This window comes from Lathyrus oleraceus, chromosome 6, assembly GCF_024323335.1.
Source record: "Lathyrus oleraceus cultivar Zhongwan6 chromosome 6, CAAS_Psat_ZW6_1.0, whole genome shotgun sequence".
In the NCBI taxonomy this organism is placed as follows: domain Eukaryota; kingdom Viridiplantae; phylum Streptophyta; class Magnoliopsida; order Fabales; family Fabaceae; genus Lathyrus; species Lathyrus oleraceus.
The window spans coordinates 235309550-235381638 of NC_066584.1; the positions used below are offsets into that span (position 1 = coordinate 235309550).

General features: G+C 36.8%; 2 protein-coding genes and 1 non-coding gene across 8 annotated transcripts; all 3 read left to right on the forward strand.

The window, feature by feature from the left end:
• The first annotated feature begins 10906 nt into the window (after positions 1-10906).
• On the forward strand, positions 10907-11013 carry LOC127098792 (small nucleolar RNA R71). The gene has a single exon (XR_007793487.1). It is a non-coding gene; the product is annotated as a small nucleolar RNA R71 (small nucleolar RNA).
• Positions 11014-20582: 9569 nt separating this feature from the next.
• On the forward strand, positions 20583-28443 carry LOC127092015 (serine carboxypeptidase-like). The gene is made up of 9 exons (NM_001426956.1): positions 20583-20993; positions 22107-22275; positions 24602-24721; positions 25458-25601; positions 25703-25856; positions 26329-26417; positions 26995-27253; positions 27367-27500; positions 27978-28443. Exons 1-9 carry the CDS (start codon positions 20686-20688, stop codon positions 28104-28106), a joined length of 1506 nt encoding a protein of 501 aa, NP_001413885.1. The 5' UTR covers positions 20583-20685; the 3' UTR covers positions 28107-28443.
• An 11494-nt stretch (positions 28444-39937) lies between these two features.
• Positions 39938-43206, forward strand: LOC127092016 (uncharacterized). 6 transcript variants are annotated; one of them, XM_051030788.1, is made up of 4 exons: positions 39938-40071; positions 40224-40290; positions 41037-41115; positions 42196-43206. In XM_051030788.1, exon 4 carries the CDS (start codon positions 42229-42231, stop codon positions 42976-42978), a length of 750 nt encoding a protein of 249 aa, XP_050886745.1. In that variant the 5' UTR covers positions 39938-40071; positions 40224-40290; positions 41037-41115; positions 42196-42228; the 3' UTR covers positions 42979-43206. The 6 variants fall into 6 exon arrangements, with proteins under 6 accessions (XP_050886745.1, XP_050886744.1, XP_050886746.1 ...); XM_051030789.1 differs by having other exon boundaries at positions 40014-40138; XM_051030790.1 differs by lacking the exon at positions 41037-41115 and adding an exon at positions 41778-41955 and having other exon boundaries at positions 40014-40138.
• Positions 43207-72089: the final 28883 nt, after the last annotated feature.

Below are 72089 nucleotides of genomic sequence, written 5' to 3' on the forward strand. Positions count from 1 at the left end.
TTGTGACGAGCGTCACACTAGAAGCATCCCTGTGACGAGCGTCACACATGGTGTGACGAGCGTCACACCATTCCACTAGCTTTTTGGCGCAAGTCACGCTCTCAGAAGAATTGAAGAAGAACGTTGAGAGAGTTCGTGTCTTATGCCCACGCCGTGTATTTAGCCATGCTGAAGACTCGTGGGAAATGGAAGGCAGTTACCAAGGCTATTATAAATAGCCATCTCACAAACCTAAAAAAGTCTCAGTTTTTGCACGCTCAGTTTGCCGAAGCTCTGCCAAATTTTCTTTTCACGCCTTTGCTTATTTTTCTTCCTTTCCAGCAACTTAGCATTGTTTATTTTATTTATTTCTTTTGCAAGCTTTACATTCTTTTTCCCTTGCAAATTTACCTTTCCAGTTTTAGCTTTTAGATATTTTTCGCATAATAGTCTCTACACCGGAAACTATTGTGCAACTTTATACCGGATTTAACCTTACGTTATATTCCAGTTTTATTTCCTTGATTTAATTTACTGTCTAATTGAAGAATCCAAGAACAAATCCTACCGGCTTGTGGTGGAGTGTTCAAGACCATTGTATTACGCATTCAGGTTCTTTAATTGTTATTTAATTTTTAATGTTTTATTCTATTGTTTATTCATATTGCCTGCCTGGAATGAGTCTGTTTATGCATGATATAAATTCTTATTTATTTAGCATGTCTGGCTAATTTGCCTAGGTATCGGTATGTAAAGTAAGTAGAATAAGGGATCGAGACTGAGTCGGTCTACCTAAACTTAAAATCAAAATCAATCTTTTTACGGTCTCAACTTACAGGTTTAATAACAAGATTTTTTACAAAAGTAAAAGACATAAAGAAGTTAAAATCAATAGAGCGAGAGTTTGAGATTTTAACTGGACAGTGTAAGTTAGGCATTAATTCTAGATCAGGGCGAGAGCAAGTTTTAGAGTTAATTAAATTCTGACCTTTTCCAAAAAGTATTTTTAAAGATTGAATGTGAGGACGAGAGTTAAGCATTTGGATTTAATTATATAACCTAAGTCAACAGAGCGAGAGTTTGAGATAAGGGTGTTTAAAACGGTCAGTATTTTCTTAAAAAGAGTTTCTGCAACTTTATTGTTTTCAAAATATGGTTTTTGACTTAATTATAAGTGACAGCAACATTAATATAAAATCATGGTTTATTCAACAGAGCGAGAGTTTGAGTTAGAACCTTTAACCAATAAAGTTAACCGAAACGATTCATTTTAAAACCAAGAAACCGACAAAGACTTGATTCCCTAGTTTTGACGAACTACATACCGATATCCGTTTTATTGATATTTAATCTAGATATTAGTTTAGCTCTTAGTTTTTCCCCAAACAATCAAACATTTTCACCTTAGATTTACGTAGTAACCTTAGATAACGGTATATCGATTCATAAGTCCCTGTGGGATCGATATCTTTTAAAACTACGCGATAGAACTGTGCACTTGCAGTTTGTATCCCATTCTCGACTCACCCAGTCGAGCGATCAGCGGCCATCTGTCATGGGTAATTGTACCAGCAGAGAATGAAGCGTGCTTTTGACAGAAAGGTGCGACCTCGGGTATATCACGTTGGTGATATGGTGCTGAAAAGGATCCTTCCTCCTCAAAACGATCGTAGGGGTAAATGGACACCTAATTATGAAGGTCCATTCGTGGTCAAGAAGGTTTTCTCTGGAGGAGCCTTGTTGCTAACGACCATGGATGGCAAGGATTTTCCATCCCCTGTGAATGCGGACGCAGTTAAAAAATACTTCATATAAAGAGACCCGCTGGACGAAAAGAATAAAATAGTCCAGGCAAAAATGGGCATCCCGGCGAACCAAAAAACAGAAATAAAGGTTCGGGCAAAAATTAGGGATAAAAGGAAAATTGTACACCCGGCAAGTCGAAAACCTGGAAAGGCGACTTGGGCAAAAAAGGGTATCCCGGTGGACTGAAAACCCGAAAGGGCGGTCCAGGCAAAAGAGGGATTGAAACGAACAACTGCGTCTGGCATGATCGTTTGCGCTTTGGTTAAAGCATCATGGATAATACCTGGTAGGGATCAATCAGAATCGTCTTGTTCAGAAGGCGGAGAGCACGGAGAGTCTGAGGACATATGGGGTGTAACCGAGTTGGAACTCGATGAGATCACGGGTTTCACATTGCCATTAGGATAGATTTTTCCTTTTGTGCGCAATTACCTCTTTTCAGGAATTGCTTCCTTTGTATTGCTCATTTCAGCCACACTTTTTCAATCAATAAAATGCCTATTCAGTCAAATAATTTTTGTTTTTGTTTTTCATTACCGCTTTGATTGCAAAAACATCCAATTATTGTGATAAAGAATCTTGCATTTTAAGACATACAGGTCCCTTCCAAGGCATGCTTATAAGATTGAAGCTTGAAATCTTATTCGGAAGGTTGAGTGACCCAAGTGTTGAAATCTTGACACGCCTGGGGCATGGTTTTATCTAACGATCTCTTTTGCAGGAACTGTTAGGTATTTTCACTCACTTGCAGGTTGTGATGTGGAAGCTTTTGACGAGACGATCCCCATGGAGTCCAGTCAGGGACGGATGGATTGAGGAATGGTGAAAAGACGGCGAGACGTACGACGATCCTTGGAATTAATCAAGAAGACTCTTCAAAGTCGGAAGATAGGAAAGTCTGTATAAATCCTAGGAGTTCGCTTTCCGTCGAGTACGGAGCGGTTTGGAATACAAGATGATGGAGCAGAAAAGGTCCAGATGAGTCTGGGAGTTCTCAAAATTGGAAAGCTGACAAGGGAGTTGGATATGAACACCATGGTTCGACGAGTCGACGGGTGTTCAGTACCGGATTGCCTTTCTCCCCAAGCAGAGTCGGAATGACTAAATCCCCAACAGATTCAAGATCTGTGGCTTCCCTAGCAGGGTCAAGATGGTTATCCCCAGCAGGTTTCAGATTGATGCTTCCCCAGTCGCCAGGTCTGGAGGTTGCAGTTTTCTCAGCGGAAGTATCTGTGTGTGGTGGTGTCTCAAGCAGAGTCGGGATTGATATCCCCAGCAAGTCAAATACTGTTGTTTCCCCACAGAGTGCGTTGGTGGTTCTTATCCCCAGCAATTCCCCAAGCGGATCGAGTGCGAAGGAGGTTTTTCCAGCAAGGGTTGCTTTTTCCCAACAGCAGTGCTATTCCCCGGCATGGTGGGAATTGGAGCGATGGCGAGTTCCTCAGCAGAGTGTCTCGAGCTCCTCAGAAGAGTCCCTTGAGGGGGATGCTTTTTATGCATTCATCATGAAAAAGTAGCATAGCATATTGCATAATAAATCGCGTAGCATTTCCGTAATTATGGAGCATTACGCAGAAAAATCAATCATGCATCATATTGCAAGCATGAGCTAGTCTCAGACTGTGGTCATCGTTTGAGAAGTGGTTGCCTGAGGGTGAAGGTGTTGCTCCGAGGAGTTTGGCACCGTTTTTTATCAACAGTACTTCCCCAATAGTGCGATACTGGAGGAAACTTTTCCGTCGGTCAGAGATGGGAATGTTATGCGATCAGCGCGACTCAAGCCGTGGTTACCGCTTGAGAATTGGTTTTGCCAGAAGTTGGAAGGTGTTACTCTGAGGAGTTTAGCATCATGATGTCAGATCAGCAATGTTCTCCAGTAGTGCGATACTGGAGGAAATTTTTCCGTCGGGCGGAGATGGAAATGAAATCAAAGGACGTTACGCGCTCAGCGCGACAATCGGGGTTCAAATGGAGAAAAGGAAGTGTTGAGGCATTTTCTGGAGATCGGGGTCCAAATGGAGATTGGAGTTGAAGATTAAATCCGGGATGAGGTCCTCAGGATTATCTTCTGTTCATGTGTCACCTTAGACTTTGGCTGAGGCCAATAGAGGTCGTTATGGGTGTCTTCTGAGGAAGAGATGCACATGTTACCTTCCTTTTGTGAAGGTGTACCCTCTGATATGTCGCCCTCAGAGTGGTGTTTGGTGTTATTTCCGACGTTGCCAGCGGAATTATCACAAGAAAGCGGAGAACGGGGTTCAATTGGAGAAAAGGAAATGTTGAGACATTTTCTGGAGATCGGGGTTCAAATGGAGAAAGGGAAATGTTGAGGCATTTTTTGGAGAATGGGGTTCACAATGGCGATCGCAGGTTATCGTCAGGCGACTGGGGTTCAAATGGAGAATGGGGTTCATTATGTTGGCAAACAAGATGTCGGGGTTCAAATGCAATGATCCGGGATCATTTGCGCGAAAGAAAAATTTTGGGGTTCAAGAAAATGAAAAAGAGAAAATTTCGGGGTTCAAGAAAATGAAAAAGAAATTTTCGGGGTTCAAGAAAAGCATAAAAAAGAAGAGAATAATCCCCAGCGGATGTGTGGTGTTCAGGCCATGGTTATCCCTGCGTTACCATTTATTTTGGTATCCAGGTCGACATTTCTGTTTCGGTGATCAGGCCGACTTTTTCCGTACCAGACGGATTTTTCTTTGAAGATTGTGTTCTTTGCCGATTCTGACAGGCATTGTTAATTATTTTCCCATCAGAGTGCAAATTGTTCGTCTGTTCTTGGTATTCAATCACTCTTCACCCTGATCATTTGAAAGCCGAGGCTGTTCATATCGACAGGTTCACAGTGGATTGAATAGGGGCAGCTGTAACACCTCAAAATTTGCCCTCCTCTCTTGGGACTAGCTTTGCATTTTTACATATCATTTGTAGGTCATTAGGCATTGCATATTTGCATAACATGTGGCTACATTGAGCAAGTCATCCTCCTAAGTCTTGGTCAGAAGATAAGAGGTTGAGATGCAAGCTGAGGGTTCATTGAACTGATCACTAGTCATCTGAGGATGTGTGATTCAAATTAGGGTTTCATGGTTTCTCAAGGAGATTGAGCTTGATCTTGGTTGAAATGATACATCATCATCATCATGGTCTTGTTATCACCAAGAGATTCAAGAGACTGATCAGACACCTTGAGATTAGGGTTTTGACCACTGGTCAACCCTAATCATCTGCATTGGGCCAATCAGGGCTTGGCAAGGAGATGGGGTCTACAATGGATATGGGGATCATCATGTGATTATATTGAGCTTATGGAAGCTAGGGTTTCATCCTTGAGCCATTTCATCAGGAGTTTGAGGCTCAACTTGATCAGTGCATAGCCAGATTCATCTATCAGTCAGAAAAGTCAATTGTGGTCAACTGTGCCTGATTTTATGGATTTGGAGGTGGGAGAGAGTTAGATACACTTCATTCATGTTGAAACAAGTTTCATTTGGCATTTCAAACATCAAGAATGAAGAAAATAAAGTCAGATGGAAACTTTCCAAAAATAGAAAGTGACTTGTAATTGAAAGTTTCCAAAAATGGAAAGTTTTTCTCCTCAAAATTACGTGTCCAAAAATGCTTCAAATGAAATTTTGTCCAACATGAAAGTAGATCTTGCTCTCACCTTTCCAAAAAGTCCAAGAACATGAATTTCTCATGTGTGGTTGGCAAGTTATGATCAAATCATTTTCCAAAAATGCCTAAATTCAAAGTGGCATAACTTTCACATGGAATGGCCAAATTGGGTGATCTTTCTTTGAGCAAACCACATTTCACATGTACTGTCATGATGCATCATCAAATTTTATCAAAAATGATCATGGCAAAAAGTCATTTTTTAAGTGGATTATTTGAAAATTGGTGGGAAAATAGGTGATTTTGTGAATTACATGGATTTTGCATACAAGGCTCATTCCAACACATCACAAATGACATTTTGGACTTGCATGAACTGATATTGCACTGTTACATTGACTGGTTTTGAAAAGGACATTTTGGCACTTTCACTTAAAATTGCATTTGTGCTAATTCTCTTCATTTTGGTTAATTGTGATTAAGAAATGGATTAGGAGATGGTATAAGACATTAATCATAACAGAATTGATAATCACATTTTCATTCTCCAAGATCTAACAAACTTTCCCTTCAATTCTCTCCAAATTCTCCAAAAATTTTCACACTTTTTTTCATCATTTCACACTGAAGTCTTCATCAATTGCACTGGTTCCTGTTGGATTCATCACATACCAAGGCTTGTGCATGACTGTTTCATAAGATCAAGGCAAAAACCTTCAAGAATCACAGTTGTCACATTCTCACACATCCATGGCAATTTCATGATTCTTGGAGTTGGAGCTGTTTTGAGCTGAGGCATTTACTCCATTCAACTTACACATCATTGGACTGCTTCTGTTTTCACATTTTGGACCTTGAGAAGCGCGATTCAACATCTGCCATCATCAAGAGGTAAAATCTCGATCTCCTTAATTTCTTAAATCACTATATGGCTTTGGTAGATCTTTCAACATAGATTATCATGCTGCTTGTGGTTTTGGATTTGGTTGAGTATCGAGAGAGAAATCGTGGATTTAAGTTTGGATGTGGAATCTATTTTCGATCGATCCGTGCTGTGTAGAAAGAGTTAGGTCAAACTAATTTCATATTCATGATGTACGTGATTTGCTGGTGATTTTGATGTATCATTTGTCAATTTTGGTTGAAATTTGTTCTTCGTGATTTTTCTGGAATTTGTTTGCTGAAGATGATGAAAAACGCGCTAGGATACGTGTTTGATCCTGATTGCCTTGCCTGCGTTTGAAAATGTTGTTTACCGTCGTTTCCTGGCCAATGAGAGCGTGCCAGCGAATTAATGAGAAACACCGCGTTTTGCTTTACTGAAGCTTAATTACGCAATTGCCATTATCCTATTTAATTTCATTTTATTTCATTCTTTTTCATTTTTTCATTTCATTTTGATCACATAACTTCAAAAATTCATAAGTGATTCATTTTTTATCCAAATTTGATGAGACTTTTTGCATATTTCTCCTTGTGATGTGTAGTTTTTTATGATGATTTTTATGATTTTTGTGCACGTGTGAAAAAATAAATTGCCTAGGGTTTGATTGAATGTGTCCAATTTGTGTATGTTTTACCATTTCATTCATGAAATCTTGATGCCTTATCCAAAATGTGTGAAATTTTGCATGCCTATTCTTGACTCTTTGATGGTGATTTTGATGTATAGTTTGCAATTTTTGAGTCCCTGGATGATGAGATATGATTTTTTGAATAGAGGTGTGACAATTTGTGTCACACCATGCTTGGTGAATTTCATAATTTTATTTGATGTTCTTAGGGACATTGGATTGGGCTAAATTTTGCATGATTGAGCATATGTATGTTGAGAATACATGTGAATTTTTCTGGATTTATTGATGGCATTTCCTATTTGATAGGAATTTTCTCCCCTGTTTGGTCATTTGTTGATTTTTTGTGACACATGTTGGCATTTGATTTGTGAAATTCTGGTTATTGATTGGATGAATGTGAAATTTGACATGTGAATTCTAGACACATTATAGGTCATTTTGGCTTTGATCCCATTCATTTATAATATGTTGTCACTGTTTTATGATTGATGGAAGTTGATGATTATTTTGATGACTTGTGTTGGCTTGCTTGAACTTGTCTGAACTTTATGAATTTAATTTCCATACTTCCTCTGGTCCAAATGGCATGAAATTTGATATGCTACTCATTGAATGTGTTCTATTTAAGCTTGAATGTTTGGGGAATTTATTGAGCTGTTTTGATATTGATTTGATTGTGATCATTCTGTTTGCTCTAATATGTTTCCAAAATGAATAGTTTGGCATGTTTTGTGTATGAAATGGATTTGGTGCATAGTTTTGGTGTGAGACCAATTGGATTCTCTTTTTGCTTGATAAATTTTGGTTTTGGTTAATTTTCACTTGTTGTTTTGGATTTTTCATCTCCTTTTGACCCTAGGCTTGTCCTAGTGGTCTTGTTTCTCACTTTTGAATTGTGTTTCAGGTTGAGATGAAAATGCTTTAAAGGAGAATAATGCAAGTTAATTGAGTTTGATTTGGTTAATTGTTGTGAACTAACTTGTGTGTTTTGTAGGATGCTTGGCTCAATTGAGTTGGTTGTGCTTTGCACATTGCATTGATTGTACATTGACTGTTGGTTATTATATTGTTGGTTTTTATTGTTTGTTTTGACTGTGTGATGGGTATACTGACTGTATTAGATTGATTTCAGGTACCATAGTCGCTTTAGTTCTTTAAGAACTTGCTGTGCTGCTGCTTGGTTGTATAAACCAATTGAGGTAGACTCTCTTGTCTCCATGTAGTCTGGAAGACCTGGCTTGTTATTTAGCCAGGCAACTGTCTGAAGTCCTCCTTAAGAGGCGATGTTTGTGATTGTTTACTTTTGTCCCCAAGCAGGAAAAGACCTTGATTAAGGCAATTGGCGGACAAAAGAGATACGCAATCTATCTCCCGCTATTCTGTTGAGTCGTCCCTCTGCTTACACCACTGTGTTGATGCATTGGGACATTAACCCAAGATCTTGTACAGTTGTACAGTTGAGTCAGAGTCTTAAGCGTAGAAGGGTTCCCACTTTCTGAACCCACGCTCCTTTGTCTGAAGCTCTCCCTGGCCAGGGATAAGAGCTGTGAAGTCTCATCTTCACTCACCTTTCATCTGCTTCACCCTGACTCTCAATGTCAGGGTTAAGAGCGAACACTACCTTGTACAGATGACTTGCCTCGGCAGTCTAACCCTTTGTGTGAGCCCACTTGACTGGATATAGTGTGTGCTAAATATGGATGTTTGCTTTGCTTTGTTTATGCTTGCATGCTTGTTTTTCCTGGTTAGGATTAGCTTGCTGTTGTGCAAGTAGTTAGAAACCATAACATAGGGCAATGATGCATGATAACATCTAGGCTCGAGTACAGCTCCCTAGTAGTGTGTCTCCCTTTGTATCTGGTTAGAATTTCTTTCCCGTTCAGGGGAACTACGTTGCCCTGATCCTCATACCAGATGAGGTACGTAGGCAGGAGACCGTGCGAGGTCTCTCCGGGCACTTTTTTTTCTTTTTTGTGTATGTTTTCTTGTTAACCCTCTTGTGTGTCAGGATATGGATGTAAGCCCAGCGATTGGCTGTCCGTATCCTGATTGTGTTTGTTTGGTTCGGAAGCCGATGTAAGTCCAGCGATTGGCGTTCGGGTTCCATGTTTGCCCGTGTTTGTGTGTGTCCTGTTTGGCGTGCGTGAGCCGAACTACGGCAGCTCTGATTCTCGTTCTAGACGAGATACGTAGGCATAGGATGCGATGTCCTAGCGAGCCCTCTACTCTTTTACCCCACCTGTTATGTCTTCGGTGTGTGTGTGTGATGTTTGTTTTAGCAACTTTTTCTTTCTTTTAGAGCGTGGATCCCGTCGAATACGACGGACGTGAGGGGTGCTAATACCTTCCCCTTGCGTAACCGACTCCCGATCCCATCTCTTTGGTCGCGAGACCATGCTTTTTCCAGGTTTACTCTGAGCGTTTCCTTTCCCTCTTTTGGGATAAATAACGCACGGTGGCGGCTCTGTGTTGTTTTTTGTTTCAGCCCGCCGGTTGTTTTTCGCGGATGCGACAAATACTTAACAGATCTATCGGCTAACTGAAGTGACATCTTAGTGGGCTGTAATTCTCCTAAGTTTAACCTCTCACAAACTGCTAAAGGCATTAGGCTCACACTAGCTCCTAAGTCTAGAAAAGCTTTTTCGATGACATGATTACCCAAAAGGCAAGGAATGGAGAAATTTCCAGGATCTTTATCTTTCTTTGCTAATTTGTCCTCGGAAATAACATTACATTCCAAAGGCTTCGGATCCTCAAGTCTACGTTTGTTGGTAAAGATGTCTTTGAGAAACTTTGCATAAGAAGGTATTTGGGTGATGGCTTATGTGAAAGGGATTTCTACATGAAGTTTTTCTATAACTTTAATAAATTTTTGATATTATTTATTGATCTGGGTTTGTTTGAGTCTTTGGGGATATGGTATAGGTGGTTTATATGGCGGGGGTGGTACATAAGTTTTATCTTTAGGTTCTTCTCCTTTTTCTCGACCTTCCTGGTTTTCAGATTCCTCTGGTTCCTTTACTTCGTCCGCGAGTTTGGTACATTCCTTAGAAGTTTCGGGTTCACTCAATCTAGGGTTTGGTGGCTCATCATAAGCGTTCCCACTTTGTAGGGTAATTGCATTGGCTTGTCCTCTCGGATTTTGTTGAGGTTGTCCAGGGAATTGTCCTCCAGGTGTAGTCTGAGGGGCTTGGTTTAAAGCTACCTGAGAGATCTGGGTTTCAAGCATCTTAGTATGAGTAACTATTTGGTCAACCTTGGTTCCTAACTGGGTAATCAATTCGTTAACATGAATGTTTTGGTTCATGAACTCCTTGTTTTGTTGGGTTTGAGCGGTGATAAAATTTTCCATAATTTTCTCAAGGCTCGGCTTTGGTGGTACAGGTTGCATAGGTTGATTTGATCTAAGGGCCTGATTACTAGGTCTCGGAGGTGCATTATTTTGGATGGGGTTATTGTTTTTATAGGAGAAGTTCGGGTGATTCCTCCATCCAGGGTTATAAGTATTCGAGTATGGGTTCCCTTGGGTGTAGTTCACTTGCTCATAGTGGGTTTCGTTTAATAGACTGCATTCTGCAGATTGGTGTCCTTTGGTTCAACATATCTCACAATCCGACGAAACTGCGGCTACAGTATTCGGGTTTATGCACATATGCTCGACCTTAAGGGCTAATGCGTCTAATTTAGCTTGCATCATGTCTATAGAGCTTAGTTCATGCACTCCTCCTTGGGCTTCCTTCTTCTCAACTGTCGCCCGTTCGACTCCCCATGATTGATGGTTTTGAGCCATATCTTCGATGAGGGCACTAGCTTCAAGATAAGGTTTGTTCATCAGAGCACCGCCTGCGGCAGCGTCGATGGTCATCTTTGTGTTGTAAGGAAGTCCATTATATAAGGTTTGAATGATTAACCAATTTTCTAAGCCATGATGTGGGCATGCTCGGAACAACTTTTTATATCTCTCCCAAGCTTCGAACAACGATTCTCCTTGGTTTTGGGTAAATCTAGTTATATGGTTTCGAAGAACAGCGGTCTTACTCGGGGGAAAGTATCTAGCAAGAAAAACTCTTCTAAGGTTATCCCAAGTCGTAATGGAATTGGGTGGAAGGGAATCTAACCATGATAGGGCTTTATCTCTGAGGGAAAAAGGAAATAATCTTAAACATATTGCCTCAGGAGAAGCTCCATTGGTTTTAAAAGTGTCTGCTAATTGAAGAAATATTTTTAAATATTGGTTTGGGTTCTCAGTAGCGAGACCTGTGAATTGTCTCTGTTGCACTAGTTGCAACAGGGATGGTTTAAGTTCAAAATTATTAGCTGGGATGGTTGGGTTTACTATACTAGAACTAGGTTCTTCATTAGATGGTTGAGCGAAATCCTTAAGAGGTCTTTGGTTTTGATCTTCGGCCATAGCTCTCTTAATTCTATGAAAGAATAAACGTGCACGAGCGTAACGTTTAGGTTCCGCCAAAGGATATACTAAGCTTAAACTTTCGGTGCTGTGAGTTCTTCGCATTGACCGGCAGGAAATAGCCTAAGTCTAAATGATACAACAACAGGGAAATGAAATTTGACGAAATTGCTCCCCGGCAACGGCGCCAAAAACTTGATGCGTGCTTTTCGCAAGTATACAAACGCATCAGAGTAATATAAAAGATTGTCGAATCCACAGAGACCAAGTGTCAATCTATCGTTATCTGTTGTTATGGTGTTTATCAAAGGCAATCAAAATAGGTGTTTTTTTTGGGTGTGCAATGAAAAGTAAAGTGTTGAATAAAGATTAATTAATAAAGACAGGGTCGAATGCAATTCACATAATCAATTGATAATCCAAGTACTTGCTAATAGAACTACTTATGGGCAATGTTTCCTACTCTGAAAAGAACCAATTTAACAGGAACTGTCGCTTTCGCGTATTCAGAACCGAGTTGTACTCCCTAATCAAACCCTCTTATTATCACTTATAAAAAGGCGCGCATTGCTTTAGAGTAGTAAACTTATTTTTAAGAAATATAGTATCTTGACTAAGTTGAAAAGTATTATAACCTGGATTTCATAACCAAAAGAGGTTCTCACGAACCAGACTCTAAACTTATAAACGCGTCCGAAAATAGTTTTAAAATCTCTTTTCTTCTTAAGTTAAAAACTCCTAATGAACTAAACAAAGCGCTTTCGCTGTTTTTGAAATAGTTAAAAACAATTAAGTTTAGATAGACGTTGGACGGCTTTCGATCTTACCCAACGGAATTGAAGTGCGGGAAAACTTAAGTTGAAAGTTAAAATAACCCTTAAGTGTTTCTACGAACAATTGTACGGATTATCGGTTCAATTACGATCCTTACATTCTAACCTTATAAATTTAGTTAGACATGGTGAAGTAAAAGTGCATTAATTTAAATAAAAGTAGTGCGAGTGCGAAAAGTAAATAAAAGTAGTGCTAGTGCGAGGAAATAAATAATTTAAAGCGAGTGCGGGAAATAAATAAAGTAAAGCGAGTGCGGGAAATAAATAATTTAAAGCGAGTGATAGGAAATAAATAATTTAAAGCGAGTGCGGGAAATAAATAAAGTAAAGCGAGTGCGGGAAATAAATAAAGTAAAGCGAGTGCGGGAAAATAAATAAAGTAAAGCGAGTGCGGGAAATAAATAAAGTAAAGCGAGTGCGGGAAAATAAACAAGATAAAGACAAGTAATAAAAACCTGCTCCAATCGGAGGGTTGAGTAAATTGCAAAGCGGAAATGAAAATGGCAGCGGGATTAACTTCCTTCCAAAGTGCTCCAAACTCAATTGCAGACTCTATCACAGACTCGATTACACAATTGTGGTAACATTCCAATGCGAAGCGGTTACCACTTTATAATACTGAATATATGCCTAAGTGAAACAAAGTTGCTCTGAGTTTGTCTCTGCTCTAAGTTTGGATGCTTGTAAAAGTGATTTCGAGTTTCTATTTATAAGCAAGTAAAAAGATGGAAATGACAAGGATGCCCTTCAACTTGAAAATGGGAGGGAAAAACTTTCCTCTTGTGGCGCCCGCCACAAGGCCATGGCGCCCGCCACAAGCACAAAATGAGGCGCCTTAGTGGAAGTAGTGGGGAACATGGAAGTTGAGGGAAGTTGAGCCTGGACACATCATGGCAGGGTCTATGGCGCCAGCCATGGGGTAGGCCACAAGTACAAAATGCTGAATTTTAGGGTTTTTGGCTCTTTTTCGCTCTTTTTCTCGATCGGGGCTCCGATTAAAGTAAAAACCTGAAAACAAAGGAAAACATAGCAATAACACAACAAAATAACAATAAAATAACTAGAATGCATGTGAAATCGGAGTCGAAAATACGGTAAATTTCAGTGTTATCAAACATCCGGAACACAAACTCGATCACGACACCTCATGATACCATTCTCATCAATCCGAAATTCACCACCTTTTCCTTGATTAATCAATGTCATAACATCGACTAATTTCAAATCTGACTTCTGACCTTCTCTAATCTCGTCAAGAATGTCACACGTAAGCTTCAACATACTAAGCTTAACACACGAAGGCGTCGCTTCACAAACCAAACTCAAATCTCTAAATTGCCCCAACAATTCAAACTCTCGAATCATCAACATAGACATGTGCAATGACTTCCTACTCAATGCATCGGCTACAACATTCGCCTTTCCCGGATGATAATTCAAACCAAAATCATAATATTTCAAGAATTCCAACCATCTTCTTTGCCTCATGTTCAATTCTTTCTGATCGAACAAGTACTTCAAACTCTTGTGATCACTAAACACATCAAATCGCGATCCAAACAAATAATGTCTCCAAAGTTTCAACACAAACACAACGGCGGCCAACTCTAAATCATGTGTCGGATAATTCCTCTCATGAACTTTAAGTTGCCTTGAAGCATAAGCTACCACTTGCCCTTTTTGCATCAAAACACCTCCCAAACCCAACAAAGAAGCATCACAATACACAACGAAAGTTTCTAACGGATCCGATAAAATCAAAATAGGAGCCATAGTCAATCTTCTCTTAAGCTCTTGAAAATTCACTTCACACTACGAAGTCCAAATGAAAGCTTGACCTTTCCTAGTCAACTGCGTCAATGGTAACGACAACTTATAAAATCCTTCAATAAACTTCCTATAATAACCAGCCAAACCAAGAAAACTTCTAATCTCAACAACAAACTTAGGAGCTTCCCATTGAGATACAACTTCAATCTTCGTAGGATCCATAGAAATACCACCACTCGAAATCACATGCCCAAGAAAACTTACTTCACTCAACCAAAACTCACATTTAGAGAATTTAGCAAACAACTTATTCTCTTTCAACACCGATAACACAACCTTCAAATGCTCAGCATGATCCTCTTCGCTCTTAGAATAAATCAATATATCATCGATGAACACAACAACAAACTTATCCATATAATCATGAAAAATTCTATTCATATACTCCATAAATACACCAAGTGCATTAGTCACACCAAAAGGCATCACGGAGTACTCGTAGTGACCGTACCTTGTCTGAAAAGCAGTCTTTTGAATATCCTCAGCCTTTACACGAATTTGATGATACCCAGACCTCAAATCAATTTTGCTAAACACACAAGCTCCAACCAGCTGATCCATCAGATCGTCAATCCTCAGAAGTGGATACTTGTTCTTAATCGTCACTTTGTTCAGTTGTCTATAATCAACACATAATATCATAGAACCTTCTTTCTTCTTGACCAACAGAACAGGTGCACCCCACAGCGACACACTAGGATGAATAAACCTCTTCTCAAGCAAGTCTTCAGGTTGACTCTTCAACTCTTTCAACTTAGAAGCAGACATTCGATAGGGAGCCATCGATACAGGACTAGTTCCATGAACTAAATCAATCGAAAACTCAACCTCACGTTCCGGCGGTAAATCACTTATATCTTCCGGAAATACCTCTGCAAACTCACAGACTATTGGCAATTCCTCAATCGTCCTTTTCTCACGAATATCCAAGGTTGCCGACAACATAAACAGCTCGACACCATCTTGCACCGATTCATCAACTTGCTTAGCAGACACAAACCAATCTTCCTTATCACCAACCTCAAGAAAAATAACCGTCTTCTCAAAACAGTTGATATACACCCGATTAAATTCTAACCAATTCATACCCAAAATCACATCAAGTTGCTCTAAAGGAAGACAAACTAAATCAATTCCAAAATCCCTACCAAAGATACTCAACGGACAATTCAGACACACATAGGAAGTAGAAACAGAACCCATAGCAGGTGTATCAATAACCATACTCCTACGCGTATCAGATAATATAAGATTCAATCTCTTAGCACAATCTAAAGAAATGAAAGAATGTGTTGCACCGGTATCAATAATAGAAGTCAAAGGTGTACCATTAATAAAGCACGTACCTTGGATTAACCTATCATCGGTAGTGGCCTCCGCACCAGACAATGCAAACACCTTTCCCTTCGCTTGCTCCTTCTTTGGCTTATCACATTTGGTACTAATGTGACCTTTCTCACCACAATTGTAACAAGTCACACTCGAACCAACTCCACACTGGTTTGCTCTGTGACCACTCTTGCCACACTTGAAACACGTCACAGAATCCTTACTACAATCAGCAACACGATGACCTTCAACGCCACATTTGAAACACTTAAGTGGAGTAGAAGATCCTCCCCCACTTGGCTTCTTGCCAAAACCAGATTGTCTCCTCTTGTCATCATACGGTTTTCCACGATCCTGGTTTTTCCCCTTCAAACTCTTGTAGAAAGAAGCACTTTCCCTACTATCCTCATCATAAATCCGACTCTTGTTAACCAACTCCGAAAAACGAGTAATCTGTTGGTAACCAATGGCCTTCTTGATATCATGTCTCAAGCCATTCACAAACTTCAAGCATTTAGGTCTCTCAGCATTAGCAGTATTATAATGAGGACAATACTTGATAAGCTCCTGAAATCTAGCAGCATACTCAGCAACAATACCATTTCCTTGCTTCAATTCAAGGAACTCCACCTCTTTCTTCCCACGACAATCTTCTGGAAAATAGTTCTCCAAGAAGACATCACGAAAAAGAGCCCAAGTAACCTCAATGTTGTCTTCTTCAAACCTCTGAAGAGTGTTATTCCACAAATCTTCAACTTCCTTCTCAAGCATATGAGTACCCAACTGCACTTTCTGAGCATCAGTACAGTTCATGACTCTGAAGATCTTCTCAATTGCCTTCAGCCAAGCTTGAGCTTTATCAGGTTCATGCTCACCCTCAAAGACAGGAGGATTGTTCCTCTAGAATCTCCCCAAAGCACGGAACTCATCATCATCTCCATTTCGGTTACCAGCATTCGCTTGAGGGATCTGACCAATGGAGTCAGCCAACATCCTCAGCGCCTCAGCAATGACATCATCATTCCTGCCTGCAACCATCGTCCTAAACAGCCCGAACAACCAGACAAACAGTATCGATCGTGTCAGATACACAAATCAAATACAACAGGATTGTAAAATATTAACGACTATTGACCAACTGGTCAACCAGGCTCTGATACCACTAATGTAACACCCCTTTTTCTACCCCAAAATACTTAACATATAATCAGAGTAAATAAGCACGCATATAAACAAAAGGGCGTCACATTGACGTTTTCAAAAACTAAAAGCTTTCAAAAACCAACAGCTTTCATCATCAATATACAATACACCTGGTCATTTAAAATAACACATTTCAATTATCATGAATATTCAAGAATATGCGTTTGCAGCGGAAAATAATGAATACTCATGCATTTCGTAAAATGATCCATGTCTCATACCATGATCATCTCTCAATAATCTCCTCAAGATAAAATAAAACCATATTCAGAATATTTGGCACTATGGCCTCTCGGACAACAATTGCAAATAAACATGTTCACAAGTAATAACATAATACATATCCAAATAAGATATGAGTTCAATACTACTAATCTACCCCGTGTTACATGACCAGAGCATTGACTCACTACCTAGTCTCTAAAGTGAAACACGGAAACTCTCCGGCTAAATCTCGAGTAAGCTACCTTCCACTTACTTCAGCAATACTACTCTTGAGTATCTGCACGATGCCCATGTAAAGGCAACATTCAAACAGAAGGGTGAGAATTCAAATCATTATGAAGAAGTATAATAAGGCACAATGATTAAATCAACAATTAACGGAATTCATCACACCTTGTATAACCATGTCAATAATATTAACCAACATTTATTTCACATGTTTCAACATCCATCAAAACTCAAGGAGTACAATATTAAAATCCAATACTATATTCCCAAAAATACACATAACTACAATTATCACATAATCACATTTTTGCCAAGTTATGTATCCAAACATCATCAAATTCAATTACCATATCTCATACGTACCTCACAATCACATCAATGCATACATTCAATTATCACATAACTCTAATGTGACTCAATGCAAGACATGTGACTCTATGCATGTGGTACCGCAATGTGAACCCAACGTTTCACCGCTTTCCGATTCAATATCTAGAATCCAAGCCACGCTTCCGTTTGGACAAGATCAAAGCCACTACGTCTATTTCCAATTAAGGATCAACGTCTGCTACGCCTATTTCCATTCAAGGATCAACGTCTATTACCATGTGAACCCACAGTTTCACCGCTTCCACCATGAAGCCGACCATGCCATGAATGAATGTACAAATACCAACACATATGCAATTAAGATCATCTCTACCATCTTAACATTCCACATATCACCATAATTCAACTCTATGAATTATCCACCAATGGTACATATACACATTCATAACAATATATCATTCACAAATATAGGCTAATTATCAAATACGCATACTTAGATTTCATTTCAAACTGAATACAGCCTTTAAAGTCTCAATTTTTCATTTTTTTAACAGTGTTAACCGGTTAACGCATTTAGGTAACCGGTTAACGCGAAACAGAATGCACTTCCTGGCAGATTTTCAATAGTGTTAACTGGTTAACGCTTTTGGATAACCGGTTAACGCAAAACAGAATGCAATTTCTACGTAGATTTTTAACAAGTAACCGGTTAACGCTTTTGGTTAACCGGTTAACGCAAAACAGAATCAACTTCTGGGCAGGTTTTTAGCAAGTAACCGGTTAACGCTCGTAGGATAACCGGTTAACACAAAAACAGAATGTAGAATTTTCTGCGTTTTTCATCGTTGGAGGACTTTCGGACCTCCGATTTCGATTCCGTAAAAAGCCAAAAGCTCAGAAAATTATAACTCATACAATACTCTAAGTATATAAAGTTAATTTACAGTTTTAACACAATTAAATAACCACAAATCAAGAATACTCATCAAAACCTAACAATTCCAAAAACCATGAAATTTAGGGATTTCAACGTAAACATATTACTACCCATTGACCCAATCATACTAACCCATAATAATAAGGATTATCCCCCTTACCTCTTCAATTTTCTTGAAACCTTAGCTTCTCTCTTGTTCTTCCCCTCTTCTCCTTACTTTTCCTCTTTTCTTTCTCTGTTGCCGTCAATGATCAAATGAATCCTACCTCTCACTCTCCTACCTCTTATATTCTAGTATTATATTTAGACTTAAAGAATGATACCTCTAATTTAATTAATAGGCCCAATAAGACTTAGTATTATAATATCTCTATTTAATTCAATTCAATTAAACTAACACAATACACCCACCAAGTTAATTAATATAATCAATTATTCAATTATATCTCATATCAACTAAATAGTTAATTAACACACCAAATTAATTAATATAATCAATTATTATACTACCTAACAACCAATTAATTAATTAACACTCCAAATAAATAAAATAAAATATAATAATAATAATATAAGAAATAATTACTAAAATTGGGTTGTTACAACATCTGCTGAAGGTTCATCTGAACCCAAATTCAACCTTGTCATGTGATGGGGTGGACAGTATACATGACTTGCTGGTATTGGCTCCTCTTCCTCATCAGTGTTCATCATTGAATCAACCATGATCTCAGCTTCTTCTTCTTCATCATCTGGAACATTTACCTCAGCTTGTTCGTCATCAGTCTCACAAAATACTTGTGACTGATCAATGAACTGAGACACATGTTGTTGATGTGGTAATATATACAACTCTATATCGTTTTAACCGGATTGTTCGTGACTGACAAACATATGCTGAACATCGTCATCATCTCGAATCTTCTTCTGATAAAATTTTACCTGGTTTTCTGCAAACCAAATCGGATTTTTATAAATGATTTGACCCACATTAATGTACTGCAATTTCTTTTCTATTCTTTGTTTCAAATGCGAAAAATTTGATCGTCTATTTATTGTAAATCGAGTTACCTCTGTGTTTCGAAAATAAAAACCGAACAACTGATGATCAAATATTTTACCTTCGACATGGGCACTGATCATGTAATGTTGTGTGGAAGACATTTTGTTCAAATATTAAAAATGTAAGTTTCTTTACTAGAATTGAATGCATTGCTAAGTTGTTCATCTACACAACATAAATAGTGTTGCATTGATCACTTGGTTTGTCTGTACAGACTTGACCATGCATGCAGTAAAAAGAATCCACATGCAGTGACAAGAGTGACAAGATCACACATGCGCCAGGGAATCCAGGAATCTCTGAAGCAAGGAATCCCTGAGTCCTAAGATTCCTTAACAGGCGCCCATTCCCTAGGCGCCATAAAGCAACTTGGGCGCCAAGAGGAAGGGCGCCCCTTTACGTCAACTGAACATAGGCGCCACTAGGAAGGGCGTCCCTTCCTATTGCCCTACACTAAGGCGCCAAGAGGAAGGACGTCTTTTCCTTGCATGTGAAGAATCACATACAGGCACCAAGAGGAACCATTTGTTTAATTATAGTACGCCCCAAGAACCATTGTTTCGTTTCCAAAACGACTCAATGACCCAATTTGGACAACTATACCGTCCCCAATTCATCCAACCCCAACGACCTAACTACGATGACATGGACACCGAACTCCATTACGGAAGCGTTGTTGGCCAGAGCCCCTCCGAATATTGGGAACAAATGATGACACATCTGTCAAATACCGCTGGAACTTCCGTCGGACCTTCCCACCAGCCATCGCTCGATCAGGTTAGCACACAAAGACCTCAAACACCTCAAAAAATCGTGGGAGACCTCGGAGACAAACTATCGCATCTAAATATGGAACAAGGGGACGTTATAATCGGACTGGTCATTAGTTTATTGTCAGTCCAATGTAACCAATTATTACATTATCAATAAATTTATTTATTTCTATTACTATTTTTTATTTATAAAAAAAATAAAAAAAATACAAGGGGTGTATACGCCAGATGAATTGGCGCATACACCACAAAAAACACTTAGGCGCCAGGAACATTGGCGTCTCCTCATGAGAATGCTACTGATGCCTCCTCTTAATATATTAGGGATGCACCAATTCATGTGGCGTATCCTCTTCAAAATCTGATTATTTTGATATTTTTTGAAATTATTGATTATTTTCGATTTTTATTTTTGAAATACATGAATATTTTAAAAAAAAAATCGAAGATGAGAGATAACTAAACAATATAACTACAGCACAGCGTAGTAGCATATGATCAAGTGCAGTGCAGTATCTATCTGCCATACGTTACAAAATGGGGCTTTCTTCCACGTCAATCTTCCTCTTCCTTTACTTCTGCTCATCAATTGCTTCTCCCGCCGCCGCCGATCTTCGCCTCACGCTAGAAGCTAAGAAGCTAGTGAGAGACCTTAATTTGTTCCCGGAAGTCAACCTCAACATCGTTGCTGCTGCAAATTCATCTTCATTAGATTTCAGTGGCAAAATCGTTGAGAAGCGCCTCAAGTTTCCTAATCTTGTTGGCGATGACGATGATGATGTTTCCGTTGAGGATTTTGGTCATTATGCCGGTTATTATCCCATTCAACATTCCCATGCCGCAAGGTTCTTTTCTTCTCTCTTCATTCCATCCTGATTTTTGTTGGTGATTTTAGTGTACGAACACGATTCTTCGAAGTTATCCAGGATTATCATACCCGATTCTCTAACAATTTTCACCCTAATTTCTTCATTCATCTATGTTATATCATATACCCTACAATATAATTTGTTAAATTAAGCAAGAGTAAACAATTTTACTGGATGAGTGAGTGAGTGAGTGAGTGTATAGTGCCTAAATTCATAATCTATTATCTGAAAGGGGAAAAATAATCAGAGAAATCCAACATGATCTGAAAGGCTATTTAAAGTTATATTTTAAAGTTAGAGATATAGAAAAATACTAGCTATTAGCGAGAATTAGTTACTAGTCTATTAGTAACTATAAATAGATTAAGAGTTGTCAATTGTAATATTTTTTTTTCTCATATTGTAATATTTTCATTATCATAAATACACATAGTTTCACAATTTCTCTCTCTCTCTCTCTTTCCATGATACTATGATTCATAGCATGGTATCAAGAGCCTCGCTTAAGATTAAACTAGTGGACCACCTGCCATCAGGTTTTCGCTATCGGGCCACTTACCATTTATTTTCACGTTCGAAATGTTCAATTCTGAATGAGAGAGTGTGTTAGGAGTTCCGCATCGGACAATACATAGTCTGAACATGTGCTTATAAGTGGGTTGAATTAGGCCAACCACAATTCTTAGGCTTGATTCAAAAAGTATGAACATGCATTAGTTTAGGCTTGATGTAGGCTATGCTATAGACTTTTGAAAAGCGACTTGACCTGTTTTCATCTCTAGTGGAAGATTAATTTTTTCAGTTTTATATTTCTGTGCAATATCTGAAAAAAAATGTGATTCTTTTTCCTTTTTTGAAAATTCTTTCCATCATAAACAACATTGCCCTACTATACAATTATATCAATTCTGTAAACTATAAATATTTGTCTATATCATAATGTGTGCTTTTAAAATTGCATTGCATGAAATGTAATATGTGTTCTTCATGTAATGTGTTGTAGTTTTTACACTAATCTGTTAGTTGATTGCAAAATTAAATGATTAGCACGTTTTTATAATGTTTCCTTACGTTTTGTTAGTGTGGCAGGATGTTTTACTTTTTCTTTGAATCACGCAACCGCAAGGAAGATCCTGTTGTGATTTGGTTGACTGGAGGTCCTGGCTGTAGCAGTGAATTGGCTTTGTTTTATGAAAATGGCCCTTTCAAAATTAATCACAATTTGTCTCTTGTGTGGAATGAGTATGGTTGGGACAAGGTAACCTAATTTCACACTTTTTTATTTTTATTTTGATATACTACAAATTATAATGGTTGAGGAAAGAAGGAAGTATAACAGAAATGGCATGTCTGTATGATCTTTGCACGTCAGAAATGGAAACACCTTTGAAATAAACATAAGTAGAATATAGCAAAGGAACCATAACACAGTACCTCCCCCAAGCATTTCAATGGAAAATAGATGCATTTAAAGATTTGTTTTCTACACCAACCAAGTGGACAAATACATGCATAAACTTTACACCAGCACTAAATTATGGCTAGCTTATTTTTACCAAGACCTTTGTAACAGATCATCAAAGCCTGCTCCAAAAATAGGGCAGAACCAATCTTCTCCCATCTTTCTTATTTAGAGTGCTAGATAAATGAGTCAGTTTGAGTAAAAGAAAAAGGGCTGGTAATTCACATGCTTATAGCTCAGATCTTAACAGAATTAGAAATCATAGTATACACGGCTATATGAAAACTATGAATGCAATACAACTTTTAAAGGGGGAGATAGAGAGACCGTGGAGTCAAGAAAAACACTCTAACTAAGGATTTCTTACCATTACACCCTTCCACAATTTGATAAGAATATCTCATTGGTGCAATGTCTTTTGCATAATCCTAAAGAAACCAGTGCCCTGAACGAGACATACCCCTGTGAATTAAACTCACGAATTGCTGCCTAAACTGTGAATAGGAAGTGGTGCTGTTCAGGTAATAAGCAAGTTCATATTGTTGGTCTTTTGGCTTATAGACTGTCAATTTAAAAAGGAATATGTGGACATGGCCTCCCTTCTTCCCTGAGATATTACATTGAAACTGGTTTACCCATTGCCTGTTACCATAATGAATCTTTATAAGGTAATTATGTTAACGAGAAACAATTTAATAAGCAATACCTCTTTTAAACAATATCATGTTTCTTGTTGAATTTACTTGTATGTATGTTGTTATTTGCTGCCATGTAAATGCTCTTAGTGCGATCTCTTTGTCTTTGGTAACTAGTTTTGAAGGTTTTCTTTCAGTATAGCACTACTAATGTAATTTTAGCTACCACTAGCTGTTTGTCATGCTCCACATCTTCTGAAAGATGTGACATCTTCTGAAAGATGTGGAGTTTTCTGCGAGTGTTTTCATGGAGCGGTATCAGATGGATAAAAATGAATTGCATTTAGTTTTCATTGATTTGGAGAAAGCATATGATAGAGTATATTCCAGAGAGATTTTGTTGAAAGTCCTAGAGAATAAAGAGATTAGGATTGTCTATATTCAAGCTATCAAGAATATGTATGAAGGACTCTCGACTAGTGTAAGGACACAAGGGAGATACAAACAATATTCCCATAAAAATAGAGTTGGACCAAGGTTCAACCCTAAACCCTTATCTTTTTACTTTATTTTTGGATGTACTTACGGAATATATCTAAGAGCTAGCACCGAGACGTATGTTCTTTTTCAGATGATGTAGTCCTACTTGACGAGTCGAGGGAAGAATTAAATGGGAGATTGGAGACTTGGGGACGAGACTTAGAAGCATATGTTTTCCCCCTGAGCATAAACAAGATAAAGTAGATGGAATGTACTTTTAGCAAAAGGCGAAACATGGTTAGCTTAGAGGTGAAAGCTGGAGACCATGACATGCATCAAATTATACGGCTTAAACATCTTGGGTCATAGTACAATATGACAGTGAAATAGGAGATGTAAACCATCAAATTCAAGTTGTGTGGTTGAAATAGAGGAGAACGTCAAATGTTTCATGCAATACGAAAGTACCGATCAAACTGAAGGAAAATTTTATCAGACAATTGTAAGACCAACAATGTTGTACTGAACATTGTGTTGTAAAGAACCAACACGAAAATAATTTAAAAGTGTAACTGAGATGATGATATTGCATTGGATGTTTGGTAATGCTAAACGGCATAAGATTAGAGGTGTCAACAACATTAGAGAGAGAGTTGGGGTAGAACCTATAGTAGAAAAATGGTGGAAATTAGACTTATGTGGTTTGAGAATGTAGAGAGAAGACATGTGGATTCTGTAATAAAGAGAGTTGATCAGATGAAGGGTAGTCAAACCGTTGGTAGAGGAAGATCTAGAAAAGCTATTAGAGAAACTAGTAAGAAAGATCTCGAGATTAATGAGTTGGACAGAAATATTCGTTTGATTCATGTAGTTGATCTCACATAGTGAAATAAGGCTTGGTTGATGTTGTTGTATTATGTTACCTTGATAATTGCTTTCTGTATTGTACATTTTCTCTGATAATTATTTATGAGCATTAAAGTTTGTTTCCAAATCCAATCTTGTAGGTGTCAAACCTTTTGTATGTTGATCAACCAACTGGAACCGGCTTTAGCTACAGTACTGATTTGCGTGACATTCGTCATAATGAAAAGGGTGTTAGCAATGACCTGTATGACTTTTTGCAGGTACATGTGGCTACTAAAGAAGCTGAATATAAATTCTAGAATTTAAGTGCATTATTCATTTATAGCCAAACATTTATTATTTTTGTGGTGGATATCTATGTACTGTGATGTATTATGTCATTCTCGTGTTTAAAATAAGGATGGATGCTTTACAAAATTACAAGTAACAACCATATAATAATCATGTGAAGCAAAACCGTCAAGCCAACACATAGGAAAAGGTAAACAGAAGGTTAGCACTAGTAAGCTTGTATAAAGATAAAAATTCCTCAGCAACTAACTATGCACCATCATATCTGTCTCGCCAGTTGTTATCAATAGTGACCATTTTGATCTTGCAGCCATTGAGACACCGGCAATGATTGGCGATCTCAGGATCCACATCCTGCTCGGTTGTCAAAATGGTTTAATTGACTTTGAAGCCCATCCCTACTCTTTGTCACATAGATCCACAAACCTCAGGTCTCATGAAGAATCTGACAAATGTAATATGCAGAAAGATGGAATTAGGTCGGCATGACTGACATAAAAACAAATTAAGAAAGCGGCTATTGTTACCAATTTAAAGTAAAAAATTATGGACTTCATACCCAAATATGGGTTCAGGTTTTTTATTTATATCTCAGTACAACGAAGGAAGGGTAATAAATATGTCAATTCATAATACTTATTAGCAAAAATAATATAAAAGACCACAATAGCATCTTAACAGTTTTTTCATTTCTATTTTCCCCAGGCCTTCTTTGTAGAGCATCCCCAATATGCAAAGAATGATTTTTTTATTACAGGTGAATCGTATGCCGGGCACTATATTCCTGCTTTAGCCTCTCGTATCCATCAGGGAAACCAAGCTAATGAAGGAATTCATATAAATTTGAAGGTTTGTCATGTTACATTATATGGTGAAATGTTCTGACTTTTATTAGGTGAAAGAATTGAAAGGAAAATTATTAGTGTATCTTGTTTTAATGGTTTGAACAGGGATTGGCCATTGGTAATGGGCTTACTAATCCTGCAATTCAGTATAAAGCTTACCCAGATTATGCACTAGACATGGGCATAATTACACAGACTACACATGACCTCCTTGGCAAAGTATTGGTTCCAGCCTGTGAATTGGCAATAAAGCTATGTGGTAATTTACATGTGGCATAACTTTTTTCCCAAGAATATTGTATTTTTTGTCATTTGAAATCCACCTGCCACTGTGTTTCTGACTACGTGCTATAACTGTACATTATATATTTAAACTACACATATATCTTGAATATAATGTACCAGTATATGTAATTGGCATTAAATGTGGATTGTCAAATCTGATTCTAAATCACTGGAAAGTTTATGAAATTCTTTTGTGATTTCAGTTATGACAGTTTATAGTTAGAGCACTGGTTTGTTGATTTCCAATGATCGTGTAAACTTTAAGGTTATGCTTGATGCGTCCTGAGGGACTTTACAAACTGAACAGAATGGGATAAATAATTGAATCATAAAACTACTATTGAGTAATGAATTTTAGAATTTGATTTAATGCTTCTTCCCTTGTTTGGAGTCTTCTGCTGGTGGGCTTCTACATTTCTCTTTAATATTTGTTTAAATCCTTTCAGGGACCAATGGTAAGGTTTCCTGCCTGACTGCAAATGTAGCCTGTAATCTCATATTCAGTGACATCATGTTACATGCCGGAGGTGTAAATGTGGGTACACAATTTCTTCCTCTTCTGTGTAGTTGACACCTCATTAGTACTTTTTTCTTGACATAGGGCCTACATGAAAGCTTACTGAGAAGGAGGCTTAATTAAAGATATCCAGTTCAATCAATTTTTTGAAAAAGGAGATGATAAAATACCATATACCATGTGGATAGTTATAAGGAATCAGACTACCATGATTATGAACAATTTTAAATTTTATTAATATGTACTCCCAAGACTAAGTGCACATGATATTGATCATTTTCCAAACCCGAAGTCTGTTTTTATACCACCTCCTTTAACTCCTCAATAGAGGTTATTTTGACTAGGAGTTTTTTTAATTAGTAGGAATTGAGCTCGGTACTCCGGAGTCTACAACAATCATACATTGCGGACCAACCACTTGCGTTAAACCCCAGTGGTTTTTAATTAAGAGGTTTTATCACAAATGTTAAGAATGCCTTTAATACTGCTGTGTCGATAGGTTCGAGGAAACCCATATCTTGATATTTATGGAAGTTGCAATCTTGTATTGGTGTTTTTTTGGTAAGTTTTACCAGTTTATATACTTTTGTTGCAGTACTATGATATCAGAAAGAAGTGTGAGGGGAGCCTCTGTTATGATTTCTCAAACATGGAGAAGTTCCTGAACCAAGAATCGGTTCGGGATTCACTAGGGGTTGGCAAAATTCGTTTTGTTTCTTGTAGCACTGAAGTTTATATGGCTATGTTGGTGGACTGGATGAGGAATCTGGAAGTTGGTATTCCTCTCCTTCTTGAGGATGGAATCAATTTACTTATTTATGCTGGGGAATATGATTTGATATGCAACTGGCTTGGTAAGTATTTACACTGGATATATATAAGATCTGTTGAGAAGTTTAATATTTCATCTTATAATCTTTTGAATAATGGAGTGACCTTTTCCTTGTGGTATGATTTCAATGAGTAGGTAATTCAAGATGGGTTCATGCCATGAAATGGTCTGGTCAGAAAGAATTTGTAGCTTCGTCTGATGTTCCTTTTGTTGTTAATGGATCACAAGCTGGATTATTGAAGAGCTATGGTCCTCTGAGTTTTCTTAAGGTCTCCATTGTGCTCTCTCTTCCTGCACACATACACATTTAGACACATGTTTATGTAGAGAAACTGAAAACTACCAATACTATATCGAATAAGTCACACTTTACATGAAAAACAGGGTAAACTATAGATTGCCTCCTTCAACATAACTCTATCTGCAAAATACCACTAACTTTTAATCAGCACCTGTAACAACAAGACATTCAACAGTGCTACCCCAATTTCAACATTGTTTCCAAATCATTAATGGTTATAACAGCAGAAAGGATTCTAACTGCTTTTTCTGTTAAAGACTTGGACAGAATGTTAAAATTAGGAGTGACTCACACTGCTGAATGCTTATGTTATACAGAGATAAATTGCTTACTTTATTGCCATAACCAAATACAAACTTGGTTTTTCTTATATCTACTAAATCCTTTCTTGCTTTCACTGGAAAATGATTAATTCAGTTAAGACTTCTATGTGTAAAAAAAACAGGTCCATGATGCGGGTCACATGGTTCCAATGGACCAGCCCAAGGCTGCATTAGAGATGCTTAAGCAGTGGACTCGGGGAACCCTTGCCGAATCCATAGATGGCGAGGAAAAATTGGTTGCTGACATGTGAGCCCTTTTGTTACTTTGTCGCCTCATTAATCTAGCAAAAGGAAACAAAAATGAAATGGAATTGGAGTGGAAGTGTATACACTGCCCAGTAGATAGTATGTATGGCACTGGCATGTAATATCATCTCAAACTCGTATAATCTCTAAATTGACAATTACCAAAAACTCCTATCATGTAAGAAACTTACTACTTGTTCTTATTTGTTACTTACATGTTTATTTTGGTTTTCTCCACGAGAAAAGTGGCACAGTTTTAGTGTAACTAGTTTTATACAAATTGCTAATGAGAATTCTAACATTTTTTAATTACTTTTAAATTACGGTAATAAAGTAGGCCCGCTTGATGATAAAAGAGAAGTCAACATTTTGTGGTTACTTTTAAATCTCCATTAATCTCTTTCTATAAAATCACATTTTTTGCGGAGGGATATTTCTTATTTCTCCCTTCTCATGTTATTGTTACATTGAAGTATGGCCGGTCCAATCAATCCGGGCCCGATCTAATTTAAAAAATAGGCATAAAAAAGAATATGAGTTTATATCAAATTTTTGATAAAATCGGTTTTGAAAAGAAAATGTGTTTTTACACCTATTTTAACAGATGTAAAATAGGTTTTGAAAATATTATGATTTAACACCTCTTTTTTAAAAAATAAGTGTAAAATGTATAATTGTAGTAATTAAAAAAAATTGTGTGTCTTAAAATTTGGGGGCCAGAGCTATATCACTTCTTGCACATATTAAAGGTCGGGCCTAAGCATGGAATAAATGAGATTTATTCGTTGAATTAAGACACCTAACATATTAATCTTTTTTCCTAAAGACTATTTTGTTTAGTGTTTTTGTTTTGTGAAAAACAATTTTTTTATGTTAACATTTTTTATTAGTTTTATTTTATAAGATGGAGAAAGGGAAATATCGAAGTGAGTATTTATCTTAAATTTTCAAAAATAATGAAAATATCAAAAGTATACATTATCTTAGTGTTTTATTTTAAGTTTTTCATCAAAATGACTCATCTTCTTGTTCTTATTAGCTAGTTAACTACCTATTATAAAAAAAATCGCAGTAAACAGATCCTTTAGAAACCTGAAAAACTAACTATATATTAAAAAAAACTGTCAAAAATTGGAGCAGTTTTCATGTAGGGATTTGTCTTTTATAGTGGTATCATCTTATTAACTTCTTTTTATGCTAATCATTTGTTAAATGATCAAACTACTGTGTACTGTTTAATCTGTTGTAATAAGTGGTGTGACTGCACACAGATAACTTCCGATCACCCGAAAACCCCTTTGTTATTCATTTGAATTCACTCTAAAAAAGTTAAAGGAGTTTATTTGGAAGATGATTTTCGGATATTGTCAGAAAGATAATTTCTTGACAAATCTTAATAAAACTAATTGAAAATAAGGTTGCGTTCGAAAGATAATTTTTAAAAGGGTAATTATGAGTTTTTATAAGGTATGAGAAATACATAGGGTGTATTACTCTAACACCTACCCTACGCATGAAGGTTTTAGATCCACGAAAAATCTTAGAGTCCACCTTTAAAAGGGGGACAAACATTTGAATTAAGATACACACTCTTTGAAGTCTAAAATATTCCTCCCTAACTCATCCAATTACGAATTTGGGAATTAGAGACTTTGTAGGTACTACCCCCTGACGCCAACCAAAGCATTAACAAACAAGTAGTTATTGGAGCTCATTGTCTTACCAAGATAATTAAGTTTGGTACCAGTTTCTCCAGGTCCATATCATATTATTGGCGCCATTTGTGGGAATCGTTGTGAATGGCATTCTTTTTTCTTCACCTCGTACTAAGATAATATGTTCCAGTAGCAACCCCAACAGTTATGCGCAATGGGACCAAACTTCTATGAAGATGGAAAGAAGTCCAAGTATAACCCTCACTCTGATCCTCCGTCCACCACTCAAAAGAGCGTTCAATTGGTGGGACGACATTTTTACAGTGGCTTGCACCAACGAGCAATTGTGTATCAGTTGGAAAAGTTTATCCATAAAATTACACCATAATAGTATGAAATACAATCTTATGCGGTCTCTCTTCATTGACAACAACCTACCACCTTTCGACAAGAGCTAATGTTTTCTCTCGAGGGGGGACCTTATGAGGATTTCACTTCCTAAAAACGCATCGGCCAACAAGAGGCCCCATTTTCATTATATGATGACGAGCTAATAAATGGTGTCTCAGATCACTGCATACTTGTTCTTAATAGGGTATCGATGGTGGATCATGGTGTTTGACACGTGTTAAGGGACTAGGGTAGCCAATGTGATATTATCTATACTTAAATTATGACAAGCTAGGTTTACTATAACACCCTAAAACCCTGACTCATAAATAAAGAATGAAATTCACCAACACATGTCGACCCATGACCGAAACATCGTAGTCATCGACTCGCGGTCGTACGACGACGTTGCCGACTCGCGATCATATGACATCGCCTCCTCCGCGGGGCACCTCCTCCAATGTGGATCACACCCTCCGCCATTGACCCGCGGTGCAGAAACGGTCGCCAGCTTCCGTCATCGCGGCGCAGTGCCGCCCACCGCCACCGCGACTTCTGAAGGTGCAAGAAACACAAGAAATAGGGGGTTTGAATCACGTTTATGGATTTAAATTTTTTTCACCCAATATATGAAACAACAAAGATAATGATAAATATATGAACACAAGTATTTTTTATCCCGATTCGCTGTTAAATGAAGCTACGTCCATTCCACACGCCTGAGTGATTTCTCCTTCAATAAGGACTTAGTCCAATAATAAATCTGATAACAACAAACTCAAAGACACACAGTCTAAGACTTCTTGATAAATTCTGACTATACCCAAGTCTCTCAAGGAAAAAATGATCAAAGATTAATTATCTAAGGCTTTTTGAGAATTATGACTAAACTTAGTCTCTCAAGGAAATTAACCAAAGGTTAAGATAATAAGTTTTGTATTATAAGATGCTTCAACTAAGAAGATACAAGTTTAAATCAAATGTTACACTTAACAAAGATATTTAAATAAGGTTGTTCTAAGTGTATAAGTGTGAGAAATACTTCTTTTTAATTTTCTCTTTTTAGGAATTCTTTTTAAGTGTAAGCGTTGATATTTGTTCGGTGTTTCTACTTTTTTAATCTTCAAAGACCTCTTTATATAGTAATAAATAGATCCGTTGGAGGGTGAAATTGTATTATCCTTAATGTTAACGTTGTATGAAGGTCACTTCATATGCAACAATAAAGTGGCGCTAGCAACAGATAGTTGGTGAGGATGATGGGATGTGAGAAACTTCTTTGGTACAAAGTACAATACTTTACATAGAAAGTAACTCTTCCATGGCTTCCTGTAATTCTTGATTGCTACTGCTCGCTCTGGTCCTCTAAGGATGACAAGCCCATTGGTTCTAAAATTTGTGTATCCCATGCAAGTTTTACTAGAGCCCCGTGGTGCGAGCTAAATGTTCATGCAAAGAACATTAATTTTATAACTATTCTTAATTTGGTCAGATATAGCCACAAGAGAGTCATAGTGGGTAATTGTAAGACCCCAATTTTGACCCTAAGACCCCTCATGTTATCTCATCATATGAATTAGCATTGGTATCATACCTTGGCATCCTCCTTACCCCATCATTCATTGGGTTTGTTTTGGGAGAGAACACCAAGCACCATGTGATTGTATCATACTTTGTATTTTATCATCTTTACTAACCAAAATACCAAAAATATGTCGTTGCATTTGTCTAACTCTTTTGTAGGTAGGGAACTTGATCACCTTTGATCTATCAAGCACACATCCAGGGTTTAAGACCCTCATTACTAGGAGCTCAACTAAGAAATGATACACAATGGCCCTAGGCATCATATATGAGTCCTTTGGGTATCTTGTGTAACTTCTTCAACAAGCTTCTTCAACAATTGATCAAATATTTCAAGGGATACTTAAAATTTCATCATATTATGCATATATGATCTCCCATGAGTCCCAAAAGTCAAGAGAGTTGCAAGTTAGCAAGTTGATTGATGGTGGTTGACTAGAGAAATTCATCTGATCAAAACCGGGGTCCCCTAGACCCTATATCCTACAATTTTCATCATATGGAAATTATTCCAAGAGAAAAGTTACTCTAGATGACATTACAAACAACTTTCATGTTGAGGTCTAGAGCTAGTTTTTCTTGGAAAGTCATTTTTTATGTTGAAAGATTATAGGTCATTTTGTCTAAACCCTAATTTGGAGGTCAACTTCCCAAGGCCATAACTTGCTCAATTTTAATGATATGAAATATTTCCAAGTTGCACAATCAAATTCAAGGTGTCTAATTCAACTTTTATGTTTGGAGTAAGAGCTAATTCAACTTTTATGAGCATGTGATATGAGGATACATTATAGGTCATTTTGGACCAATACCATTGAACAAGTGATTTTCCTCAACTTCAAAAATGCATAACGCATTCATCCCAAATCCAAGGTCAAATTTGTGACCATTTTTAAGGTTTTTGAAATAGCTACAACTTTAATGAAGGAACTTTTCTCATTTCAAGCTCACATAAAAAAGTTATCCAAGGTGGAATAAGTGAACATATGGCTTGACACTTAGAAATTTTTTTGATATGTTTAAATTTCCAAACTTCCACCTCAAAATTCATCATGATATAAGCTTCAAATGAAAAAGTGTTCAACATAAGAGTTGTCCCTCTTGACCTAACCTTTCCAAAGAGTCCAAATTCATCCATTTTTGATAAGGTTTGTGTGGTCTGCGCATGGCTTGAACATGGTATCATCATTTGGCAAAGATCAACTTCAAACAGCTGCACACTTTTGCCTTGCATTCCAATTCACTTTCAGACTCAATTACATGTAATTATGGACTTAATTGAGTAGCTTCATGGGCTTGTACACGCCCATGCAAGCATGCATCACTCAATTGCCAAATTTAGAAACAACTTTGAATGTGCAAATATCACTTGCTTCAACTATAAATAAGAGCCATTAGCATCAGAATTGAAGACCATGGCGTGCCAGCTTTGATCCAAGACCTCTAACCCTTACATTTGAAAGGAAACCCTGAGAATTTTCTTTTGAAAATTGAGTTTGAATCTCACTGTTTAGAGATTCAAAACTCCGGGGATCCAAAGCTTTGTTTCAATCCTAAGCCACTTCTGCAAGCTTCCCGAGTAAGATCAAACAAGAATCAAAGCAAGAGAGATCAAGTTCTGCACAACATTGAAGGTATTTTCTAGATTTTTTATTTTCTTCGATTCTCTCTTAATTTTCATCAATTCTCTTGGATCCTTGGTTGTCTGAAGTCCTATCAATATAGGCAAGAAGATTGAGTTGCTTTGAGGCCAAATCGAAACAACTCAGTTCATGTATCTCAAATTCCAACTCCATGTATCTCTCAATATACTTGGAGTTAGGATGAATTGAGGTCAGATTCGTGATCAGTGTCATTTTTACTTCAAAATCATGTTCTTCTTTTTCATTTTTATGATGGTGATGAGAGAACCAGCCCGACCAAGGTCGCCTGAGAAGACGACCGGTGCTTTACTCCAGTAATGAGCTGGATAGGTTCTGAGCCATATGATCAAGTCATTTTGTTTTAATCATGAGTGTTCCTTTTGAATACCATTGGTGTGGCGCGCTGACTCAAGTGTATGATGGAACGCGTGTTTTGGTCCACTTGATCTGCCACCTCAATTAATGAGGGAGATCAAGTGGTCCACGTTTTTTCTGATTAATTGATTTTTATTTTATTTGTTTTATTTTCATTAATTCATATTAAATTTAATATTGATCAAAAAAATATGAGAGTTTCACCAAAAAAAATTAAATAAAATTCTCTTTCATTTTCTGAATTAAAATTATTTTTTGGATCAATATTAATATTTTTCATGATTTACTTGATTTTATGAATATTTTTAATTGTTTAAAAATACTTTTAAGTTTCCAAAAATTATGAAATTTTTTCTCCAAGGTCCGTTGACCTTGTTTGACCTATGATAAATCTCATGGCCATTTCTTTGGTGTTTTGATGAGGTTTTAGGAAATTGACCAACCATAATTTAATTTAATGCATATTTTTATTATTTTTAATTGTTTAAATGGCAAATTAATTGTGTAGAGCCATTTTAGTTGACTTGGTGAGTTTGACTTGTGTTGTTGGGCCTTGGTCAAGGTTGATTTCACTTTGCTAGGTTAAGATCATTGGATTTAGGGGATTGATGAAATGTACATTCCATCTCCCAAAATGAATGAATGATCTTAATTTGGTGGAAGTCCTTCTTTGACCAATTTGTGTTTAATCAATTCCCCCTCCCTTTTCATCTCATTCCCCTTATTTATCCATTCATGTCATGGACATGTGATATCTCTATATCCTAAGGCTAATTGATTGCAAAATCAACATAAGTATGGATGACATTAGGTCCCCCATTTTGCATATTCTTTTTGTGTGTGGCATGTTTCATGAGCATAGTTTATCATACTATGTCTCTAACATGTATTAACACCAAACTTCTATTGCCCGACCTCAAATAGTTGTGACTTCTACATAAGTCCAATTACGATTGCTTAACATAGCGCTAAATTTGTGACACAAAAGACATAGCATTCTAGTTAGTGAGATTGTAAGTCTCCCATCTTTCATGGTATTGTATGGAAATTTGGCATTTTTTCCTTCCTTTGGAAGATGTCTTGGTTCAAGGATCCATACTTTTGATAAGTGGGTTGAGTGTTCTCCAAAGAATGACTTAAACAAAAACAAAGCAAAAACAATACTAACTTCTAATAAACTAACAACTAACATTTAATTTCAAGTCATGTACTTTTAGGCACTTTAATTTTTAAGCTTTTATTTCATTTATCATTATTCATACCATTCAACTTATATATTATAATGCCATTTTCACTTTGCCCACTTGGGCCATATTTTGTGATATATTGTGTTTGTATATACTTGTGTGTTTGTGTGGTCTTTTTTGATCTTAATGTACATAATAAGAACAAAAACCCTAAAAAATATTTTGTGTGGATTGTTGGTTTGATCTGAGACTATTGGACTTAGAACTTAGACAACACTCCCTATGCAAAGGACTTGGCCAATGCCAACTTTCATGAAACCAAGTGCTTGTGAAGTGAACATTCATCTGATACAAAATTGAAGATCCATTTGAGTTCATTTGCAATATGATAATTGTGAAGTTGTTATTTTGAACTTGTGTCTTATGCTCATCTTTGAAGTCATCTGATGCATGGGAAATTTTGAAGAAGATCATGGAGTTGCTAAGCTTGGATATGGATATCTTTATTTGATGTCTAGCTCTTCATCTTGCTATTTGTGTATTGATATCGCTTGATTCTAAAGTCCAAGGGAAATTTGAGTTTCTATATGACATTCTTGTCTATTGGATTGTAGCCCATTGGTCAGATCTTTTCAACTCTTAACTTTTAAATTTGTGCTTAGGATTAGTCTCTTCATGACGTCTAGCTTATCCATAGCTTGATGGTCATGAGTTTACCGCTACAGTAACTCTCCTGTTAAGAGATTTCAATCTGTCTTTTTGGTTAGAAGTGTATCCCTTTTATAATGAATCTCTCACCTTGATATAAGACAAGAGAGGTAGAGACAATTGAATGACATTCAATGGTCATAATGGCCCAATATTCAATCAATATGGAATTTGAGGGATATGTTTGGACATGATGACGACACTATGATTAATACCCATAAAAGTGTGGTTGGGACATCTCCCCATGGGCGAATTATATGGCGTCTCAAGGTGTACCTCGACCTTGGGCGACTTATATGGCGTTTCACGGGGTTTCTTATTCTTGAGGCTGTTTATAGGGCACCTTATACTTGTTGAGGGCCCGAACCCGTTTCACGGTTAAATTCGACTAATTATTCTTACATCTTTTTGCAGGGTACACACATGTTACACATTTCTTGAACCATACTCTAGTATCTAGCTTCACTGCCTAAAAATTAATATGGTTAAATACACTTTATCCTCTGCAATGTGAGCGAATTTCGATTTATCCGTTGTAAAATATATTTTTTTGGATTCGCACGTTATAACGTTTATATTTTGTTTCTTTGGCCCCTTTAGGGATGTTGCAACTATGAAATCTTTCTATTTGCTGATTTAGCAGCCCACGTGGTATTTATTTAATTATTTAATTATTTTTTTAAAATCCGCATGGATTTATTTTTCTAAAATATTTTTTATTATTTTTATTTATTTTTGTAATTTTTTAAAAAACTTTATGGGGAATGGTCCAAATATTTTTTTATATTTAAAATTGGGATGTATTTTGCAGGACATATTGGTCCAAGTAGCTGAAGAAACTTAATAGTCTATAGTAAATTAGAAATGCTCGGTGAAATAAAGAATCATCACTTGGAAATTTAATTACAAGAAATCCTTGAAATCTTTCCTTACATTGTTTCCCCTTTATTTTTCTCTTAGTAAAACCCTATATAACTTTTGCATGAAGGATGAATAGACAAAAACACAATAAAAACATTGAATATTGGTTAATTCAACTTTTCTTTGATTAGTTTTTAACCAATGGCTAGCATGATGGATGAAAGGTCATTTGATGAGGCTAGGGGTGTGCAAAAAAATCGGTTATTCATAATCAAATTGATATTCAAATTGTTCTACTTTTAAAAAATCAAATCAAATATTAAAATAAAAATTTGGATATCCATTTTGTTATTCAAATATAAACCATTATCCATTATAAAATAAAAATTTGGTTTTATTATTTGGTATCCAAATTTTACTATGTCTTACATTTTTATATTTCTGTTTTCATATTTTTATCACATTATAAATTAATTTTATATTTTATTATTTTAAATTTTATAAAAAAATATTTTAAAAATAAAATTTTAGAATTTTTTTTTCTTTTCACGAAAAATATTATATTCGAAGTTTTTTTTCGAAAAATTTATATTTGATATTTCTTTTTCAAATAAAATTATTATTTTCTTTTAAATAAAAAAATATTTTGTATTTTTTTCACTAAAAAAAAATCTTTTTTAAAAAAGTTTAGATTCTTTTTAAAATAATTTTTTTATAATTTTTAAAAAAGTTATTTTTTCAAATTTTCAGAATAATAAAATTTTTATTTTCAGATTTTATTTTTAAAATAATAATTTTATTTTCGATTTTTATTTTTTTAAAATAATTTTTTTTCAGTTATTTTTACTTTTCAAGATTTTTTTTTCATTTTCAGAATATAATTTTATTATTTTCAATTTTTTTTTGATATTCTTTTTTTCTTTTTTCTGCATATTTGATATTATTTTTTTTTTAACTTTTTTTTTTATGTTTTTTAAATTTTATAATAAAAAATATTTTAAAACCTCATAAAATTTGTTTATGTTTTTAAATTTAAAAATTAATATTAATTTAAAGAAAATAAAATTTAAAAATTAAATTAAATAATTTTAATTAAAATCAAAACCGATTTAAATCCGATTTGAAACCGATTCAGCATTTTAAATTGAATTTTGTGAAAAATAATTTGGTTTATAAATCATAATAATAAAAATAAATTAATTCATATTAAATGGTATTGAAGCACATTCCTAATGGTGGCCGAATATATTGACGTTATTATGGTCCATTTTCAACAAGGAAAGTTGTTTCAACCCCTAACCTGTGTGCAGCTCCAAATGGAAATGCATGAACGAGACACTTGTGCAATCATATTTATAACAGCCCTAAATGATAAAGCCCTAACAATTAGGCCCCTATTTGACCCCATTTTTTTAGGCCCCCTACTAAATCAATAACTCTTTGGTCCCTTATTTTTAAACCCCCTCATATTTTTGTTTTTTAAAAGGCTTAAATGAGGGGCTCAAAATATAATTTATTTGAAACAATATATTTTATTTTTTTAAATAAATATTTTTACATAATAAATATTTTTGAAAACTATTTTTTTCGAAAAAATCTTATTTTTTTAAAATAAAAAAAACAATTTTTAATAAAATAAATAAAAATTTTAAAAAAATAAACATAATTGATTTTTTTAAAGTATTAAAAATTTTAGTTTTTTTAAAAAAAATTGATATTTTTGAAAAAAAAAATTAGATTTTTTTCGTAAAAAAAACTGATTAATTTTTTAAAATGAGAAAGACGGTTTTTCTTTAAAAATAAAAAATTAATTTTCTTCGGAAAAAAAACTCAATTCTTTTTTAAAAGAAAAAATTATTTTTTTCGAAAAAGAATATCAATTTTATTTTGAAAATAAACAATCAATTTTTTTCGAGAAAAAAGTCGATTTTTCCTGAAAATAAAAAATTTGATTTTTTTAAAAAAAAAAATCAATTTTTTTATATATATAAAAAGTTGATTTGTTTTTGAAATAAAACCCGAATTTTTTCGAAAATAAAAAAAAACTGACTTTTTTCGGAAATACAAGAAAAAGGTCAAAGTTTTTTCTAAAATAAAAAAAATCAATTTTTTCCATAAAATTATATCGGTTTTTTTAAATAAAAAAGTTTAATTTTATTTGAAACAAAATCGAATTTTTCTTAAAATAAAAAAGTTGATATTTTTTGAAAAAAATGATTTTTATGAAAATAAAATAATAAAATAATTTTTTCTTTAAAAAAAAGTCAATTTTTTTTCTTTAAAATTTTTTCTTTAAAAAGTTAACTTTAAAAAATGATGGGACCTTAAGACTTTACTTGAATTTTATGGGCCTTTAGTTTAGGGGGCCTATATATTTTGGGACTCATTTATTTTTAGAATTTTGGACCCCCTATATTTTGGGGCCTTAAAAGTTAGGCCCCGGCCCCCTAAATTGACGGCTCTAACAATATCATTCCACGAGTCGAATATAATGCCATAAAGCTAAATACTATAGAAACTTTGTACAACTTCAGAAGTACCTGGACTGTATTCCTTTCAACAGGATCCACGAAGTTGTATTTAGAAGGGTTTTTAGTAGGATCGAAATTACCAATACCAGTTCCAACAACAAAAAAGTTGTATCCACGAAGATTAAATGGATGTGATTCAACTGTGAGGAGGTTTCTATCCTGCAAAACTAGCTCCACGGTAGAATGGAAGGAAATCTTGTTTACTCTTGTGTCTGGTAAAAGAGGCTAGACTGATTATTAAATTATAAAAAATTCATAACAAATTTAAAATAAAAAATAAAAAAATAAAAAATACACGTGAATTAAAAATAATTAAATAAAATATAATGTGGTCCGACAATTCAATCAATAAGAAGATTTCAGAGTTGATATGTCATGCAAAATGATTAAAGAAATATAATCTAAACATTACTGGGAAATTATAAAAATATTTTACAGTGATAAATCAAAATTTATTCACATCACATAACTAAAGTTAATAAATCCAAACTAATATAAATTTAAAAAATATATATAATTTAAATATGTTTTTAGTCTCTATAAATATATATATTTTAATTATCATAAAAAAAAATTCAATTCTTGCAGATATATCACTTTTTCACATTTTACTTCTTGATATTTTGTTTTAGTCCCAAAATATTTAGTTTATATTAAAACTAATTTAGATAATATTTATTTTATTTCTTGTTATGTTTCCAAATATTTTAGTTTTATATTCGGTTGTTGTGTAAAATATAGTATTCTGAAAGTGTTGACTGTAATAGATAAAAAAGAATTTTCATCAAATGAATATTGATTATTATCTAAAAAGTAAAATAAATATTGCAGGGAAGGTGATAATAAGAAAAGAAGAAAAACAGGATTGCAAATAGCAATATTATAATATTGTCTGTAAGGGTAAGAAACGGCCCAACTGGTAGAGCCCAAATATGAATAGAAATAGTGCCGTGACGTGAATGAGAGTTCAAATAGAAACAAACTAATAGATCTGTCTCTCTTATGGTTCATGATCCCAACCTGTTCTCAAATGCAGGTACGTTCTCCTTCTTGTTCATTGTCGATCATATTGTAAAATCACAAATACTTGATTAACCTACCTGGTAATTCCCAATTTAACCTTTTCTGTTTTGCTCAATTTCATCTTCGGAGTTGAACACTCTTTTTATGGGTTTTCTTTTTCTGTAGGATAAAGTTTAATGATCTGTTACATGTAACAATTCCTCATAAACTTCTTAGCCCACACATTTGCAAGGTAAACTACTATAGTTTTCATATTCATTATTTGTTTTTCTTTGTTTCTCTGTTGTTTCTGTTGAGAATCTTAAGATCGTAAAGTTCTTAGCCCAGGCATTTGTAAAGTAAAAAAGTAGAATAAGTGGAGGGAACCCTGCCCCATGAGCTAGCTTTTGGGGTTAAGATAAGTTCAAATCTTAATTATAAGTTGTTTGTGTTTGTTGATATGGAAATAGGGTATTGCTTCCAGCTTTGCAAGATTCTGACTTTTTATTACAAGGTTATAAAAACAAAACTGTTCAAGTTTTAAAAGTGAGGTTAATTTCATTTGCTCTGGAATAAGTTTTTCATCATTTAGTTAAAGCTCCTAGTTGGAATTTCTTTCCCTTAAACATAGATACAGTACTTTTGTTTCTTCTGATTTCCATCCCATTACTAGTTACAGCCTCGGTCTCTCTTTTTTTTTTGTTTCACCTGGACTTGTATTTCTTAGGAAGGATATGCTTTATTTGCGTCATGGAAGACCCATTAGCGGTACCTGTACTCCAATTCACTGGAGAAACTGTAGTACTAGTACATCCTTCTCTTTTCTGTTGGAGAAAACTAATTTTGCCCTAAAATATTGATAGCTTAGATGAGTAATATGGGTATTTTGCGTGCAATTCCTGTTTCCTTCTCTTTTCTTCTCCACAAATGTGTTTCTGTTCTTCTCCCTTTGCTGTGAGCCTTCTTACTTCCTGCTCCATTTTGTTTTCTGCCTTTCAGCCACACGCACCACTGCAGAACAGCCGCAGGCCACCTAGTACAAACCCCACACCATCATTTAATCACCGCACACCAACAGGTTCTTGTCTGCTTTGTTTTTGTTTGTTTTTCCCATTTTCCTCCTTTTTCCCCTCCTCTATTCCTCTCATTTTCCCCACTGTTTTGATTTCCCCTCGAAAAACTTATGTTTTGCTATTATTTTCCCCTCTCTGGTGGTATTTAATTGTATGTTTTGATTAAAACTTGTGACTTTTTATTGCTAATTATGCATAACGTTCATGAATTTTGACTTATTTGTTTAATTTTACATTTGTAGTTCAGTATCATTCATGTAATTTGTCTAACATATATCAAATGGAAGCCATCTCGTTACATGCTATCCCACTGTTCTTGGCCGGGCACTCTATGCTGCTATTCGTGATTGACTACCTAGCTTTATCTTAGCTTTACATATTCATATTTGGTACCCTTGTCAAAATCACCCATACTTGTATCCATACATTACAACTCTCTATCTATGCACCATTTTCTTTATTCTTATTGATGATTAACACTGCAATTATCGGTATGTTTTGATTTGTGGATTTAAGTTTGAGAAATTAAATTTGAACTTCTAAGCAAATCTATCACACAGAGGGGCCTGAGTTTTTTTATGTCAATTAAGCAAAGCTCGCTATTGTCTTTAGCATATTACATTGCAATTATGAATCCTAATTGCAATTTTTTTGTAATTGTCTTCAGTTTCTATATTGCCGGTGCAGCCTCAGCCACAATTTGTAACATTGGTCTTAAATCCCATTGTTGCATTGTTTGACCTAAATGTAGAGTTCTTTCGGTTCCAAGTACCATTCCTTCCATATATGTCAAAGTGCTAAGATTAGTTGACATTGACACATGCTTTAGAAAAGATGTTGCCCGGGTACTTTTTGATGTAGCATCTCACAAATAGATATATACAGGAAGCACAAAATGATTCATTTTATTATAGTTGTTGATATGTTACAGCAACTCTAGGATTTACAATAGACTAAGAATGAAATTCATTGATATACTGTGTAGTTTTCCTATTGCATCAGCATTTGGCTATTGGACATTTTACTCTATTTTATTTCCCTTTGTTGTAAATTTTTCTGAATGTTTATTTCCTGAACAATGTCAGTGATGAACAATACTCTGTCTTTGAGTCGGGAAGATGCATGGATTCTCCACTGTTGATGGGTTTGTGGAGATAAGCGAGTGCTTGGCGGAGATGATTAAATACGTGGCGAACGAACCATCTGCTGGTCTTTTCTTCATCCAACAGCATACTCAAAATGCAGTTCCCAATGTCATTAAGCTTAAGAAGAAGGTTATTGAGAAGTCTCACGAAACGCGTTTGCACACAGAAGATTTGGAGGACTCTGTCACAATGGTGAAATCAATGAAAGAGTGTGGATTCCCAATAATTGATGAGATGATTGGAGACATTAAAAAATCTCTGGCTACTATGACATCAAAGCAACCAAAACGAGTCCTACCGAGTCTGCCAGCATCAAATATTCAGACAGAAAGAACTAGTTTTTGGGGTAACTCTGCAGTTGATCCCCAAGAGGGAAGTGAAAAAAGGGGCAACTATTTTTCTAGTGTTTTTAAGTTTTCAAAGCAGAAGGAAAGCAGTCTCAAGTGGCCACAACGTGATTCTACAGGATCAATCGATCCCAAGACTGAGAAGGCAGAGCTGCACCCTGATGTGCCTTTGTCTGTCACATATGCAAGCAGTTGTACATCTACAGACAAGTTGCCACTGCCAAGAGAGGTTGAAGATGAAACTCTGCCGGAACAGAGTGATATTGGGATTAAGTTATTGTCAGTAACAGAAAAATATGATGACTTCAAAGCTAGTAAACAAGCTAAGCTGGAGGAGTGGCTGGAAGGAACGACAAGTGATGAGAATAGGCCTTAGGCGGGCTATTACTTACTTGGATAACAGAAAGATTCAGCATGTATATAATGCTTTGTAGTGTATAATTGTCTTTTAATAACAATTATAAAAAAATTGTTATGCTGTTAAATGTACTTAAAACAACTATGATACCATGTGGGTTAATGCACAGGATTCAGCATTCCTTACTGTAAAAAAATGAGACATTGATTATTAATCATTAAGGCCAAATGAATCACATTGTTTTTATGTTTTGTGCTAATAACGATTGGGTCTTTTTGTTTTTTGTTTAGTTTTAGACAGAGATCATTTAGTCACTCAACATTTGCAATATGTTTTTTGTTTAGTTTCAGACAGATCTTTTAGTCACTAAACATTTGCAATATTGGAAAAAAAAAATTAAAAATAGGGATGACAATGGATGGGGATTGGGCATAGTATCCTTCCCATACGCCCTATTTAAAAAAAAATCGTACTCGAGCCTATATTTTTGTAATCACAAACATTTGTATTTGTACCCGTATTCTATGGGTATCTAAGTACATATATCTATATTCGTTTACTTGCACATTTAATAAAAATAATCGATCAATTATAATTTATCATGTTATTTTAAAATTTTAACGATGATATTGTTGTATTAAGAAATAAACGAATACAAATTTAATACTGATGTGTTTAAAAGATTGATAGATCAATTTGTGTACATAATAATAAAAATTAAAATATATAAATATATATTATGTGGGTATGGAGCGTGGTGGGTACTAAGGTACCTGTATCCCGCACCCATATCCAATTATTTTAATGAATAAATTATTTGTGTCCATGCTCGTATCTATTTTGCGGGTTTTTACCTATCCAACAACGTTTAATAAGAAAAAACGGCTAAACATAAATATAAATGATTAGTTTAATGACTTAAAGAATTAGCTTCAAAATTAAAAAACAAAAAGAGCGTATATTGTAACACCCCTTTTTATACCTCAAAATACTTAACATATAATCAGAGTGAATAACCACGCATATAAACAAAAGGGCGCCACATCGACGTTTTCAAAAACTAAAAACTTTCAAAAACCAACATCGTTCACCATCAATATACAATACACCTGGTCTTTTAAAATGACACATTTCAATTATCATGAATATTCAAGAATATGCGTTCGCAGCGGAAAATAATGAATACTCATGTATTTCATAAAATGATTCATGTCCCATACCATGATCATCTCTCAATAGCTCAAGATAAAATAAAATCATATCCTGACTATTTGGCACTATGGCCTCTCAAACAGCAATTGCAATTAACATGTTCACAAGTAATAACATAATACATATCCAAATAAGATATGAGTTCAATACTACTAATCTACCCCGTGTTACATGACCAGAGCATTGACTCACTACCTAGTCTCTAAACTAAAACACGGAAACTCTCCGGCTAAATCTCGAGTGAGCAACCTTCCACTTACTTCAGCAATACTACTCTTGAGTATCTGCACGATGCCCGTGTAAAGGTGTCGCATCCGCGAAAAACAACCGGCGAGCTAAAAACAAAACACAACACAGAGCCGCCACTGCGCGTTATTTATCCCAAGATAGGGAAAGGAAACGCTCAGAGAAACCTGGAAAGGAAATGGTCTTGCGACCAAAGAGAAAGGGTAAGGGAGTCGGTTACGCAAGGGGAAGGTATTAGCACCCCTCACGTCCGTCGTACTCGACGGGATCCACGTTCTAAAATAAAGAATAGGTTGCTAAACATCACACACACACAAGGGAACGCAGGCGGGGTTAAGAGAAGGGAGCTCGATAGGACATCGCGTCCTATGCCTACATATCTCGTCTGGAACGAGAATCAGAGCCACTGTAGTTCGGCTTACGCACGCCAAACAACACAAAACACACAAACAGATGGCAAACATGGAGCCCGACAACCACTTGATGGAATTACGTCAGCATCCGAACCAAAACACACTCAAAAGGGCAAACGTGGAGCCCGACAGCCAATCATTGGGCTTACGTCGGCATCCGAACCAAACACACAATCAGATAACAGGTAAACACACACAAAAAAGAAAAAGGTTGCCCGGAGTGGTCTCGCACGACCACCTGCCTACATACCTCGTCTGGAACAAGGATCAGGGCGATGTAGTTCCCCTGAAAGGGACTGAATTACTAGCCAGAAACCAGGGGAAGACACACTACCAGGGAGCTGGACTCGAGCCTAGTGTTGTCATGCATCGTTACCCTAAGTTCAGTTTTCTATCCTACTTGCATAAGCAAACTACTCCTATCCAGGAAAGAAGCAAGCATACAAGCATACAAAATAATTCAAGCATACATCAAATGAGAACAAGCATCTCAAACAGATATCCACATAGCACGCACTATAACCAAACAAGTGGCTCACACAATAGGTTTGACTGCCGAAGCGAGTCGTCTGTACGGGCTGAGTTTGCTCTTAACCTTGCCATTACGAGGCTAAGGTGAAGCAGATGAGAGGTGAAGTGAGGATCAGACCTCACAGCTCTTATCCCTAACCAGGGAGAGCTTCTGACAAATGAGCATGGGTCCAGAATGGGGGAACCCTTCTATACTCAGAGACTCTGACACAATGTGCACTGCACAAGATCTTGGGCTTGTGATCTCAATGCTACAACCATGTAATGGGAGCAAGGAGAAGACTCAACTGAATAGTGGGGGATAGATTGCATATCCCTACCTTCCACCAATTGCCTTGATTAAGGACTTTACCTGCTTAGGCACAATATTAAACAATCACAAACATTGCCTCTTAAGGAGGACTTCAGACAGTTTGCCCGGTCAAATAACAGACCGGGTCTCCAGACTACATGAAGTTAGGAAGTTATACCTCAATGCAAGTTGCTTAAGCAAAGCAAAGCAAAAGTTCACAAGGAACTGAGCAACTAAAAGTACCTGGAAACAGTCAAACACAGTTAGTACTCAGACAGACAAAAATAAACAGCAAATATTAATCAGTCAGACTATACAAACTAATGCACAACAAAGGCAAGCTATGAGCTCAAGCCCAAACTTCACAACCTACAAAACAAAGTTATGTTAGTGTACAAACATCAAACAACATCAATTGAATTGACTTGGATCATTCTCCATACACATTGCACCTTTTCATCCTGAAAAATCAATCAAATGTTAGAAACTAGACCACTAGGCCAAGCCTAGGGTCCAAAGGCAAGAAAAATTCCTAAACAGCAAGGGATATCCAACCAAAGTCAAATTAATGTCAAACAAGAGCCAACACAATTAGTCCCATGTCCATATCATTCATCATGTTCATTTTATGCATAAAACAAGTCAAACTAGTTCAAATGGAACACCAAACATCCAAACAGAACTATTGCATTCAAATCCATATCAAAACAAATCCAAAAAATCTCAAATAAATTACACCTAAACAGGACATATCCTAGGTCTAGCATGTCAAATTTTAGCTTAATTGGACAAAGGAAACCATGTCAATGAAAATCAACAAAAACAGACACAATTACATGCTCCAAATCACAACATCAACACATGCATTCACTTCAAAAATTCATAATTCAATGAAAACAGTAAAGAAATGAGTGGGACCAAAACAGGGATGTCACATCATGTGTCTACAACTATTATACCAAATTTCATGATCATTCAATACCATATGAGCATTTCACATTAAATCTACCAACATGTATCACATGAGCTTGCACAATTGACCAATCAGAGATGAAAAATAGCAATCAAATTGAAAATGCCACATAAAATTCCACAAAAAAATTCACATAGCATCTTAACATGTTAATGAACATCCATGCAAAATTTCATTCCATTCTAACAAACCTAGATCATTCAGATAAATCCAGCAAGTTGACATAATGAGGTGTGACACAAATTGTCACACCTAGGTTCCAAAATTCATAACTCAAACACCAGGAATCCAAAATTCATGAAATTTACATGTAAATAAACATCAACCAGTCTACAATTACCACAAAAATTTTCAAACATTTCTTTGTAACCATGAGAATTTCACAATGGATATGGCAAAGTGTATCAAAATATATCACATGTTAATCAACCCTAGGTCAAACACAATTTCTACCAAGCACAACTTCAATCAATAGGTCAATAAAATTCTACCGTCAATTAGGAAGTCAACAAAAAAATCCACATATTTTTCTGATCTTTTATGAATTTTTGGTGAATTTTCTAAGCTTTTTATGATTTTTAACAATTTTTATGAATTATTTGATTTCATTAATGGCACAATGGTAAATAACTTGCGCGGGAGCGGGAAACATCTTATTTGAAAATTTAAACAGAAATGTGGATCAAACAGGTTTTATTTCCAGAACTTCATCTTCTTCAACCCAGGCACACCAAGAACACGTGAATTTCAAACCATCACCAAAATGAGCAAATGAACATCCGTTGGAATCGTCTTAACACGTAGATCTCAAATATGACAATAATTTGACCTAATTGTTCCTATATTCTTCGAATCGATGAGGTTAGGGTTTACATTCATACTTTCAAATCAAGATTTCATCCTCTACAGTTATCCATAATCAAAACTAAAAGCATCACGACGCTCTACATTCAACGCACTATACAATGCACATAACAATTGAACAAACCGTGACATTCGAAAAAATGAATACCTGGCAATGGCAGTGCTGTTCTTGACGAGCTTTGCGCGTGTTAACCTCAAACAGATGGAGTAGTAGCTTGTGGAAGGTGAGTAGAGTGCTCGAATCCAATTGATGTTGCTCCTAGTGCTCAAATTCTCCAAATGCCATTGATGTTGCAAACTTGAACAGTCACGATTGGTGGTGCAATTGATGATGAGATGCAAAAACAGATGTAGAAGATGATGATGCAAGATCAACACAACAAGAAATTCGAGAATTGATCAAGAATTCAAAGAGTTTTGGTCAATTGAAGTGTTATGTGGTTCTTGAGAATTTGAGAGAATGTGATGAATTTGGATCTGATTTTGGGAAATGTGTAATTCTGTTATGATTTGGATGTGATTAAGATTATATATGCTTGCTTAATCCATGCTTAAACCATCTAATTAGCCAAATGGAAATGATTAGTGAAATGGCTAATTCAAAGTAAGGGCAAAATTGGAACTTCCCATGCCAGCTCATTGCCACCTCATGGACAGCTCACACACTCTCAAAATGACATGTGTGAGCTGTTGCAACTTGTTTAACCTTCATTGGATGAGTATTTTGGAAATTCACTATGTGATGTCTAATTGTCCAATTTTCCACTTTCATTCCAAAAGCTATTTTCCAAACCACAAGGCCTAGGCATGTAATGAACATTCCAACAAGTTTCAAATACCATTTGTGAGGTGTTGCAAAAATCCCCACTCAAAAATTCCAATTATTTCACAAGTTGGACAATTTTGCCCCTGGTTCTTTTAACTGTACAGTTGAAATTTGACTTTTTGCATTGACCACTTTTGAAGAAATCCAATTATGCACCATGAAAGTACATGTCAAATGGAGTTTGTGCATATAAAGAACTTCCAATTTGGACACTCCATGTGGAAGTTATGGCCTCCTGATTATGGGTCATTTCTGAAATTCACTGAGCCATAATTTTCCAACCATACATGGGATTTTCAAGTTCTTGGACTTTTTGGAAAGGTGAGAACAAGATCTACAACTTTCATGTTGAACAAATTTTCATTTGAAGCTTCCTTGGACACGTGGTCTTGAGGTCAAAAACTTTCCATTTTTGGAAACTTCAATTACAAGTCACTTTCTATTTTTGGCAGTTTTTGTCCTGACTTGATTTTCTCCATTCTTAAGCTTTGAGATGTCATACAACACTTGTTCCAACATGAATGAAGTGTATCCAACTCATTTCCACCTCCAAATCCATCAAATTATGTACAGTTGACCACAGTTGACTTTTCATCTGATAGATGAATTTGGCAATGCATAGATCAATCTGAGCTCCAATCTTCAACTGAAATGGCTCAAGGGTGAAACCCTAGCCTCAATAAGCTCAAAATAACCATATTATGAACCCCATAACCATCATAGACCCCATCTCCTGACTATGCCCTGACTGGCCCAATGCAACTGATTAGGGTTGACCAGTGGTCAAAACCCTAATCTCAAGGAATCCTGCTTCAACACTTGATGATAAAATCAAACCATGATGATAATGATGTATCATTGCAATCAAGATGAAGATCAATATCCTCTGAGAATCATAAAACCCTAATTCACTGCCCCATCCTCAGATGATCAATGATCAATCCAATGAAACCCTAGGCTTGCACTTTGACTTCCTCATCTTCTGATCAAAACTTGGGAGAATGGATTGCACAATGTAACCACATGATATGCAATATGCAATGCCTAATGACCTAAAAATGTATGAAATATGATATGCTAGTCCCAAGAGAGGAGGGCAAATTTTGAGGTGTTACAGCTGCCCCTATTCAATCCACTGTGAACCTGTCGATACGAATAGCCTCGGCTTTCGGATGATCAGGATGAAGAGTGATTGAATACCAAGAACAGACGAACAATTTGCACTCTGATGGGATATAATTAACAGCGCCTGTCAGCATCGGCGAAGAAACAAACTCGAAAAACGTCGACCCGGATACCAAAATAAATGGTAATGCAGGGATAACCATGGCCTGAACACCACTCATCCGCTCGGGATTATTATTCTCTTCTTTTATGCTTTTCTTGAACCCCGAAATTTTCTCTATTTTCGCAAGTGATCCCAGATCACTACATTTGAACCCCGAAATCTTCTTTCCTTGTGATAACTCCGTTGGCAATCGTCGGAAATAACACCGATCACCACTCTGATGGCGACATATCAGAGGGTACATCTTCAACCAGACACTGACTGACGACCGGGAAGAAACTCGATGTTTGCTGGACATCGAACGATGATGTTTTACAGGACACCAAAGAAAACTCGACCAAACATTAAACAATGACTGGGAGAAAACTCGATGTTTACAGGCATCGGACAATGATGTTTACAGGCATCAAACAATGATGTTGACAGGACATCGAACAATGATGTTGACAGGACATCGAACTATGATGTTTACAGGCATCAAACAATGATGTTTACAGGACATCGAACAATGATGTGGACAGGCATCAAATAAGGATGTTGACAGGCATCAAACAATGATGTTGACAGGCATCAAACAATGATGTGGACAGGCATCAAATAAGGATGTTGACAGGCATCAAACAATGATGTTGACAGGCATCAAATAAGGATGTGGACAGGCATCAAACAATGATGTTGACAGGACATCGAACTATGATGTTTACAGGCATCAAACAATGATGTGGACAGGCATCAAATAAGGATGTTTACAGGCATCACACAATGATCGACCAGACATTAAACAATGACTGGGAAATAACTTGACGTTGACTGGACATCGAATGATGATGTTGACTGACACCAAAGAAAGCTCGACCAGGCACTTACTGATGACTGGGAAATACTGTTGCTCACAATGCTGAACTCCTCGGAGTATCGTCTTCACTATCCGGCAAAACCAAATCCCAAGCGGTAACCACGGCTTGAATCGCGCTGATCGCGTAACGTCCTTTGATGTTATTTCCATCTCTGTCCGACGGAAACATTTCCTCCAATATCGCACTACTGGGGAACATTGTTGATCTGACGTCGTGATGCTAAACCCATCAGAGTAACATCTTCGCTTTCTGGCACAACCACCTCTCAAACGGTAACCACGGCTTGAGACTAGCTCTATGCTTGCAACAATGATGCATGATCTTTTTCTGCGTAATGCTCCATAATTATGGAAATGCTACGCGATTTATTATTTTTTCTATGCAATATGCTATGCTTATTTACATGATGAATGCATAAAAAGGCATCCCCCTCAAGGGACTCTGCTGAGGAGCACGAGACACTCCGTTGAGGAACTCGTCAATACTCCAATCTCCACCCTGCTGGGGAATAAGCACTGCTGCTGGGAATAAGGCAACCCTTGCTGGGGAAGAACCTCCTTTGCACCCAATCCGCTCGGGAAACTGCTGGGGATAAGCACCACCAACACTCTGTGGGGATACAACAGTTTTTGACTTGCTGGGGATATCAATCCCGACTCTGCTTTGAGAACCCTCACAGATACCTGACGACTTTACTGGGAAAAATGCTCACAAATACTCCGCTGAGGAAACAGCCACCTTCAGGTCTGGCAACTGGGGAAAGCATCAATTTGACACCCGCTGGGGATGACCATCCTGACCCTGCTAGGGAAGCGAATGCTACTCCGCTGGGGACAACCCGTGCAATCCACACGTAGGATACACTCAGCTGGGGATGCAAAATCCGTCCGCTACGGGAACTTGTCCAATCCACTGGTAGGATGAACACTGCTGGAGATATATTTCATTGACACCCGCTCCACTCGGGGGTTAGCAACCTCCTGACCTGGCTACTGAGGAAACACCGTTGTAAACCTACCGGGGATAACCATCCTGACTCGGCTGGGGAAGTCCACAAACCTTGGATATGTTGGGGAGCTAGTCCTACAATTCTGCTTGGGGACTTAGCTGGGAAATGAGAAAAGTTGGCACAAAACACCCGTCGACTCATCGAACCACGGTATCCACCTCCCAATCTCGTCTCAGCTTTCCACTTTTGAGAACTCCCGGACTCGTCTGGACCTTTTCTGCTCCATCATCTTGTATTCCAAATCGCTCCGCGCTCGACGGAAACGTACTTCTGGGATTTATACATACTTTTCAATTTTCCGACTTTGAAGAGTCTTCTTGATTAATTCCAAAGGTCGTTGTACGTCTCAACGTCTCTTCGCCGTTCTTTCATCATGCACTCGTCCCTGATCGGACTCTGCGGGGAATTACATACTTTCAAATCTTCCGATTTTGAAGAGTCTTCTTGATTACCATCAAGGATCGTCGTACGTCTCAACGTCTTCGTCATCCTTCATTCATTCGTTCCTGATCGAACTCTCTGGGGATTTATTACAAAGCTTCCGCCTCACAACCTGCAAGTGAGTGAAAATATCTAACAGTTCCTGCAAAACAGATCGTTAGATAAAACCGTGCCCCAGGCGTCTCAAGATTTCAACACTTGGGTCACTCAACCTTCCAAATAAGATTTCAAGCTTTCCATCTTATAAACATGCATTGGAAGGTACCTGTATGTCTTAAAATGCAAAATTCTTTATCAAAAATACCTGGATGTTTTTGCAATCAAAGCGGTAATGAGAGACAAAACAAAATTTATTTGACTGAATATGCATTTTATTGATTGGAAAAGTGTGGCTCAAACTGAGCGATACAAAAGGAAGCAATTCCTGAAAAGAGGTAATTGCGCTCAAAAGGAAAAATCTATCCTAATGGCAATGTGAAACCCGTGATCTCATCGAGTTCCAACTCAGTTACACCCCATATGTCCTCAGACTCTCCGCGCTTTCTGCCTTCTGAACAAGACGCTTCTGATTGATCCCTACCGGGTATTATCCATGATGCTTTAACCAAAGCGCAAACGATCATGCTAGACGCAGTTGTTCGTTTCAATCCCTCTTTTGCCTGGACCTCCCTTTCGGGTTTCAGTCCACCGGGATACCCTTTTTTGCCCAAGTCGCCTTTTCAGGTTTTCGACTTGCCGGGTGTACATTTTTCATTTTATCCCTAATTTTTGCCCGAACCTTTCTTTCTGTTTTTGGTTCGCCGGGATGCCCATTTTTGCCTGGACTATTTTATTCTCTTCGTCCAGCGGGTCAATTCATACGAAGTATTTTTTAACTGCGTCCGCATTCACAGGGGATGGAAAATCTTCGCCATCCATGGTCGTTAGCAACAAGGCTCCACCAGAGAAAACCTTCTTGACCACGAACGGACCTTCATAATTCGGTGTCCATTTGCCCCTTCGATCATTTTGAGGAGGAAGGATCCTTTTCAGCACCATATCACCTACGTGATATATCCGGGGTCGCACCTTCTTGTCAAAAGCACGCTTCATCCTTTGCTGGTATAACTGCCCATGACAGATGGCGGCTATCCTCTTTTCTTCAATCATGCTCTCTGAGTGAGAAAGGCGTTTGCCCCAGTAGATATACGCATTGAGGTTTGGCACCCAGAATACAAGCTTCGGCCTCAGCCACCATCGTTGGTGCATTCAACTGTCATCCTGGCCACAAAAGGAACATGGGATCCTTTTGGCGTAACCACAGCAGCACTAACTTCTTCACATTAACCCCATCAGACATCAGAACCCGTTCGGATTCAGGGTCAGGCCCCTCCTCCGGGATCGGTTACTCTCAATCTTTCGATTAGAGCACCTCAAGATGTCCTCATCAGGGAACTCAAACTTTCTCGGTTGATAACCCTCAATGGGTTGCAGGGCGATTTAATCAGACAATACACCCCCCTTGATTGTTTTCTGAGAGGTATATCGAATATCGTATTCAAACAAAATCATTGACCCCTTCGCAACCCGTCCGGTCATTGCTGGCTTTTCAGATATGTACTTGATCAGATCCATCTTGGAAATCCACAAAGTGGTATGAATCAGCATACTGTCTCAGTCGGCGAGCAGCCTATGCCAAAGTACATCAAGTTTTTTTCGAACAGTGAATGTATTGTTTCACAGTCGGTAAACTTTTTGCTAAGGTAAATTGCATGCTCTTTTCGACGAGACTCGTCATGCTGACCCAATACACCTCGTAGACCCCTCGAGGGCTCTCAAGTACCAGATTAACAATTGTTCCTTTCACAGGAGGCATCAGAATCAGAGGCTCCTGCAACTTATTCTTTTATTTTTCAATGCCCCTTGGCAATCATTATTTCACCTGACCGTTTGATTCTTTTTTCATCTTGAATATAGGTTCGCACGTGGCTGTTAGATGAGATATGAACCATGACAGGTAGTTCAATCTATCTATGAAACCACAAATCTCTTCCTTTATGTTCTCGGTTCAGGCATTTCTCTTATTGTTTTTTTTTTTTTTTTTTTTTTTTTTTTTTTTTTTTTTAGCAGGATCAGCCTCGATTCCTCTCTTATAATGAACCCCAACAGCTTACCGGATCGCACTCTGATAGTGCACTTACTTGAATTCAACCTCAGTTTGAATTACCTCAACCGGCCAAACGACTCGCCCCGGTCTGCCAGATGCCCCTCTTCTGCTTGGGACTTTACTATCATGTCATAGCATAGCATTCAACTTCATGATGAATCATATCATGAAACAAAGTCACCATGGCTCTCTAATACAGGCACTGGCGTTTTGCTTCTCTAGAGGACAGTCTCCTTTCCACGGTAGCTTGTGCACAACGACATTGTTTCCGACCCTGACATATTCTGACATGTCTAGGCGAAGATGTCCACATGCTCTGCCAACAGGGCTACCATTTTGCTCTCGACTCGCCTCTGAAGCGGCTCTAATTTTCACTTCCTTTCTGACCTCGGTGCTTGTAATAACAACCTCAATCCGCTCATCATGCGGCCGAATCACCTTCTCCTCTTGTTTCAACACCCTGGCTAATTCCAGCAGATTATAATCTTCTTCGCCTTCTTCTTCGGCATGATTGCTCGGTTTGTCGAAGTCATATGAGGTGTAACCAAATTGTTATCAACGAGATCCGGAGAATTATTTTTGAATTCGGAACGAGACAAATCACAAAAGAGAAAAATGAAAATAAACATTGCCATTTTTATTTGTTTTTAAACTGCAAAAATAAATGAAAAACAGGGAACACCGTTTTTTGACTGAAAAACATCCATTTATTAATGATGCAGAAAATGCAAATTATGAACATGAGGTGGCCCTTACAATGAACCATTACGTGTCGGGCAACACGCAAGGCTTTCATGCAAATAAAATTGAAACAGAAATCATTACTCTTCCGAATGAGTGACAGTGCTGATCTGTTTAGGCCTTCCAGTTTCCTGGTACGCACGATTTTATCCATTGATCAATTCCCTAGTCACTGTCAGTTTCTTTACCCATCACACAGACGTGATCTGAATCTTCAGCAATTGCATTCACCATCGCCTGACCATGCGCCGACATGGGATTAGCATTAACATTCGGAGATGGCGCAAAATTGATAGCCTTGGAGTCTACCAGATCCTGGACAACATTCTTGAATGCTCTACAGCCCTCAATGTTATGCCCCGGTGTTCCAGAATGGAATTCACACTGGGCGTTCTCATCATAGTTGGGTGGCCTCTGATCAGATCTCATAGGAACCATCGCCCTCGGCTGAACCAACCCAAGATCCATCAACTTTTTGAACAGAACAGCATATGTCACGGGTGGCCTATCGAAATGGCGATCAATCCCTTTTCCTTTCACCTGATACCCGGCTCTCTGTTGATATGGCTGACGTTGCTGTCGTACTGACTGATTACCAGCAAGGGTGGTTACCGCAGCAGTGTGCTGGTAGTAACGATCCCTACCGTGTCCTCTTTGGGCATACACAGCACTTGATTCACCCTCATTCTTGCGCTGACCATTCCCGAATGGCTTCTTCGATGCTGATGACGAAGCATTACCTTGTATCTTCCCCATTTTCAGCCAACTTTCAATTCTCTCCCCAGCCACCACAATGTCTGCAAAGTTGGTTACCGGACATCCAACCATTCTTTCAGCAAAAACCCCTTGCAGGGTACCCATAAAGAGATCAGACATCTCTCTATCAACCAATGGAGGTTGCACTCTGGCAGCCAACTCCCTCCACCTCTGAGCATATTCTTTAAACCCCTCGTTATTTTTCTGAGACATACCCTGCAGCTGGGTACGACTCGGAGCCATATCAGCATTGAACTGATACTGTTTAAAGAATGCATCTCCCAGATCCTGCCAGCTCTTGATGTCAGTAGATTTCAGCTTGGTATACCATTCCAGTGAGCCTCCAGACAGACTGTCTTGGAAGAAATACATCCACAGCTTCTGATCTGTTGTATATGCAGAGATCTTGCGGACAAAGGCTTGCAGATGAGTTTCCGGGCAGGAACTCCCATTGTATTTGTCAAATGCGGGCGCCTTGAACTTCTGTGGAATCACAATCCCCTCAACCAGCCCCATGTTGGACATGTTGACAAACCCCGGAGTAGCATGGCTTTCCAGAGCCCTTACCTTCTCTGCCAGTAACTGAATTTCTTTGCTTTGGGGTTGGACACCATACTGACCGAATGGCTCATTCAGCATAGAGAACTGATCAGCCTCTCTGTCCTCCTCCCTGTCATCATCAAACCCATAGAAAGGAGGCACAAAATTGTCCTTCAAATTCTGCCCCAGACCGGGCCCAGGTTGACCAGCAGCACCAAAACCAGCAGCATTGTTGTTCACCATACCCATGTTTGCTCTTTTTTCACCGTCTCTGGATCCACCCAGCCCCTGATTGGAGACACCATCCAGATTAACAACACTGTTAACAGCTGAAGCCCGCTCGAGCTTTTCAACTTTGTCAGCCAAAGCTTTCTGATCAACTGCAAAACCCTGCATGATGTTGATCAGCTCAGTCATCTTGTCCTTCAGCTCGAGGAGATCAGTACTTGGGAGATCCATCAGTCGAGGAGTGTTGCGCCTGGTGAAGTATCTGTGAGGTCGGGTTGAGTGCAAGGGTACAACTCTACGAGCACGAGCAATGATTCCTGCAAAACAGCAAACAGGTTAATATGCATGAATGCAACATCTATCCATACGAGGAAGCTTCTGTCTTTCGATCCTGGTTTCATCGAGACAGATAAAATTTCGACAATAACATTCTGGCATCAGGATGTCTCTCAACCAGATTCTCAATCGATAATACTCCCCATATGGCTAAACGTGGTTTAGGTGCAGATGAATGCAAACTGAGAATGATGCAGATGAATGAATGCAATGCATTGCCATCCCCCAAGTCATCTGATCATCTGTTGCTCTGAACTACAGCTCGGATCTCTGGACTGATCACAACCATCTGAGGAATATGTAACCACAAATCTGACCCACGGGTTCCGAAATAAACGGAAGAAAGATACATCATCATCATCATCATCAATCTCTGATCAGATACCCATAACCTCTGAATCGGCCCAGGGAATCCTGAAATAAACGGATCCCCACGGATAAAATCGGCCCGGGGAATCCTGAAATAAACGGATCCCCACTGATAAATACCACGGACAGCACTCCGGCGTCTCGGCAATAAATGGCCATAAATCCGACTTATAAATATGACTCTGATCCACAGAACAAAAAGTCACCATCTGAGCAATGCATCTGAAATAATCAACCCTCCCCTCACAGGTAAATTCTAAAACAGGTTATCCTAAGGCGGATAATAGTCTCGACAATCGGGCAGAGATACTCAATGGGTTTGCCCTTTCGGGTGTGCCATTGTAGCTCTCCTGAGATCGTCTAAACCAAAGATCCGGGAAATGATCGGTCACCAGAGTCAACAGCCCAAAAGAGATAACCCAACCAAAGTGGAAAACCCCACTGGAAGAGCACTTCTCAGATGAACCTCATCCGGCTCGTGGTATGTCACATCGCAACATCATGCCCAACCGACATGTGAGCGATATGAGACCACGCTAATCCTAGGTGTATACTCGGGCCTGGGTTTTAGCCCCACTCAGAACACCCACCCCAAACAGAGGAAACACCTGCACGGAGGACAGCAACATGATAGTATGATGCATGCAGACATTTATGCAAATATATACACTGGTTAGAATAATAAATGCAATAAATCACACAAAACAAGCAACCTAAACTATTCTAGAACGCTAAGAAGGACTCGCTTAGGGAAGATGGACCAACACAGGTCTACATCCGTTGCTCCCCAGTGGAGTCGCCAACTGTCGCATCCGCGAAAAACAACCGGCGAGCTAAAAACAAAACACAACACAGAGCCGCCACTGCGCGTTATTTATCCCAAGATAGGGAAAGGAAACGCTCAGAGAAACCTGGAAAGGAAATGGTCTTGCGACCAAAGAGAAAGGGTAAGGGAGTCGGTTACGCAAGGGGAAGGTATTAGCACCCCTCACGTCCGTCGTACTCGACGGGATCCACGTTCTAAAATAAAGAATAGGTTGCTAAACATCACACACACACAAGGGAACGCAGGTGGGGTTAAGAGAAGGGAGCTCGATAGGACATCGCGTCCTATGCCTACATATCTCGTCTGGAACGAGAATCAGAGCCACTGTAGTTCGGCTTACGCACGCCAAACAACACAAAACACACAAACAGATGGCAAACATGGAGCCCGACAACCACTTGATGGAATTACGTCAGCATCCGAACCAAAACACACTCAAAAGGGCAAACGTGGAGCCCGACAGCCAATCACTGGGCTTACGTCGGCATCCGAACCAAACACACAATCAGATAACAGGTAAACACACACAAAAAAGAAAAAGGTTGCCCGGAGTGGTCTCGCACGACCACCTGCCTACATACCTCGTCTGGAACAAGGATCAGGGCGATGTAGTTCCCCTGAAAGGGACTGAATTACTAGCCAGAAACCAGGGGAAGACACACTACCAGGGAGCTGGACTCGAGCCTAGTGTTGTCATGCATCGTTACCCTAAGTTCAGTTTTCTATCCTACTTGCATAAGCAAACTACTCCTATCCAGGAAAGAAGAAAGCATACAAGCATACAAAATAATTCAAGCATACATCAAATGAGAACAAGCATCTCAAACAGATATCCACATAGCACGCACTATAACCAAACAAGTGGCTCACACAATAGGTTTGACTGCCGAAGCGAGTCGTCTGTACGGGCTGGGTTTGCTCTTAACCTTGCCATTACGAGGCTAAGGTGAAGCAGATGAGAGGTGAAGTGAGGATCAGACCTCACAGCTCTTATCCCTAACCAGGGAGAGCTTCTGACAAATGAGCATGGGTCCAGAATGGGGGAACCCTTCTATACTCAGAGACTCTGACACAATGTGCACTGCACAAGATCTTGGGCTTGTGATCTCAATGCTACAACCATGTAATGGGAGCAAGGAGAAGACTCAACTGAATAGTGGGGGATAGATTGCATATCCCTACCTTCCACCAATTGCCTTGATTAAGGACTTTACCTGCTTAGGCACAATATTAAACAATCACAAACATTGCCTCTTAAGGAGGACTTCAGACAGTTTGCCCGGTCAAATAACAGACCGGGTCTCCAGACTACATGAAGTTAGGAAGTTATACCTCAATGCAAGTTGCTTAAGCAAAGCAAAGCAAAAGTTCACAAGGAACTGAGCAACTAAAAGTACCTGGAAACAGTCAAACACAGTTAGTACTCAGACAGACAAAAATAAACAGCAAATATTAATCAGTCAGACTATACAAACTAATGCACAACAAAGGCAAGCTATGAGCTCAAGCCCAAACTTCACAACCTACAAAACAAAGTTATGTTAGTGTACAAACATCAAACAACATCAATTGAATTGACTTGGATCATTCTCCATACACATTGCACCTTTTCATCCTGAAAAATCAATCAAATGTTAGAAACTAGACCACTAGGCCAAGCCTAGGGTCCAAAGGCAAGAAAAATTCCTAAACAGCAAGGGATATCCAACCAAAGTCAAATTAATGTCAAACAAGAGCCAACACAATTAGTCCCATGTCCATATCATTCATCATGTTCATTTTATGCATAAAACAAGTCAAACTAGTTCAAATGGAACACCAAACATCCAAACAGAACTATTGCATTCAAATCCATATCAAAACAAATCCAAAAAATCTCAAATAAATTACACCTAAACAGGACATATCCTAGGTCTAGCATGTCAAATTTTAGCTTAATTGGACAAAGGAAACCATGTCAATGAAAATCAACAAAAACAGACACAATTACATGCTCCAAATCACAACATCAACACATGCATTCACTTCAAAAATTCATAATTCAATGAAAACAGTAAAGAAATGAGTGGGACCAAAACAGGGATGTCACATCATGTGTCTACAACTATTATACCAAATTTCATGATCATTCAATACCATATGAGCATTTCACATTAAATCTACCAACATGTATCACATGAGCTTGCACAATTGACCAATCAGAGATGAAAAATAGCAATCAAATTGAAAATGCCACATAAAATTCCACAAAAAAATTCACATAGCATCTTAACATGTTAATGAACATCCATGCAAAATTTCATTCCATTCTAACAAACCTAGATCATTCAGATAAATCCAGCAAGTTGACATAATGAGGTGTGACACAAATTGTCACACCTAGGTTCCAAAATTCATAACTCAAACACCAGGAATCCAAAATTCATGAAATTTACATGTAAATAAACATCAACCAGTCTACAATTACCACAAAAATTTTCAAACATTTCTTTGTAACCATGAGAATTTCACAATGGATATGGCAAAGTGTATCAAATATATCACATGTTAATCAACCCTAGGTCAAACACAATTTCTACCAAGCACAACTTCAATCAATAGGTCAATAAAATTCTACCGTCAATTAGGAAGTCAACAAAAAAATCCACATATTTTTCTGATCTTTTATGAATTTTTGGTGAATTTTCTAAGCTTTTTATGATTTTTAACAATTTTTATGAATTATTTGATTTCATTAATGGCACAATGGTAAATAACTTGCGCGGGAGCGGGAAACATCTTATTTGAAAATTTAAACAGAAATGTGGATCAAACAGGTTTTATTTCCAGAACTTCATCTTCTTCAACCCAGGCACACCAAGAACACGTGAATTTCAAACCATCACCAAAATGAGCAAATGAACATCCGTTGGAATCGTCTTAACACGTAGATCTCAAATATGACAATAATTTGACCTAATTGTTCCTATATTCTTCGAATCGATGAGGTTAGGGTTTACATTCATACTTTCAAATCAAGATTTCATCCTCTACAGTTATCCATAATCAAAACTAAAAGCATCACGACGCTCTACATTCAACGCACTATACAATGCACATAACAATTGAACAAACCGTGACATTCGAAAAAATGAATACCTGGCAATGGCAGTGCTGTTCTTGACGAGCTTTGCGCGTGTTAACCTCAAACAGATGGAGTAGTAGCTTGTGGAAGGTGAGTAGAGTGCTCGAATCCAATTGATGTTGCTCCTAGTGCTCAAATTCTCCAAATGCCATTGATGTTGCAAACTTGAACAGTCACGATTGGTGGTGCAATTGATGATGAGATGCAAAAACAGATGTAGAAGATGATGATGCAAGATCAACACAACAAGAAATTCGAGAATTGATCAAGAATTCAAAGAGTTTTGGTCAATTGAAGTGTTATGTGGTTCTTGAGAATTTGAGAGAATGTGATGAATTTGGATCTGATTTTGGGAAATGTGTAATTCTGTTATGATTTGGATGTGATTAAGATTATATATGCTTGCTTAATCCATGCTTAAACCATCTAATTAGCCAAATGGAAATGATTAGTGAAATGGCTAATTCAAAGTAAGGGCAAAATTGGAACTTCCCATGCCAGCTCATTGCCAGCTCATGGACAGCTCACACACTCTCAAAATGACATGTGTGAGCTGTTGCAACTTGTTTCACCTTCATTGGATGAGTATTTTGGAAATTCACTATGTGATGTCTAATTGTCCAATTTTCCACTTTCATTCCAAAAGCTATTTTCCAAACCACAAGGCCTAGGCATGTAATGAACATTCCAACAAGTTTCAAATACCATTTGTGAGGTGTTGCAAAAATCCCCACTCAAAAATTCCAATTATTTCACAAGTTGGACAATTTTGCCCCTGGTTCTTTTAACTGTACAGTTGAAATTTGACTTTTTGCATTGACCACTTTTGAAGAAATCCAATTATGCACCATGAAAGTACATGTCAAATGGAGTTTGTGCATATAAAGAACTTCCAATTTGGACACTCCATGTGGAAGTTATGGCCTCCTGATTATGGGTCATTTCTGAAATTCACTGAGCCATAATTTTCCAACCATACATGGGATTTTCAAGTTCTTGGACTTTTTGGAAAGGTGAGAACAAGATCTACAACTTTCATGTTGAACAAATTTTCATTTGAAGCTTCCTTGGACACGTGATCTTGAGGTCAAAAACTTTCCATTTTTGGAAACTTCAATTACAAGTCACTTTCTATTTTTGGCAGTTTTTGTCCTGACTTGATTTTCTCCATTCTTAAGCTTTGAGATGTCATACAACACTTGTTCCAACATGAATGAAGTGTATCCAACTCATTTCCACCTTCAAATCCATCAAATTATGTACAGTTGACCACAGTTGACTTTTCATCTGATAGATGAATTTGGCAATGCATAGATCAATCTGAGCTCCAATCTTCAACTGAAATGGCTCAAGGGTGAAACCCTAGCCTCAATAAGCTCAAAATAACCATATTATGAACCCCATAACCATCATAGACCCCATCTCCTGACTATGCCCTGACTGGCCCAATGCAACTGATTAGAGTTGACCAGTGGTCAAAACCCTAATCTCAAGGAATCCTGCTTCAACACTTGATGATAAAATCAAACCATGATGATAATGATGTATCATTGCAATCAAGATGAAGATCAATATCCTCTGAGAATCATAAAACCCTAATTCACTGCCCCATCCTCAGATGATCAATGATCAATCCAATGAAACCCTAGGCTTGCACTTTGACTTCCTCATCTTCTGATCAAAACTTGGGAGAATGGCTTGCACAATGTAACCACATGATATGCAATATGCAATGCCTAATGACCTAAAAATGTATGAAATATGATATGCTAGTCCCAAGAGAGGAGGGCAAATTTTGAGGTGTTACAAAAGGCAACATTCAAACAAAAGGGTGAGAATTCAAATCATTATGAAGAAGTATAATAAAGCACAATGATTAAATCAACAATTAATGGAATTCATCACACCTTGTATAACCATGTAAATAATACTAACCAACATTTATTTCACATGTTTCAAACATCCATCAAAACTCAAGGAGTATAATATTAAAATCCAATACTATATTCCCAAATATACACATAACTGCAATTATCACATAATCACATATTTTGCCAAGTTATGTATCCAAACATCACCAAATTCAATTACCATATCTCATACACACATCACAATCACATCAATGCATACATTCAATTATCACATAACTCTAATGTGACTCAATGCAAGACATGTGACTCTATGCATGTGGTACCGCAATGTGAACCCAACGTTTCACCGCTTTCCGATTCAATATCTAGAATCCAAGCCACGCTTCTGATCCGGACAAGATCAAAGCCACTACGTCTATTTCCAATTAAGGATCAACGTCTGCTACGCCTATTTCCATTCAAGGATCAACGTCTATTACCATGTGAACCCACAGTTTCACCGCTTTCCGATTCAATATCTAGAATCCAAGCCACTACGTCTATTTCCAATTAAGGATCAACGTCTGCTACGCCTATTTCCAATTAAGGATCAACGTCTATTACCATGTGAACCCACAGTTTCACCGCTTTCACCATAAAGCCGACCATGCCATGAATGAATGTACAAATACCAACAACATATGCAATTAAGATCATCTCTACCATCTTAGCATTCCACACATCACCATAATTCAACTCTATGAATTATCCACCAATGGTACATATACACATTCATAACAAATATACCATTCACATATATAAGTTAATTATCAAATACGCACACTTAGATTTCATTTCAAAATGATTACAGCATTTAAAATCCTCAATTTTCCCTTTTTCAACAGCAAGTAACTGGTTAACGTATTTTGGGTAACCCGTTACTCAGTTTAACTGAATTCAATTCCTAGGCAGATTTTTAACTAAGTAATCCGTTAACGTATTTGGGATAACCAGTTATCCTGAAAACAGAATACAATTTTGGGCAGATTTTTAAGTAAGTAACCGGTTAACGCTTTTAGAGTAACCCGTTACTCAGTTTACAGAATTCAATATTGGGCAGATTTTCAACATGGTAACCGGTTAACGCTTTTAGAGTAAACGGTTACTCAGTAAACAAAATTAAATTCCTGACTCATGTTTCGCATGTAATCGGTTAACACCTTTGGGATAACCGGTTACTCAGCCTAAAACTGGAATTTTTCTTAACGTTACCTGTATGTAATGGAATTTAATAAAATAAGTGGCTTCTTAATCTATCACTCAATTCCATCCATATATCCATTCCAAACGCAATTAATCATCACAAATCAAAGATTACTCATCAAAACCTAACAATTTCAAAACCATAAAAATTAGGGATTTCAACCTAAACATATTTCTACCCATTGACCCAATTATACTAACCCATAATAATAAGGATTCTCCCCCTTACCTCTTCAATTTTCTGGAAACCTTAGTTTCTCTCTTGTTCTTCCCCTCTTCTCCTTACTTTACCTCTTTTCTTTCTCTATTGCCGTCAATGACCAAATGAATCCTACTTCTCACTCTCCTCACCTCTTACTATTCTAGTATTATATTTGGGCTTAAAGAATGATACCTCTAATTTAATTATTAGGCCCAATAAGACCTAGTATTATAATATCTCTATTTAGTTCAAATAAATTAAACCAACACAGTATACAACCAAGTTAATTAATATAATCAATTATTATACTACCTAACAACCAATTAATTAATTAACACTCCAAATAAATAAAATAAAATAAGATAATAATAATAGTAATAATAATATAAGAATTAAATACTAAAATTGGGTTGTTACATATATCATACCTAACGAAATTAATTATTACCTAGTTCAAGAGCTATCTAGAGTTGCAGATGTTCGAAAGTTAGATTAGATAGATTTTGATATGGTAAAATTTTAAGCGGAAAGAAATATATGTCGTCTTAATCATAGAGATGTAAATAAAACATGAAGTTTAAATTGAAAATGAAAATTAAGTCAGAAAAATTCTAGTCAATTTATTTATTCTTTCGTGTTCTATTTTTCCTAGTTGACCCTTTGTCGTCCATCACAATCATTATTCCTTCGTGTTAGATAGCTTATTCTAAAAATCTGTCAAATTCTAGATGTTGTCGATTTGAAGATCAATCTCTTCCTAGCTACTCGATTGGTTTAGTAGATAAGGGGTATCTGCGCACACTCTGACGCTCAAACTAACAATTGTTTGATATGAGAAGTATTAAATTTTAAAGAATTTTTGTATGTATCTCGATTTGACGTTTGTGGTCCTTTTTATAGTGTTTTATTAGGATTTTTTTGCGGGTCTTTGTCCTTTAACTTCCATAAAAAATGTTCATACTTAGAGATGTTAAGTATTTTTTAGGATAAGTTTATGCATGTTCCATAGGTCCTAGAACCTTATGCTCGACAATAGATATTTTATCCCATACATCATTCTTCTCACAAATACCTTTACTTTTTAGACTTTATGACTATTTTGGATTCTTTTTCATTGGACCGCTTTTGGGGCCGAAATTGGGTAGGAACAGTTATCTCTAAGAAGTTATGTTCTTCATTACTTAATAGATTAAAGACGTTCTACATTCCAACTCTAAGTAAGCGATCATCACTTTGAAGACGTCCAACATTGGGGAGGCCGGTGTTTTTATATGTTTATCTTTCCCTATATATTACTAATGTTCACCTTATATAATTTTTTATTACATTAGAGAAAAAAGAAAAGTAAAAAAAAAACATGTTTCAATTTTTGGATAGGTTTTTCGTATAAATTACTTTTTCACATCTCGTTATAGTAAATGTCGGATTTCTATCGGCACAAAAATCATACCTCTCGACTACTATCCCAAGACATAATTGAGCAGATTTCACCCATTTAAGTATGTTCACAAAACGTAAACTCTTTTTAGTGTAAAATATTTTTCCAACATCAAACATATACAACATTGGGTTGGAAAAGTACCTTCACACTATAAATGGAGTGATAGCATCATAGTGCATCATATTTAAGACAAGATTGCTTTTGTATGGTTCATATTAATCTAAAAGTTGTATAAATATGTCTCATATTATGTGAAGACTTAAATAGTCTTTTGATCCCTCTAAGTTGGTGTGTTTTTTTGTGTGTAAGTCCTTATATGTTGAATTCCTTTTGATTTTAGTCTCTGACGTCGATATTCTGTTACAAAAATAAGTCCTTACATGTTGAATTTCTTTTAATTTTAGTGTATGATGTTAATATTTTGTTACAAAAATGTTGAGTTGCCTAACGTTGTTGATCTGACAGACATTGTTTTTCTTTATCCATTTTTTTAATACTTAGTTGCTAATGTCAATATTTCGTTACAAAAATACTGAGTTGATTAACGTTGCTGATGTGATAGACATTTTTTTTTCTTTATCCCGTTTTTTAATTAATACTTAGTATTTCCATGTCAACTTTTTATATATATTTTTTTTTGTTTTGAGGTTAAATTCAAATATGCAAAATTTAATCAATATTGTTAAGAGAAGTTAAACTCTGATACTTACATCATAAGCACAATCCTTAATCACTAGACCAAGCAACCCATTTGTTTAATTCATTGCAATATATTTATATATTACATAAATGAAATATTTACTATTTAATTCATTTGTTTAATTCATTAACATGCTTAATACTATATTATTGAAATATATTATTTAATATAATTTTTTTAATATTTTAAGTATTTAATAGTTTATTATTGGAATATAATATTAATAGATGAAATATTAGATGGTTGAAATACTAATTAATCTATTAATATTTAATAAATTATTTAATATTTTAATTATTAATTGATAGTTGAAATACTAATAGTTGAAATATAAATAATTAAAATATTTTATAAATTGATTATTTAATAAACTAAATAATTGAAATATCAATAGTTAAAATATTCAATAATTGAAATATTTTATAAAATAATTATTTAATTTTTTCATTATTTAATATTTAAACTAATTTTATTTGATATTAGTTGCTTAAATATTTTCAACTATTAATATTTCAATTATTTAATATTTTAACTATTAATATTTCAATTATTTAGTTTATTAAATAATTAGTTTATAAAATATTTTAATTATTTAATATTTCAACTATTAATTAGTTTATTAAATATTTAATTAATATTTAATAATATTATGAGAAATACGTATTAAATAGTTGAAATATTGAATAAATTAAATAAGTTAGTTTATTTAAAATATTAATATTTTGATTATCAATTAATAATAAATGTTTATATTAAATATTAATAATTGAAATATTAAATAGTCATTAAATATTAATAGTTGAAACATAAAATAGTTAAAGTATTTAATAAATTATTTTGAAAATACTACTTATTTAATAAATATTTGTGTTATAATGTTATAAATAATTTGGATAGTTGATCTAGTGGATCGAGAAAACTTTGTGAATTTAAAGGTCATGGGTTCAAGCTTTTAGAAAAAGTATTAATTTGTTGTATTTGTATAATGTGGTTCTCTTGTTAATTTAAGGTGACAGAGGATGCCATAATCAAAGTTATAAGCTTTTAGAAAAAGTATTAATTTGTTGTATTTGTATAATGTGGTTCTCTTGTTAATTTAAGGTGACAGAGGATGCCATAATCAAAGTTATAAGCTTTTAGAAAAAGTATTAATTTGTTGTATTTGTATAATGTGGTTCTCTTGTTAATTTAAGGTGACAGAGGATGCCATAATCAAAGTTATAAGCTTTTAGAAAAAGTATTAATTTGTTGTATTTGTATAATGTGGTTCTCTTGTTAATTTAAGGTGACAGAGGATGCCATAATCAAAGTTATAAGCTTTTAGAAAAAGTATTAATTTGTTGTATTTGTATAATGTGGTTCTCTTGTTAATTTAAGGTGACAGAGGATGTCATAATCAAAGTTATACAAGTTCAATTCAGGTAGATGCGAGAACTAGTAATATTCTAAAAATATTGAAATATCTTCAAATATTACTATGTTATATCTCTTTCTTCCCTTATCTGAAATTTCTTCTAGTTTTATGATTACAAAGTATATTCCGAATTTTAAAATCCAAAAAAAAAAACTCTTAAATATTATTTCATGTTGCTTTAATGAGTTTGTGATTAATTAGTGATATCAGGTAGAATATAAATTTTAACTTTCCGACAAATCCTTGAATATTTGCGCTGTCTGATGAGGCACGCCGAAGGCCAAAATTCGGATTTTAGGAATATTTTTGAAATTTCGCCAAAGTGCATGAGTATGGCATGAACTATAATTAACAATCTCCTTTATATAACTTCTTATGAATCTTTTGTACATTTGTTACTTCCCATTTAGTTCTTTCAATTTACTCATTAGCTAAAAAAGGCTTGCACCAATAGGTTTTTTTACAAAAATAACCCACTTTTTTAAGGAAATTCCCAAAATATCCATGGTTTAAAAAAAAATCTCAAACTACCCCACTTTTAGGAGGAGTCGCCAATTGAATTGGAGACTCCTCTTAAAACTTGAATGGAGGCGCCAATTGGATTGGCTAGGGTAGGTGCCCTAGCCAATCCAATTAGCGTCCCTGTGTAGGGTTTAAGAGGAGTCGCCAATTCAATTGGAGGCTCCTCCTAAAATGCAATTTTTTTTGGTAAATGGTATACGTGATAGATAAATTTGATATAAGCCCACTTGATATTAATAAAATTTGTCGTTTATACAAAGAAACCTAATGGTCATAACCGGGATCACCTAACCGACCTCCGGTCCCACATCCTCTAGCTACCCTAACCCGTGGCCCTAACCCACGTTGACGATTCTGTACCGGTGTTTGAGCATCTGAGGGGTCAGGAGCGTCACTAACAACTACAGGAGAAGGTCTGTTGAGGTAGTCAGACAATTCGGCATAGTCTTCACGTGGCTGTCCTGTCTCTTGCATGCTGAACATGTCACTTCTTAGTAGCTTGCATGGTTGACACATCATTTCGGAGTAGTTTGCATGTGCGACACGTCATTTCGGAGTAGCTTGCATGTGCGACACGTCACTTCGAACTAGCTAGCATGTGAGACATTTCACTCCTCTATTTAAGTGTCTTACTATCAACATCCAAGACACTTCACTCACATTCATATGTAGTAAGAAAATAGTTTTCATCTGCACAATGTCATCTTCATCATTATACAGTGTCAACGTTCACTACAACGGTGAAACATACGAGTCTGAGCTATATGGTTTTTGTTTTCGAAACACCGATACCATTAGACTCACGATCAAGAGAAATGCAACCTTCTTGCATTTGAAAAAAAGAATACAATCCTGTATAGGATCGGGTATTGTGTCAAAGATCACATATCAAAATCCAATATTTTTTTAGAATAGTCAATGCAAGTATTTCCCCCTTAAGGTACGAGACGATGAAGATGTTGAATACATGTTTGTTAGTCATGAACATTCAGGCTGCAACTATATTAAGTTATACATTACTCTTCAACCATGTATACCATCTCAACAGTCTCAACTAACCAGTCAGGATGAATCTGGTGAAGATGATCCACAATGGTCAGATGAACTCAACCCAGAAGCAGAAGCAGAAGTGGACGTTGTTGATGAAGAAGAAGAGGAGACCGAGATACAGGTTGATCACATGCTGAACAACGACGATGAAGATGATGATCAACCATCACCAATACCTCCTAGTCATGTCTACAATCCGCCTCAACATATGACAAATATGGATCTTCACGACGATGAAACATCCAACAGTGTTTTCTATAATCCGTATCCGAGATCAGAAGGCGAATTAAAGGTGTGAGACATGTTTCGTACCAAAGAAGAATGTGTTCTGGCTATCAAAAAAATCCACATGAACAACTCTGTTGACTTTACAGTGAAACACACTGATTCTAGAAGGTATGTTATCGAATGTCGTAACATGCTTTGTAAGTTTCGTTTAGCTGCGTCTTACAAGAAGAAAAACGACTCTTGGGAGATCGCTTCAATAGACCCACCTCACAGTTGCATTGCAACTAACGTTGAACAAGATCATCGTAAACTAAGCGCAACGTTGATATGTCAAGATATTATGTCGTTGGTTAATAAAGACTCGTCAGTGAATGTGAGTATAATTATATCCCATATCAGAACAACATATAATTATACTCCATCTTACAATAAAGCCTGGATTGCGAGGACAAAGATTGTTGAACAAGTTTTCGGCAACTGGGAGGATTCATACAAGGAATTGCCACGGTTTTTATGGGCACTAAAAACATATGTCCCAAGAACTGTGGCAATTATGGAGACATTGTCAACGATGATGCTAGACGGAACCTGTGCTACAGGTAATAGAATCTTTCACCGTCTCTTTTGGGCATTTGACTCGTGCATCAAAGGTTTCGCATTCTGCAAACCTATTATTCAAATTGATGACACTTGGTTATACGGAAAATACAAGGGTACTTTGCTCATGACGGTTTCACAAGACGGCAACAACAATGTCTTTCCCATTGCCTTTGCTCTTGTTGAAGGTGAAACGGCTGGTGGATGGGGTTTCTTTCTTCGACATCTCAGAACGCATGTGGCTCCACAAGCCAATCTCTGTTTGATTTCTGATAGACATGATGCCATTGAGAGTGCCTACAACAACCATGACAACGGATGACATGATCCTCCTTCTACCCATGTCTACTGTATCAGACACATTGCACAAAACTTCATGCGTGCTATAAAAGATAAGAATCTTCGCAAGAAGGTGATGAATGTTGGGTATGCTCTAACTCAGCCGTCATTTCAATATTATCGTGATGAAATTAGACTATCTAATGAAGACACAGGGAGATGGCTAAATAACATACCAGTAGAGCAGTGGACAAGGGCATTTGACAGAGGTTGTCGATGGGATCACATGACAACAAACATTGTGGAATGCATGAACGGGGTATTCAAAGGAATTCGAAATCTGCTGATAACCGCCTTGGTAAGATCAACCTATTATAGGTTGGCTTCTGTGTTCGAAACCAGAGGTGAAAGATGGAGTGCGGTGTTAATGTCCGGGCAAGTATTCAGTGAGTGTTGCATGAAGGTCATGAAAGAGGAGAGCATCAAAGCTAGCACACACGTTGTAACAATCTTTGACCGTTATAGGCAAAATTTTAGCGTCCAGGAAACAATGGACCACAACGAGGGGAGACCAAATTTAGCCTACGCAGTTAGACTAAACAGAAGTTGGTGCGATTGTGGAAAATTTCAGGCCTTCCGCATACCTTGCTCCCATGTCATTGCAGCATGCGCTTATACTCGTCAAGATGCTTACAACCATTTATCTGATGTGTACAAGGCCAACACCATCATGAATGTATATAATCAAAGCTTCTCAGTACTACCAATGGAGGATTACTGGCCTCCATATGAAGGTGATATTATTTGACACAATGATGAGATGCGTAGAAAGAAAAAAGGAAGGCCAAACAGCACACGTATCAGAACAGAGATGGATTCCACAGATAAAATGATAAGATTATGTAGTATATGTCATCAACCAGGACACAACAAGAATAATTGTCCCAATCGAGGAGCATCCTCTAGGTCTTAAGCTTTTTGTAACATTGTATTTCTGTAACCTTCAATCATTATATATCATTAAGTTTTTGTTACAACGAGGTTAACAACAAACATCAATACAAAATAAGCTATCTGAAAACATATAACTGATTACAACAATTAAATTGATGTCGTCTCGACCGAACATCATTTCCCTGTGTCGTCTCGACCGAACATCATTTCCCTAGCATCCTTATCAGTCTTCATTCGCACCCAATCAAAGATACTGTCAAGTCTCCCAATACTTCTAATTTTTTTCCCTTCTGGTATTTTCCCATCTAACCAACGAACTAGCTCCCTCTTCAGTTGATCGAACGTAGTGATGTTCTAGAACAACATCAGCATCTGAGGTTTGTCTCTCGCATAAATCACCTTTCCGTATCGGCGACGAACACCAGACATGATTGTCAAATGATTATATGAGATGTGGAACAATTACTCACACAACGTATCTATTTATAACACAAAAATTGCATTTTAGGAGGAGTCTCCAATTGAATTGGGGACTCCTCTTAAACCCTACACAAGGGCGTCAACAAAAATTGCATTTTAGGAGGAGTCTTCAATTGAATTGGGGACTCCTC

What these genes read in the sequence shown, in the direction of transcription:
- LOC127092015 (NM_001426956.1), top strand. Translation starts at nt 20,686, where the DNA reads ATGGGGCTTTCTTCCACGTCAATCTTCCTCTTCCTTTACTTCTGCTCA. An exon ending in GAATTCATATAAATTTGAAG is followed by an intron (nt 25,602 to 25,702) that starts GTTTGTCATGTT and finishes TGGTTTGAACAG; the next exon opens with GGATTGGCCATTGGTAATGG. An exon ending in ATTGGCAATAAAGCTATGTG is followed by an intron (nt 25,857 to 26,328) that starts GTAATTTACATG and finishes AAATCCTTTCAG; the next exon opens with GGACCAATGGTAAGGTTTCC.
- LOC127092016 (XM_051030788.1), top strand. Translation starts at nt 42,229, where the DNA reads ATGCATGGATTCTCCACTGTTGATGGGTTTGTGGAGATAAGCGAGTGC.